Genomic DNA, 72,089 nt, shown 5'->3' with positions numbered 1-72,089 from the left:
TTCATGAAACATTCATCATTGGCTTTAGGGGTGATCACAACATTGGTGGGAGCATGCTTGTAGGTATGTAAGGCACGATCTAATAATAGTAAGCAACTGAGTGGGTATTATTTTCTATCGACCAGTATCATTAATGCTGAGTTCAACACATGGATGCAGGGCCTAATGATCCCCGTTTCTTCGGTGGTATTGGCGGTATCGGTGGAGAACCAGGCTTTCCTGGAGGACAGCTGTAAGTCTATTTCTTCATTTTGTTGCACTTTAATCAATAGCTATGGCATATATTAAAGCTTATATCCAAATGTAAATATATTGAAATAGGGGTGTTCCTCCCGGTGCTCGATTTGATCCATATGGTCCTCCTGGTGTTCCTGGTTTTGAGCCTAACAGGTTTACAAGGTATGGTAGCGTACATCATATTTCATAAATTCATATTCATATATTGTATATTAAAGCAAATGTCATTTATATCTTCCAAGTTCTTTTCTTTTTTACCTTTCTCACTTTTTCACCTCCTTTTCATATATTAATCTTAGTCCAATCTGGATCAATGTTTTTTTGGGGTTTTTTTTGCGTGTGTTTTTTTGGGGGGGGGGTGTTGTTAATGATTAAGGTTAAAGAAAATATTACAAAAAGAATTTAAACATGTACTTGATCCTTTGTTGAACATCTTGGTCATACCATCAACTATATTCATAGATTTTGCAAATACGTACTGGTTTCAAATGGTTGGTTAGGCTTTTGAGCTAGAAGTACATAGGTTGCTTTTGGTTATGAGAATAAAACAAGACACACGGAGAACAAGAAAGGTTGTGTTTGCAAATACATAGCATGGAATTTGGATCACACAACACACGAAGGTGCACTTTTGTGAAGGACAAGGGATGGCAAGCCTAGATATTTTGTATGATAAAATATGAAATTCATGATTAAAATTGGCGTATCCTAAACATAAAATATCAAACTCTTAGCATAAAACATATACAAAAGGACCTTAGCATTTTCCGCTTCATGAATCAACACTTGAGTCTTGTTCTAAACAACAAACAACAACAAAGCCTTATCCCACTAAGTGGGATCAGCTACATGAATCAAACGACGCCATTGTGCTCTGTCATGTATCATGTCTACAGAGAGACCGTTTACATGTAGATCTCGTTTGACCACTTCATGGATGGTCTTCTTAGGTCTTTCTCTGCCTTTCGCCCTTTGTCCCTCTTCCATCTCATCCACCCTCCTGACTGGATGTTCTATCGGTCTTCTTCTCACATGTCCAAACCACCTGAGACGCAATTCAACCATCTTTTCCACAATGGGTGCTACTCCAACTCTCTCCCTTATATCTTTATTCTTTATTTTATCCAATCGCGTATGATCACTCATCCATCTCAACATCTTCATCTCTACCACACTCGGCTTATGTTCGTGCTCCCCTTTAGCCGCCCAACACTCCGTACTATACAGCATAGCCGGTCTTATAGCGGTGCGATAGAATTTACCTTTAAGTTTTAAAGGCACTTTTTCGTCGTATATAAAACCAGATGCACTCCGCCATTTTGACCAACCTGCTTGGATCCTATGATTTACATCTTGTTCAATCTCTCTGTTATCCTGTATGATGCACCCAAGATACTTAAAACTTTTAACTTTTCGTAGGATGTTTTCTCCAATCTTCACCTCTATATTGGGGTTTTCCCTTCTCAGACTGAATTTACATTCCATATATTCCGTCTTGCTACGGCTTATGCGCAGACCATACACTTCTAGAGCTTCTCTCCATAACTCCAACTTCTTATTTAGGTCTTTCCTTGACTCTCCCATAAGGACGATATCATCGGCAAAAAGCATGCACCATGGCACAGGCTCTTGGATGTGCTTTGTGAGTACTTCCAAGACTAATGTGAAAAGGTATGGACTTAAGGATGATCCCTGGTGTAATCCTATACCAATAGGGAATTCCTCTGTCACACCACCTTGAGTCTTCACACTAGTTGTGGTCCCATCATACATGTCTTTAATTATCCGAATATATGCGATTCTTACTCTCCTCTTTTCTAAAACCTTCCATATGACCTCCCTTGGTACCCCATCAAAGTCAATGTAGACAAATGGTAAAAATCTAAACTTGATACTTAGCAAACACCCAAAAGACCATGACGTTAATAGATAGACGAAGAAGAAGACTGTAGCACACTTACTATTAGAATACCGTGCTCGTGGTATTCTAATTGTGAGCATGTTACAATATGGTATCAGAGTAATCCTTCTTATTAGAGCTTAAGGAGTGGACTGACTATGTTTCATTACATACTCTGAATGCTTGTTATGCATTAGGCCTTGGCAAGGAGGCTAGAGTTAGAGCTATATCCGCATCTTTTGATCAACGCTATTGGTATTAAGTCTGGCCAACTTAATATCGTTGGATTGCGTGTATATGGATGCTGATAGATTGTCAAAGACAACTTAAAAATGCTAGGAGGCTAGAGGTACTAGGTTGGGAGCATTAGAAGTCAACGAGTCAAAGGAGGTTGAAGTTAGGAAAATATACTTGTGTGAATGCTGGGTTTGCTGGATGGAATTAGGACTTGTTTGAAAAATTGCTATTATGTTGACTGTGATGATTGATTGTAATGACTGAATTCCTTGATTTTGTGTGGCGTTTTGACACTCAGAGGAGTGGATGTGCCTAGTTTCGCGCAACTAGAGAGCTAGTTTACTTGATTCATGTATGGATTTTGAGGATTCTGAGGGGTTGTTGCCCAAAGTAAAGGTGGTGAGCTTAGAACCAATTTGAACTTTCTGATAGAACTCGGTTTGAGTTAGGACAAACTTGTTATGAGGATAGATCCTTCTAAGATTTTGTTTTGCCAAAACTTAGTCGTAAACCATGTCCCTAATAATTATTATGAAATAAGCGGGGTTTTGATATATTGCCGGGTAATATTAGACCATAACCATGATGAGAGCGTAGAGCTCTTTCAAGAGAATTATTATTTAGATGAAAAGGAGTTGGATGAGAATCTTTATTATCCATGGTGATATCGATATAACATTAAAGGGAATGGATAACAATGTTTAATTAATTGAGAACTATAGAATACTAACGAATTACAAATGTCTGGAAAAGTTCTATTGCTATTTCGCGAGGTACTCCACATCGATGTAATGAAAGAGATGTGTACAAACGAGATATCCAGCAACAAGAAGAAGGAAAAGGATTGAATAGAGGAACTCCCAAACATTTAGCGATCTCAGATGTGTCGATATCAATGGTGACTAGTTTCCTTTGAGGAGGATACCTGAATTCCAAGTATAGCTTGTAATAATCTATCTTCAAGAGTATGCTTAAGTAATAAGTTCGATGGTTATTGATGTTTGGAAGAAGTCATATAGGATAACTATGAGGTGAGGTCTCAATTCTTATTGAAAGAAAGGTTGGTCATTGTGAAGATTTAGGGAATAAAGTTGGAATGATTAAATAAGCGATGATGGTTTAGTAAATGAATAAGGAATGATAATGATGAAAACTAATGATTACTGTTTATGTATAGTTGACTTTAGAAAAAGATTGATAAGAGGATTTAAAGATGTATGATTGTGTGCATAGTGGTTCTTTGATGTGAATAGGATTAAGATTGACACGAACATGCGAGGTGATAATGAAGGGACTTTTAGAGAGGATGCAACCGATTTGATGGTTACTATGACTGTGATGGCTGCGGCCATGCATGATACAGCTGTTGCTGCAAATAGAATGGTGGAACAATTGGAGCGTCAGGATAGGAATTGGAGAAACGGTCTCGAAAAAGGGAAGGTTACGACTTTAGCTACTTCTCTGAAGATTAACCCGCCTGAGTTCAGAGTAACCACTAATCCCATGGATGCCAATGATTGGTTTCAAGATATCGAAAGGGCACTGCAAGCCCAACATGTCCCCAGGAATCAGTATGTAGAATTTGCCACATACATGCTTAAAGGAGGAGCACAATTTTGGTGGCAAGGTGTGAGGCCTTTACTTCAATGAAATGATGCCGAGATCACCTGGGAGGATTTCAAGAGGGAGTTATATAAGAAGTTCTTCCCGAATTCAGTCCAAGCAGCTAACGAAGTGGAGATACTGCAGCTAACGAAGTGGATATGTCTCTGGTCGAATATACGAACAAATTTGAGGAACTTTTTCGTTTTTCTAAGGCGTGTCAAGGAGCCCCTGAGCACTACGAAGAGTAGAAGTGTATTAAGTACCGAGGAGGATTGTGAGCAGAGATTCTCAATACAGTAGGTCCAGTGGTAATTACAAACTTCACAGAGTTAGTGAACAAGAGTCAGATAGCTGAAGAGTGCTATAAGAAGTGGGCAATGACTCAGGCTAGTCAGAGGAGGCAATTACAGAAAAACTTTTATAAGAGTTTAGCCCCTCAAAGCCAAAGGTTCAAGGATGTGGATCAATCTCCATGATATTTTTGACAGGAGCCAAGTATCTGCACTACGAATGATGCTCAAAGTTGCAGAAAGCAACCCCAGGATGATCAACTTGCTAGGAAATGCCCAAAGGGTAAGAGAAACCTTGGAGACAACCCTTGTTTGACCGGGAAGAGTGCTTGCTATTCTTGTGGGAAAGCAGGACACAAGGCAAAAGAATTTCCGGATAAGATGTAGGTGGTGACATGAAATTTTGAGGAGGAAATTATTTGTAAGATGGATGGAATGTAAACCCCTGAACCTTTGGGAATCCAATTACAAGTTTATGAAGGATTTATATTATAAATTTAAGGGTTATTATTTTCTCAAATTATTCGCAAAAGAGTTAAGTGACATTGATTTAATTAGCAAGAGCTTGCGCAAGCTCTTGCTAATTAAATCAATTTGTCGTAATTCAAATTTTGAATCTTTTGCGAATAATTTGAGAAGCTAATAACCCTAGGGATCATTTGTCACATTTACACGAGCTACTTCTCACTGTTTCGCTTTTGCTTAGTGAAACAAGAAGTTTCAGTCTTAAAGGGAATCCGGTTCATTGAAGCAAATACAGGAGAATTAGCACATATGCTCCCTAAAACACATACATATACTGTTATTGTGGGCATCACCTGCTGGTAATCTAAACTTGTTTAAGGACATCTTTTGTTGAACATTGAATCAACTGATATACTGTGTATAGATATTACAAAATTGGATGGATTATTACTAGTGCGTTGCCTTGCCTTTTTTTGCAGGAATCCTCGTAGGCCAGGATATGACGCTCATCCAGATTTGCAACATTTCCGGAGAGATCCAGATTCAGACTATATATAGTTGTACAAGGATTGCATTCCTCTGTGTGTTTCATTGCCCTGTTTTGTTAATGTTCCCAATCTCATGGAACGTACTAATAATTGAAGAGAGAATGGGGGAAAACACTTGATGTAAAGTGGATTTAGATCATGAGCCATGCGTGGCTCATTAGTATATGGACAAAATTTTGGTAGCAGGGTCAATTTGTCCATTTTTCCTAATAGATGGGAATCTGGTTAAGATTTAAGGATGATTAAGGTGCATTATGTCTCACAGAGAAAATGTCAGAGACAAAAAATGGTATTTACCCTTAAACTTATAATTATTAGTTAAAAATTTACAATAATGTTTTGATATTATTTTTTAGGATTATTGGCATCAAATTTTAATAATTTAAGCAAAAATCTTGAATGCTTTATGTTTTAAATTTTTTCTTAATAGAACAATAAGACGATTTAATACGCACATTAAGAAAAAACTATTATTTTTATACATCTAGATATTTAAAAGACAAAAACGAATTCTTTTAATAACATTTTAACTCATAAAAATTAACAAAATTGATGGTTATAAATTAAAATGATAGACAAAATTGAAAATTACAATAATGATATTTGGTGATAATTAATTATGATTGGGTAAAAAGGTGGGAGAAGGAGAAGAACATGAGAAAAGAGAATAAGACAACAGTGATGGTGAGACAATTTTAATAATAGTAAGAGAAGATATAAAATTACAGTATAATAGTATGTGATACAATGAAGGGATATAATAAAAGTAAAAATTAATAATTTTAAAAAAGTAATAAAATTAGAGATGATTTAATAAAACGAATATAAAATTTTAAAAAATAAAATATTTTTTATCTATTAGAATTATGTATGAATATAAATTTTTGTTTTTGCTTCAAATTAAATACTGTTAAAAAAATAAATAAATAAACTTATATAATATTTGTAAACAATTATTTTGTAAATATTTATCTTGATTTTGTTACACATAACAATAACACAATAAAGCTAACGAGTTATAATTCAAAATAGTTACCGCGTGTCCCTGTTGATAGGGGTGTTCGCCGTGCGGCTCGGATCGGATTTTGAGTCAAAAACTCATCCAATTCGAACATTAATTTTACTTGCGGTGCAATTCGGATTGGATATTTTTAAAAAAAATTCGGTCCAATCCAATCTAATTTCAAATGGTTTGGATTTGATTGGATTAGATTTGCGGTTTTGTAAGTTAAATAAATTAAATATATATAACAAGTCACAACATCAAATTTTAAATAACCAACAATGACATAATAACTCTCAACAATATTTTAAAAACCAGCGATAACATAACAATAGAAATAAAATTATAGGTTAGTTAAAATAAATAAATAAATCACATTTTGAACATAAAATATTTATTAAATAATAATAATACATTAATACTATAAAAATATATAATAAATTGAACATGTTATAAGTATGATTGTAAATATGATAATAAAATAATAATATTATAGTACATTGTGCGGTTTAAATTAATTTTTGTGTTATGAAAAGTATATCTAAAATCCGATCTAATCCAGCGGTTTGCAAAAAATAGAATTCAATTAAATCCAATTTTGTGCGATTTTAATCAATTTTTGGTTTGGGTTGAATTAGATGAACAATTTAATTTGGATCGGTTTGAATTTAAACACCCCTACATAGAAATTGGTGAAAGAGAGGCTTCAGTCTCATCAAACACTATTAGATGAGTCTGAGAACAAAGAAAGAATGGGTAGAGAGAAGTAGGGGTGTCCATGGATCGGATCCGATCCACATATCCGCAGTGTTTATCTGAATCCGATCCGAAAATTGCGGATATGGATCCGATCCGCAAGGCTTTCGGATCGGATTGCGGATTTTGTGTTGGTATCCGCATATCCGCGTATCCGCAAAAATAAAGAAATAAATAAGTAAAATATTCTTTTTATGCTTTATTTTAACTAATAATTATCATATATGTTAAATTATTTTAATTTATTATTCAAGAAAAGTATGTTTAATATTATTTTAAGAGTAAACATATTTAAAAGAATAGAAAAAATAAATTTTATTGATATTTTTTTAATAAAAATAAGCTTTTAAAAATATTTTTGTGTTTTGCGGATATATCCGATATCTGATCCGATCCAACCTTAAAAATTGCGGATATTGGATCCGATCCGATCCGATAATTTTAGTGCGGATTGGATCGAAATTTTGGCCATATCCGATCCGATCCGATCCGCAGACACCCCTAGAGAGAAGGAGGTGAGAAGAGAGATAGTTCAAGAGAGTGAGAAAAAGAAAGGAAAGTAAACAGAGAACTAATATTAAAAGTGGCGGAATGAATTCTCAACAAAATTAAATTGAATACCCTAATAGCTATTATATATATATATATATATATATATATAATAATAGTAATTGACTAACTAATTTTGCCGAGGCATTAGGGGTAACAAACCAAAATGCCAACTAGCGCATAATTAATAATTTATAACTCAACTTACATCCTCCCAGAAATTAGGGCGGTGAATATTTAGAAGTCTTAGTTTGAAAAGATTAACCGCAAAAGGACCTGTGTCAATCAGAAAATCTGCAAGCTGAATGGACGAGGAGACTGCCATCAAGTGAGTGAGGTCAGAAAGGTGGTGATTCCGAGTGATGTGGCAATCCACCTTGATATGTTTTATTTGTTCATAAAAAATAAGATTAGTGGCAACATAACTAGCGGATCTGTTGTCACAAAAGAGAGTAATAGACTCAGTTAGGGGCAATCTAAGGTCATGCATGATCAAAGACAGCCATTGAGCTTGGCTATTGAGCTAATGATAATGATGATGATGATGATAATGATAATAATAATAATAATAATAATAATAATAATAATAATAATAATATTGTTATAGAATATTGTTGTAGATATGTATGAACAAAAAGTAACCGTTTCTTAAACTCAAAAACCCTCTTTAATTTCTTACTACAATCTCTCTATTTAACAGCCACACTTTCACCATCTATCACTTTCTGCTTCTCAATCCTTCCGTCGCAGTCAACTTGTCTGTCGCCATCTCCATTGTGTTGTTTCCGCCTTGGCTACCCAGTCGTCTCGCGTCGCCGTCCCCTCGTCCCGTTTGTCTTGTTGTGGCCTCGCCTCACGTCCTCTGACCCTCAGCCCTGGGCTGATGTTGCCGCCATCTCTGCCCCCTTGCATCACCTCCTCTGTCACTAAAGTCGTCCGTGCAATGCATCGCCTTTGAGATGTCTAAGTCCTTCCTCCGTCAGCATCATCGCTGTTGACTATGTACTGTCTCCTTCATTGTCGCCATCCTATCTTTACTTCTTGTTTTTCTTTCTTTAAAGAATCATCTATTTGTTTTTCCCGGCATTTATTTTTTTTAATTCAATAGAAATTGCATGTTATTGATATTAGGGATAATGGTTAGATTTTGAATGTGTTTTTTGCAATGATTTTGTTGTGACCATTATTGAAAATTTCATGCTCTCTACAACAAGAAGAGGCGCATGTTCATGTTTCCAAGGAGCAGCGAGTCCTCCCATCATATTTTCACGTTTTTTATTTGTAAAAACTTTGGACTCAAGAATTTGATTATGGATTTATTATTTGGGTTTTTAGTTGGAAATGGGTGTAGTGAGTGTATCCAACACACGGGGGGAGTGGTTGACACATGGTGAAGTTTGCATGGTTAGGTCTGCAGTACGTGGGGGCATGTTGAGTCAGCACATGGAGGGCATGTTGACACGTGGCGAAGTATGCTTGGTTGAATCTGCAGCACGTGGGAGGCGTGCTGAGTCAGTACGCATAGGGCGTGTTGACACGTGGCTCACTCTAATTGACTGATGAAGCAACACGTGGATGGCGTGCTGAGTGCTTTCCTCTATATAAGGCAAAGCTCGGCACCATTTTCATTGCGAAAAAAAGTGTTCTTTGAGTGTGTTGGTAGTGTAATGGAGGGTACCGCAAACTTGGTAGTGTATCGCAACGGTGAGATTATACGGAATACTCATGAGGGAGTGAGGTTTGTGTATCAGAATCTGTTTTCGTTTGTGGTTCCATGCACCATGACGTTAATGGAGCTTCAGAACGGTCTTTGTCAAAGCATGGAGAACGATATGTTGAGGAGAGTGAGCAGTATTCTATACCGAAATTCGGTTGTAGTTTTTGGTGGTCTAATACAGTTTGATATTATACCGATCATTGACGAAGCGAGTATGCAGAATATGTTCCAAATTCACCGGCAGACTCAAATGCGACAACCACATATTGAGTTGTATGTTGAGTTTGAAAACGTAGAGGCAAATGGGATTCAAAATGATTTAGATATAGAGGATAATAGAGCTGCAGTGTACGAAGCAATAATAGTGACAAAGAAGAGGATTTCGAAACCACTTATGAAGTCGGTGATGAAGACGAAGATGTTAATGTGGGAGTTGAGATAGCAGTGGAGAAGGTAGCGGTTCGTCCCTCAGTTAGTCAACCGATGAATGTTCTACCTTTTATGCGTAACTTGGATTTTGACACCATGCATGCACCGAAATTTTCAGAATATGCAAACATAGATATGTGATGAGTGAATAATACGTTTTTGTTAATTTATATTTTGGATTGATTAATGAATGATGATTTCTGCTTTCTGTAGGCGTTGCTGATCCTGAGGACGAAGAGTTCATGATTGGAATGGAATATAGTTCTAGAAAGTTGGTCGTCGCAGCAATTAGAAGTTATACTATCTCTAGAGGAGTTGACTACAATGTGTATGACTCTGAGCCACAGACGTTCTCTGCAAAAATACAAGACGAATGGGCGTGGGTGCGATTGGCTTATCCCAGCCAACTTGATATGGAAAAAAGGTTGTTGGAAGATATGCATATACAACGGTAGGCACATGTGCACAATGGGAACGATTTCACAGGATCATTTCAAGTTGAACTCGGATACAGTTGCTGAGGCTATAAGGCCATTGGTTGAGACTGACCCGTCCATCAAGGTGAAATTTATAATAGTGGAAGTTCAGTCAAGGTTCAACTATACCATCAATTACCGAAAGGCTTGATTGGCAAAGCAGAAGTTTATAGCCAAATTTTTCGGTGGTTGAGAGGATTCTTACCAAGCTTTGCCATGGTGGCTCTCGGTCATGGTTCACAAGATGCTTGGTTCAATTGTCCAAATAGAAACACGATCACTGTACAACGGGAGTGAGGAGGCGGACGGTGTCAGAATACTTCATCGCGTATTTTGGAGTTTCAATCCATGCATTAGGGTGTTCAGGCATTACAAGCCTCTAGTTCAGGTTGACGGCACACACCTATATGAAAAATACAAAGGTACACTTCTGGTTGCTGTTGCACAAGATGGAAACCAGAACATTGTGCTTATCTCTTTTGCCTTGGTGGAGGGGGAGATAGCTGATGCGTGACACTTCTTTCTCAGGAATCTACGAGTGCATATTGTTAGAAGAGACGGTGTGGGTATGATCTCAGACCGACATGAGTCAATCCGGGCAGCAGTAAATCGTTTCGGAGGTGACTGGCAACCTCTAGTAAAATGTCTCTTGCTACTCGCGGGGGTGGTTGTGCATACTCAAACTGACGCATCACTTGGTTTGCAGGGTGCCACACTCAAACGACAACAACGGAGCAACGATGTCACATACCTCAAGATGTCCATGTAACTCGTCGGGTATGATCAATCCTTCGTACGACTGCCACTCAAACTGCTACATATTATTGAAAAATTAGAATCCTAATATTAATATTTAGAAATGGAAATCACACGAACCCTAAATATTTACCTCGTTCATGTAGTCTATATCCTGCTTAAATCTCGCTGCAGTCTTTGATAACCACGCCGTGGTCCGTGCCGAATGACTCCACCTGAAACATAGTTCATTGAAAATTTTAAAAAAGTCACCATAAATCAAATATGTATCGTGAATATAATGTAGGACTAAAATAGGAACTGTTACCTCATGGCAACTGGTATCTCAGCCGGTGGAAGGGTCTGTCTTGGTACGGGTACAATACACGGCAGTCGCTCCCATGCCCATACAAACAACAGATTAAGAGGGTCATCCATCTCCTTAGTATCACACTGTGATGCACTGCATAGTGCTCTGTAAAGATGTGCGAGACATGCTGACCCCCAACTATAAGTATGGATCCGTTCGAAATCACGAAGCAACGGTAGATACTTTGTGTGGGCATATGCGGTCGACTTATCTGTGAATAAGGTCGAACCGAACAAACAAAAAATCTGGCATCTGATGTATCTCTTAATAGACTCCTCAGTGTCCAATGGCTCTGCGTCTCTGATACGCTACACCCAATCCAGCTTTATATAAGATTTCGAAGAATTACTGACAATCGGTTTGCGACCGAATATCGCGATGCTTTGGCTCTGTAGGAAGTTGCTAGTACTATCTGTCCAGCCGCTCAGAGGCTCTCTATCAATGGGTAGGCCAAATATATGAGCGACATCTTTCAGTGTCACAGTAACCTCACCCACCGGCAATACAAAAGTGTGAGTTTTCTGACCTCCACCTTTCCACCAGAGCAGCTAATAAGAGGTAAAATCCTCTTATCACCCCAATCCTAGAAAGTAGAAACGTGGTAGAATCCCGTTGAGCGTAAGTAATTTTCGACCATCGAATTCCACGTCTGCAACGGATCCAGTTTACGAACCATCAAATTTTTGTTAGGCTCAACAAAATATATTTATTAGTTTAAATAAATAATTATTATTATAAATAAATATTTATTTATAATACAAATCGACATCAATATAAATATTGTTATAAATATTCACATATTTATTATAATATTTATTTATTAAATAATTTAATAAATATTTGCTTATTTATTTTCAAAAAATAAAAATATTTATTAAATTATTAATATTTAAATTATTTATTAAATGTACAGAAAAATAACTTTATTATAACAAAAAAATTTAAAAAAATTATATATTCACATTTATTTCTTTAAATATTATAAATAAATATTTATATTTTTACATTTTTTCTAAAAATAAATAAATATAAATGATTTTTTCTACATTAAATAAAATATTTAATAATAACATATTTTATAGATATTCACATATTTATTGTAATATTTATTTATTAAAATTTTGAAAATAAATATTCGCATATTTATTTTTAAAAATAAAAAATTTATTTATTTATTAATATCTAAATTATTTATTAAATATACAGAAAATTAATCCCACTATAACAAAAAAATTATATATTCACGTTTATATAAAATAAAATATAATTATACTAGACAAATAAAAATTTTATTCAAAAATACTCATAAAATACAAAAAAAAAATCCTACTATATTTTTATATGCTACTAACAATAACAAAAATTTAAAAAATTTAAATACATAAAAAATAAAATTTATCAACTTACTTAAATTGAATGATCCAAATAATTGATAATATATTTTTCGAATGTCGTATAATTACGTATCATTTTTTATCACTACAAACTAATAATTATATATATATATATATATATATATATATATATATATATTTTTTTTTTTTTCTTTCAAGCCACTACTCACACTATTACTACTACTAACACACGGCTAACAACACTCTCTTCTTCTTTCTCGGTGATGCCCCTCTTTTTCACGCTCTCTTTTTCTCTCTCGATACATGTGCATGAATGGGTTTTATGAAGCTTCAATTTATAAAACTTTATTGCCTTGTCGCTGGTTACAAGGGTGGGGCTGTTCCCTGCATGCAGACAAGCCTGCAACCCGCCCCCTATTGCTACTGCATCATCGGAAACAAGCAAAAACCTGCAACGCTTCACGGACTTCAGAGCAACACACCTTCTACGTGTTGGCAGGGTACTGCCACCCGTTTCTACCCGCCACATCACCACGCCTCTGCGTGTTGGCAAAAAACTGCCACACCACTGACTGGCTCTGTCACCATGCTCCCGGCGTGTTAAACCTGACACCCACAACGCGCAAAACACCTCCCTCCCAAATATTCAGCAAATACACCAATATGTATTCCATATAAAAAATAATTTGTGAAAACTTTATTTCTATTATTATTAGGGTTTATCTATCATGTAAATAAATATAAAAAGCATTAATTTTTTATGTATTTATTTATATTTCTTAAACAAAAACAGTTTTATTATACATTTAAAATTTTTTGGTAGCCAAGTTGGTTCAAATCCAACAAATTCCTTTACGTAATATACACGTGAAATCACACTATTTTTTTCTTTTCCTTCTTTTATTGGTATTTTTTTTCGTGTATTTTTTTAATTGTTTTTTATTTTTTCTTGTCCTCATATTTTTCATTTGATATTGTCTTTTTTTGTTTATTTTTTTTATTCTCTTAAGAGAATAAAACAAAAAAAAATTATGATAAAAATAAAATTAAAAAAGATGAAAAAAAAGAAACAGCAAAAAATGTAGAGAAAAATGAGAAAAATTTTTGAATTATACAAAATTTATCAGAACAAAAAATATTAAATTTTTTAACACGTTAATTTTTAAGTTTTGACACCAAAATTTTGTTATGAAAATATAAAAATATCTTTTTTAATGCTGTATTTTTTCTTTTTCTTTTTTTCAGTTACTCTTATTTCTTCTTTTAGGAGCATTGTTTCTTATATTATACTTGAATGAATATGTATATATTATATTATAATTTTATTTAGTTGAATGAATGTAAGTTCTTCTTCTTTCTACTAATTTTACAGTATTATATATTTTTTTATTCTTATTAAGAGAATAAATCAAAAAGAATTATGAGAAAGTAAAACAAGAAAGAGAAGATGAACAAAAAAAGATAATGATGATAATAAAAAAGATAAAAAAAAAAGAAAGAATTTTGAGTTATCATTAAGTAAACTGTGATTGTTTTGAACTAAATTTGTTTGTGTGTTGTCATTATTAAGAAAAAGAAGAAGCACATGATGTAAAAAATGGTTATAACAACTTGGTTAGACTTATTAAGTATTTTATTTGGTTGTAGAATTTTATTCAAACATTTAAAACTTTCTACTAGTAATAAATTTATTATGTACCTTTAATTCCTTACGTCACATGTTAGCTTATTATTATTTCAGTTTCATTGGCATTCTTGCATAATACGGTGTTTTCTTTAATGATTTTAAAAGGTTTAAGGGGATCCAAGTTGGTTCGTTGGATACGGAGAGAAGAGAAAGCCTTTTTAAAATATAAAATCTAAATAATGAAGCAGAATTAGAATAAAATAGAGTAAAGAATCGAATAAGGGATAAAGTCTTGTTTGTTTATTTGGCCTTTTTTTATTTGTGGTTATTTGTAATTTTAATGTTTGTGTTCGTCTGGTAATTTTATTCTTGGCTATTTTGGTATTTTTGTTTTTTTATGTTGGGTATATTTTGTTTTTTGTCTTTAGATATTGTAGTAATTTTATGTTTTGGTGTTTTTATTTTTATTTTTTATGTTGGGAGTTCTTTGCATTCTATGTATAGTTATTGATAATAAATTTATGAAAAATATTAGGAGTTATCAAATTTTATTAATTTTGATTATCACTTAATTATCAATTTAATTTTTCACTCTAATTCTTTTAATCTAGTAACCTAACATATTTTATCCTATACTTTAAATGTTGATGACTAACTGATGACTAAAATTAATAAATTCTGATGACCCTTTAACATTTCTCTAAATCTATTATTTTGTAATTTTTTATTTGAAGTTGGGTTTATTTATAAATTTTATATTTTGCGTTTATATTGATGCTTTTTTTTAGAGTACTTTTTATTTATTATTATTATTATTATTATTATTATTATTATTATTATTATTATTATTATTATTATTATTATTATTATTATTATTATTATTATTATTATTATTATTATTACATTGGTATCAAGGTTCAGGTGGGTATTTTAGAAATACTCTTTTTTTTTTATTTAGGTAGTTTGCTATTTTTCGCCAAAGTATATCTTGTAATTTTTTTTTGTAAAAATTTAATTCATAATACTAATTCTTATAATTTAGAGCTTTTTGAAATTTGTGGTTTTTTGGGAGCTGTTATTTCACTTTTGTTGGATATTTTGGGTCCGTTTTTGAAAAAAAAAGCTAGTAGTTAAGTCTCTGGTCTAGTAGAACCATCTTATACGATCCAATTCAGTTAAATTTATTGAACTAGTCAAATCATGGTTTAGTTGAACACATTGATCAAACCATAAAAGGTTACAATGAGAGATTCTGACAAAGGCTCATCAAGGTAAGTTCTCGATAAATCCAGGGTTTACCAAAATATATCAAGACTTAAAACATATATTTTGGTAGTCGAAAATGAAGAAAGATGTAGCAGCGTTCATATCGAAATGCCTCACCTGCCAGAAGATTAAGATCGAACATCAAAAGCCATCAAAAACTCTCCAGCCCCTTGATGTACCACAGTGGAAATGTGAAGTGATCACCATGGATTTTGTCTCAGGACTGCCGAGAACTGCGTCAGGATATGATGCGATATGAGTAGTTGTGGATAGATTGACCAAATCTGCACACTTCTTACCTATCCGAATGGACTACTCCCTAGAAAGGTTAGCACAACTCTACATCCGGGAGTTAGTGACATTACATAGTGTACCCTCTAGTATTGTGTCAGACAGAAATCCGCGGTTCACTTTGAGGTTTTGGAGGGTGTTTTCAGAAGGCGTTTGGGACCAGCTTGCACATCAGCATTGCATACCACCCTCAAATCGACAATCAATCAAAACGCACCATCCAAATTTTAGAAGATATGTTGAGATCCTGTGCTTTGGATCAAAAGGGCAGTTAGAATATGTACTTGCCACTAGTAGAGTTTGCCTATAACAATAATTATTATGCAAATATCGAGATAGTACCGTATGAAGCACTCTATGAGTGCAAGTGACAATCGTCTCAATACCAGTATGAAGGAGGAGAATCCAATGTTTTGGGACCGAAACTAGTTCAAAAAATCACATTATAGATTAAGAAAATTCGTGATAAGATTCTGACACCACAAAACTGACAGAAGAGCTATGCCAATAAGAGAAGAAAGCCCCTTATAATTCGAGGAGAGTGACCACGTCTTCCTTAAAGTTATACCCACCACTGGAGTAGGTCGCAGTCTTAAGACCAAAAGTAAAACCCTAGATATATAGGACCTTTTCAGATCCTCAAGAGAGTTGGTCCAGTAGTATACCAGATAGCTCTTCCCCCATATCTGTCAAACCTTCATAATGTATTTCATGTCTCCTAACTTAGAAAGTACGATCCTGACGAGAATCATGTTGTAGAGTCTGAGACAATACAGTTACGAAATGACTTGACATTTCGAGCACCACCAGTAAGAATAATTGAATGGAGTATCAAGCAGTTAAGAGGAAAGACTATTCCCCTAATAAAGATAGCGTGAGAACGAGATGATATTGAAGAACACACGTAAAAATTAGAAACTAACATGAGAATATATTTTTTACATTCAGGTAACTAAACTTTGAAGGTAATTTTTTTAATGAGAGTAGAATGTAAGAACCTGATTCTCTATGAAATAATTTCTTGAAAATTCTATGACTCCGATGAGCTTCTACAGCGCAGAATTTGGTGCTTGAGGTATTTCGGGATGAAAAAGTATGAGGAGCCAATGTAATTGCTATACAATATATACAATGGGGATATTTTTGTAATTAAAATCAAATGATAATTAATATAATTAATTATTATTTATTTCAAATTTCAAATTCAACCCAAATAAGGATTTCATAATGCAAAACTAAAAACTGCCAACCCTCTCCCCTATTTGCATGTATTTGCTTCTCCGGCATTCTCATCTCTCAACGGTGCCGCCCCGCAAACCGCAACAGCCGCCATCACGCATAGCCTCAGGAGACGCTATCGTGCGCACTGCGAATACCCGAGCATCACCGTCGCACAGGTTGCATCGTTCGCGCAACCCTAAACCTGCCAGTCGGAAAAGCCCCTCCCCCAGCCGGCGACGTTTTACCCTCCGACGTCTTCTTCGTTCCCCTCTTGGACTACAAAAGGTCAGTATAAAGTTATTATTCTACTCTATAGATTATGTTTGTGTGACACCTAGGGTTCAGATGTTCTTTGATTTTGGAAACCGAGCACCATGAAAACTGAGCTCAGCACTGCAAGAAAGGGTTTTGCAGCAAGAATTTTTTGCTCTTCTGCTAAGCCTAGATCAATCAGGGCTCAAGCTTCTTCTAGTTTTTCTTCTATTGCTGATTCATGCCTTTGATTTGTTTGGTTTATTAGATATATTCTGAGATTTCTATAAAGTTAATTAATGATATGTGAACTATGAAATGGTTGATTTTGATTTGCATATATACATGTATATTTGTTATATGTGATTTTCATTTTCATAGCTAGACTGCTTACTTGATATCTGATTTTGGTGTTGAATTGCAACAAAGTTTTTCTATTTAGACCCTTCTTGTCTATGTGAATGTATACTCATTTAGGAATATTTGAGAGATTTCCTTACTAGGACTCATTTCTTTAATTTGCTTCTTAATTAATTCTAGCAGAATGTTAGATCAATGATTATGGTCAACCGAAAAATATAATTTGACTATGTAATTTTTTCAAGTACAATTAGGCATTTTACAAAATCATGTTGTGTTAATATATAGTATTATCCAATATAGCTGCTTTTTGTTACATCTCTTGATTTGATAGGTCTTAATATCATAATATGCAGAATTTGCATATTGTGAAGAAGTTTATGCCCTCAAAAAATTTTCTTACTGAAGTTGCATTGCAAATATATCCATGTGCTTTGTTTTGATACTGGTTTGATAATAGGTTCTCTCAAAAATGGAGGTGCACTTGTTTACAAGGCATGGCAGTATGGTGATGGTGTTGTTTCTCTTGGTTTCCTGCTCTTGGATTCCAATAGAAGTATGTATGTTGAACTGATTTAGATTTTAGACCATGGTTGATTTGCTTTTTTCTTTTCTTTATGCACTTATTATGCAACAGTATGTTTCTTTTTAACATACCTGGTTGTGACATGCAAACTTGATGTTCTAAGATAAAAATGAGTAATTTATATCTGAAATGGGAATGAATGACAATGGAGATTCTTTGTTGGGTGTTTGTCATAGGAGTATTGAGCTAAAAGTGCAGCTTTGTGATGAAAGTGTTGTAAATTGTTAAAGATAATAAATGAATCTAAGTGGATGTCTGTACTTCTGCAGTTATTAAGTATTATTGTATTTGAAAATGTAATGAGATTCTTTTGTACTTCTTGATAGAATAAATTCATGTCTCTTTTATTCCTGTACTTGAGAACACTATAATAGCCTAAAACAGCAACACAATCTAAGAGTTAATACTATTGAGAGATCCCATTCAACCCCACATTGCATCTTCATATATGAAAATCATAGAACAGCATAAGTGTGTTCTTCAACATGGATTGCAAGCTGAAATATTATTTTCTCTATGTTCTTTGATGCAGCTTTCAAGAAGCTACAATTCCTTAAAATATGTGGCAGAGGATTAACTGATGGAGGTGTAAAACACATAAAAGAGATGACCTCTCTTACACAGCTTAACCTGTCCCAGAATTGCAACTTGACGGATAAAACTTTGAAATTGTTATCTGGTATTTTCTGCATATCTTTATGATTTAATACCTTTCAATCTATTTTGTTGTCTCATTTGGTATATTTTCATCTAAATACAGGAATGACTGCGTTGAGGTCACTTAATGTTTCAAATACAGGAGGCTACCAGTGGAAATGTTACCGTTTCTTCTTCAAGTCCAAGAGCTTTGAGAATTTGGGTGTTGTTTACTTTGAATTATGTCATTGGAAGATCAGTAAAAGCCACAGCCACCTTTTGGCCACAATAGACATAGTCTAATCAGTAAAATAGTCCGAATGTTTATTTTACTAAGACGGATTGAGAGCTCAATAACAAGTTGCATAGGGATTGAGATACATCATGTACTATACTTTAAGCCATTTAAACTAAGACGGATGTTCATTTTACTATAATTACGGATGGTTCTATCCATTTAAGTAATCTGTGAGCAACTAAAATGTGCTCAAGTATTCAACAAACTCACAATCCATAGAGCAAATGATGCAAAAAAATCAATTACTTAGCACAAAAAAAATAGGAATTGCTAGAATGAAAATCATCCATTCGGATACGTAGTAAAGTAATCATCCATGTTGAATTATTATTGTACTAACTAAGTCAAAATTTGACAAAACTTTGAATGAAAACGAAGTAAACCAGCAACAGCAGCAACAAAAATCTGTTCAATAGAGGCCAATTTTGCACAATCCAACCTTGACGTACAGAAGCAGAACAATCAAGTAACGTATCAAAATTTATTAAATAAACATCTCGTTAAAAAAAATCAGACATCAACCGATTTAATCATCCATTACTCCATACATTACGCATTTTTAATTGAAAGAAAAACCATAATCAAACAAGCAGTCATTCGACTGCTTACTAAGCCACCCATTAAACACGTAAAAATATCTATCATGAAGAACAATCAGCGAATACATGTATAACACCCATAAACAAAAAGGATTCCATTAGCATCAGTTTAATTGGTCCAACAGACCAGGTCAATCAGTTACCAACATAACAATCATAAAAAATGTAAACTATTCTCACTCGATTCAACAAAATGACAGCCCCATAACTCAATGTTTACAGCCAGAGACAGAAACGCGAATAGATATTAAATTAGCCACCAATTTCACTTAAAATTAGTATTTGGTATCTCATATCAGAAGCCAATTTTCATATCATACATGGATTATTTTACTTAAAAAAACCATGAAAGAATGAAAAAAAAAACAACCAATTCAATTAAAAGAAAAACCAACAATCTTATTACCTACTACATTTTCCATCCAATTAAAGGGGCCAAAAAAATCTATCATGAACACCAAACATCCAAAACCTAGCTAAAGTAACCATCTAATTACATGGGAAAAAAATCTATCATTATCACCGAACATCCAATACCCTACTAAAGTAACCATCCAATTATGGTCAAGAATAAGAAGCCAGTGATCAGCTGGTTTACGTAACATCGCATCCAAAGATCCCCACCGGGCGGGAAAATAAAATTATATTTAAACTAGCTTAACAACCTTATTTCACCTTTCCCGCTCCAAAGTTATATCAATTGCAACGATCTTAAACAAGAACTAATTTCACATGCTCGAACATACTAAAATTCCATATACTGCATTTTCACCATGTAAAATCAAGCAAATAAGCAACATACACTCTCTACATTACAAACTGCAAGGTAAAAGATGTTTCATGAAACGAAGAAACTAACCCACTCAACGTGGATGCTCGACGACGATATAGTTCTGTTGTTCGTGTCAGTCCCGGTAAATAGTTCACGTCAGGCGGCGAATCTATTAAATCAGTTGCAACAATCTCAAGCAATAACTAATTTCTCATGCTCCAAAAAACTAAAATTCTATTTATTTCTTTTTCACCATGTAGTTTCAGAAAAATAAACATCTTAAATGCTCTATGAAACAAGTACCAACTGTAGGGAGTAATCATGAAAAGAAAAACTATAATCAAGCATGGATACATGTGAATGTGAAAACCAACAATCTGATTACCTACTGCATTTTCCATCCAATTAAAGGGGCAAAAAAAATCTATCATGAACACCAAACATCCAAAACCCAGCTAAAGTAACCATCCAATTACATGGGGAAAAAAATCTATCATTATCACCGAACATCCAATACCCTACTAAAGTAACCATTCAATTATGGTCAATAATAAGAAGCCAGTGATCAGCTGATTTACGTAACATCGCATCCAAAGGTCCCCACCGGGCAGAAAAATAAAATTATATTTAAACTAGCTTAACAACCTTATTTCACCTTTCCCGCTCAAAAGTTATATCAATTGCAACGATCTCAAACAAGAACTAATTTCACATGCTCGAACATACTAAAATTCCATATACTGCGTTTTCACCATGTAAAATCAAGCAAATAAGCAACATACACTCTTTACATTACAAACTGCAAGGTGAAAGATGTTTCATGAAAGGAAGAAACTAACTAACCCACTCAACGTGGACGTTCGACGACGATATAGTTCTGCTGTTCGTGTTAGTCCCGGTAAATAGTTCACGTCAGGCAGCGAATCTGTTAAATCAATTGTAACAATCTCAAGCAACAGCTAATTTCTCATGCTCCAAAAATACTAAAATTCTATTTATTTCTTTTTCACCATGTAGTTTCAGAAAAATAAACATCTTAAACACTCTATAAAACAAGTACCAATTGCAGGGAGTAATCATGAAAAGAAGAAAGTAAAGCACTCACCATGGATGGTCGAAGAGGTTCTGGACCACGTCAGTTAGCGAAACAAGGAACAGATACGCAGCTGCAAAAAGTACACCGGTGATGCTTCCGCCAAGGGCGAACAAGCGCGGCACCTGGGCCCAGCAACTCGCGTTGGCATGGAGGAACGACCGTGCGATCCCGACGCTGCCACCGATGGGGATTTATCGCGAACAGCGGGTCTCCAATGCAGACGTGTTTCAGGTGCTGCTGCAGATTGCGATTTGGACAGCTACGTGGCGGTGTCGGGGGAAGGTGAACAGTGATGAGGAGGTGTTTTGGTGGTAGGGTAGCACAGTCAAAAGGGGTGAATTGGGAGTAATTTTTTTTAGGGATTACAATTAGGTTATCTGGGTGTTTATTATTATTTTTAAATATGAGTGGGCTAGATAAAAAGCCCATTGTACATATTGTATACATATGTCATTGTCTCCCTAGCCGGACTCTTTGGGGATACGTGTACATGGAGTAGTTAAGAACTTCTTTTATATAATAAGATAGATAGTCAATGAGTAATTTTGGTGGGACTTCTTGTAACAATTAGGATAATATCTCTTATCTTAACTGACAAATTTTTTTAAATTTTTTAAAAATAGAAATTGTGTCTATCAATTTATTTTATATAATTTTTGTATTTTTTTAAAATAAGAAATATTTGTATTGATTTTTTTGATAGAAATTTTAAGTTTTAAATACTGTAATTGTCTTTGACGTTTTATTTTTTTATTTTTTAAAATAAAAATATTAAAAATTTCAACCAATAGTTTCTGTATATTTTTTTAGAAAAAATAAAAGATTACCCCAACAATTTAACTTTTCATTTTTTTTTTTAAATTACAAATACTCCTCAGCAATTTCATTTTTTAAAATTCATCCCGTATTTTGGCAAAACTCCAATTAATCCAATATTTTAAATTTTACAAAATATTCACATATATTAAAAAATTATCCATGTCCTGTGGAGCTTTTTTATATATAAATAAAATAAATTATTTATCAATATATATAATTTATGAAATATTTATCAGTTTAAATTTTAAAATATATTTTAAATGCACCAATAAATTATAACTCAAATGTCATAATCTCCCCATACTCACTTAAAAAATCGCAAGTTTGAATCTTCCTATCTTTAATAATATATATATATATATATATATATATATATATATATATATATATATATATATATTAAATGCAATGGATACAAATTATATGATGAGTTAAGTAATTTAGGAGTCATTCATTATTTTAGATATGAAAAAAAATTATAAAATACATTAATCTCAATTATTTTAAAAAATATTAACATAAATAATTCTTTTATCAATTTTTTTCTATAATTTTAAAAAAAATCATTTTGTTTTATTTAATATATTATAGACAAAAGAAAAATAGAGATATACTCATTTTTGTGAAATGAATGAGATCTCAAATGCATATTAACATTTTTTTCATATCATGAAATATATATAGATTAAATTTTTAAAATACTATTTTAAATTAGATTTTTGTACTAATTTTATTTTTGAATTTCTAATCTGCACCATTTTTACCCTGACAATGACTTGTTAGATCAACATTTTAATTTGCTGACTTAGATCGAAAATGGGCTTGAGTATTTTTATGGAGTCTAGAGTTTAATTTTGAAGACTAAAATAGTACAATTAAAAATTCAAAGATAAAACTAATGCAAGAGTCTAATCTAAAAGACCATTTCAAAAATTTAGTCTATGTGTATATATTTTGTATTTACGGGAATGGATCCTCTCAATTTTTTTAACAATTGAGAGAGTAAAGTGTAATCTCTCACCATTAATTTTGTAAGTGAGATTAATAATAAATATGAGAGAGAGAATAATAAAGGGTTAAAGATCACACTTTACACCCTTAATTTTTTTTAACAATGGAGAGGATCCATTACCCAAACATTTCACTATATTCTATTTCAGAATTTAAATTGATAAACTCAGGTGAAGTCGACTTCACGTGAAATTGATACCTAAGAGCCATTAGATGAAAATTTAGTCAAATCAGTCGAATCATTTAACGATTCTCAGGTATCAACTTCACGTGAAGTCAACTGCACCTGAATTTCCACCTTTCATATATTACTTATATTGTTAAATAAAATAGTTATCTTATTTTATTTAGAGAAAAGGACAAATAAATTCTTGACCTTTTGTTCTGCGGACATTTTCGTCCCTAACTATTGAAAAATACTTTTAAGTCCCTGACCTTCACAAAATTTGGACGGATCAGTCCCTCCGTCCAAATACTTCCGTCACGGACTGATCTATCCAAATGCCTACGTCAGGGACTTATCCTTCCAAGTTTTGTGAAAGTTAAGGACTTAAAAGTATTAATGGTCAAAGATAAAAATGTCTATAGGACAAAAGGTCGGGATCTATTTGTCCTTTTCTCTTTTATTTACGTATAAAAAGGTCCTGTTTTGTAGCCGGAAAAGAAAAAAGAAAAAGAAAAAAAAAAAAGAAAGAAAGAAAGCTATGTACGGCGGCAAAGTAAGAAGTTGAAACTTGAATTGGCGAGGCGGGGGCGGAGAGAGTGAGAATGGAAGAGAAAGATGAAGATGAAGTGGTGTCTTGTTCTTCTTCTTCCGATGAGGAATACGAAGAATGTTCCTCTCCGGCGGACGACCAACGCAAATCGCAGAATGTGGATGCTCTCCTCAGGTAAGTCATCTTTCGATTTATAGTCAAGAGTTGTTTGCTTCGTATATTTGTGTTTAGGATACGAATCTGAGTCATAATTTTTCAAAATCCATTGGAATTTTGCAAATTGGTACTTATAGGGGCAACCTCATAGTTAAGAGGCAGTCCCTGCTACCTCGAGTTCTATCAGTGGGAGGAGGAGGTGCTTGTAGAAAGCCCTTTAAACCTCCGTCGTCCAATCACACTTACGATAATGATAATGCGCTTACCCGTCGCCTTTCCGCCCGCAAGAGGTTTGTCCCTTGGGGTTCTTCTACTTGTTCACCCCGACCCCCTCTCTTGGACTTGAACGCAAATGAAAATGCAAGCTCCTTTGACCTTGCCGACGAGCAGCCTCACCACAAAATCGAACTTCCTTTGCCCCCTGGCATTGATCCTCTCATACTCTGGCGCGCCCTCGACGAGAATCAAACTTCCAATTTAACCACCATTGCAGTTGACCCGTTGCTTGTTCGTTTCCTTCGTCCACATCAGAGGTTCTTACTATACTCATATTGCATTTTTATGTTTGAGTACTGGAACCATGGATTCACATTAACATGTGTACTGTTCATCCTGCTTTCTGATACAGAGAAGGAGTTCAGTTCATGTTTGATTGTGTCTCTGGCCTGTGTAGCGCAGACAATATAGATGGATGCATTTTGGCTGATGATATGGGGTAAGCTCTTCTTTTTAATACTCCTTTTCAAAATTTCACATTATAAGGCAGACTGTGATGCTACGTTTTTTTCTTAAAACAGTTTGGGGAAGACATTGCAGTCAATTACATTACTATATACTCTAATTTGCCAAGGATTTGATGGGAATCCACTGGTTAGAAAGGCTATCATTGTAACTCCTACCAGCCTTGTCAGCAATTGGGAAGCTGAGATCAAGAAGTGGATTGGAGAAAGAGTTCGTCTTCTTGCTCTCTGTGAAAGCACTAGAGAAGATGTTCTCTCTGGGATTGACAAGTTTACAAGGCCCCACAGCACTATACAGGCAAAATTTCCCCTCCTTTTTTAGCTGTGCGTGACTGTATAGCTTAAACTACATATGTACTCATTACCAAATTTTACAGGTGCTCATTGTTTCGTATGAGACATTCCGAATGCATTCGTCAAAGTTTAGCTCTAGTGGCTCTTGTGACCTCCTTATTTGTGATGAGGCTCACAGACTAAAGAATGATCAGACGATAACAAACAGGGTACTGTACAAAATTTCTCCGGTTTAAAGGCATGTTTCTGACTTTTGTTCAAGGCACCTTGATGGCTGTGATTCTGAGTTTCTCGCCTGTACTTCCTGAATCAGGCATTGGCAGCTCTTCCATGTAAACGTAGAATTCTATTGTCAGGAACTCCTTTGCAGGTGAGATTCTATGCATGTATAGCTCTGTGTTTCGTGCTACAATCCTAAATAACCATTTATGTTTATACTTTTATGGACATATTTTGCAGAATGACTTGGAGGAATTCTTTGCAATGGTTAATTTTACTAATCCTGGAATACTGGGTGATATTGCCAATTTTCGACGTTACTATGAGGTGCGTTGATCACTTTATATTTTATTTTTTGGATACAAGTCAAAAGCTCAAGCTCTTCTTTAGTCAGAATGTTCTGCTAATTTGGAAAGCAGAGCTATTCACTTGTTAAATATTAGGCTATAGTGTACCCAAACTAATAGAACAAACCAATCTATGAAAGCTCTTTTTAGAGTATGATGCTGAAAACGAGTTTTATACCCTTCTCTTGCGTTTCTGATTTTAAACGTGTCCTACTTGCATTTTAAAGGCTCCAATCATCAGTGGAAGAGAACCAAATGCCACTACAGAAGAGAAGAAGCTAGGTGCAGAACGCTCTGCAGAATTAAGTGCCAAAGTAAATCGGGTATTAATTATTTCTTCGCCTATGGATGTGAGCTGGTTATCACCCCCTAATTTTAAAGAGTTCTGTATTATCCATCTGTGGTCACTGCAGATGTAATTCAGCTTGATAGCAAATAAGTTATTATTACCAAGTTAGAACTGATACATATTATAGTGCCCCTGGTTTCTTTCATACTCTGATTAAAAATACTCTTTATCTCATTATTAACTGGCTGGTATGTCGTTGCAGTTCATATTAAGAAGGACTAATGCATTATTATCTAATCACTTGCCACCAAAGGTATTATAGTTTTCTTTATCTGCATGGCAAACTTGCTGATCTATTTCACTTTTCACTTACATATAATTGCTCAAAAGAATCAATCATATGAATGGATTATTTCTTTCTCTGAATTTTCAGTAATATTGCTTTTGAAATGTTACATTTATAAATAACTAGCACTGTAGTTTTCCTCTCTCAATGTTCTTAATTAAAAAGTAAAAGGAAACATGTGTCTTGTTGAGTATTATAATATTTGAACATAAAATTCAAGGCCCTTAAAAGAAATAAAGACAACTGTTCACAGGTCATTGTGTTTAGAAGTGACACTTGATCAATATCCAATTATCCATGTGCTGTCTCTTTTCTGATGCAGATAGTTGAAGTTGTTTGCTGCAAGTTGACTCCCTTACAGTCCGACCTTTACAAACATTTTATACAATCCAAAAATGTAAAGTTCAGTTTTGCTTGAGAAAATCTATATCTTTAATAGGTCTTTATCTGTTGTATTTTGCCAAAACCAATATCATCAGACCAGAATTGTTAAATCCGTGTGCCGAATCACAGGTTAGACGTGCAATTAATGAAGAACAGAAGCAATCCAAGATCTTGGCCTACATAACAGCTCTCAAAAAGCTATGCAATCATCCAAAGGTATGTTTGGGATTTTCTCCTGCAGGGAAATTTTTTCTTCTTTGAAAAAAAACCAAAGAAAGAAAAAAGAAGGGGGATCACATCGATTTCCTCGTGTTACCTTGACCATCAATTGGATTTTTTTACACAATCCTGTCTTAACCATTCATGATTATTAAGTTTCAGTAATTCAGTCATATTTTCTTCCTAACTGAAGTAGTGTTTGTAGTTGATCTACGATACCATAAAAAGTGGGAGTCCCGGAAATTCAGGTTTTGAAGACTGCCTTCGATTCTTTCCTCCACAAATGCTATCTGGAAGGTAGAGATTTTTAGCCTAAGTTTCATTTATATGTTTAATGTTTAAATTTAATCATCATATTTTGTTTGGGGGGTGTTCTTCATAGGTCTGGCTCACGGACAGGAGAGCATGGAGCTTGGGTCGAGCTATCTGGGAAAATGCATGTCTTAGCAAGGTTACTTGCTCATTTACGTCAGAGAACAACTGATCGCATTGTCTTGGTCTCAAACTACACTCAGGTATATTACTAAAAAAGAATATAGAAAGTTGGGGTACTCGTGTTGGGTACTAGATTTAGATAACTGGTTTTAGTTATGTGATTGTTCAAACTTCAAATTATAGTACTTTTGCGTGAAATGATTTGTTTAATTTACTAAAGGAAATTTGTAGTTTTTGTGGTCAGTAATGATGCCATTCAAATAAAATCTCTAATATCATATATAAAGAACATAATGGAAGTATTGTTGTTGTATATTATTATTGGTTACTGATTTACTGCTTGACAATTAAAGGTGTCAAGGGTTGGTTCAACCCAACAATACATGGGTTTCAGGTTCCATTCCAATTTAATCTCATACTTGGTTTGGGTCATCCCAATGTAACAGACTAGTTGGGTCTGGTCAACAAGTTGGATTGCATTGAAAATGAAGAATTTTTAAATTAAGAGATATGTGTAGAGTTATGGTTGTGTAAATTTTAACAAAACCAAAAGCAACCTACCCTTGAGATATTGATGAAACATCTAAGGGAATTTTGCTATGAAAATTCTAAAAATTGTATGAATAATGTTGGATATCTTAATAATGTTGAGTGTGTTAATAATTGGTCCATGACTCCATGCATATGTAAGATGTGATATCATTAGTTTTGATCGTCTCATGTAGATTACCATGTCTTTCTGACTTATTACATGTTGTACTCCGAAAACTTATTGACACATGAGGTTCACTGTAGAAAAACTTTCAATCATTCACAATATATTTGTTCCTTATTGCAATGCCATCATCTCCTTTAATCCCTAAGAAAACCTGATGTGGAGCAAGATACATACTATAAGCTGTCAAAGCTGGCATTAGACACATTTAAGGAACACTGGCAATGAACTCATAGATGGGAATGAGTTTTGTCAACTTCTGCCATGAACCAACCATGACACTCATATTTTATCTTGCCAAGCTCTGGTAGAATGTTATCCGAGAAATAAAGATACTAGCCCAAGAAAAGGAAATACAGCGAGCAACATTCTCTGACTGTTTCATGGTTTAATTAGGCTTGAATAGACAGGCTAGGCAATACAGAATCTAGAACATCAAAGACTAATGGAGAGAAATGAGAATCCTATTTATCTTACACATATGTACAGGTTCATGCTCACTCTTGCAGTTAGAGATGGAATATTTGTGCCTCTCAACCTTGATGTTTAATTGAATCTCTCATGTTTGTCTTGTTACCCTTCTGGTTCTCGTTTGCTAAACTTATTTTTCTATCATGAAACAGACTCTCGATCTTTTTGCGCAATTGTGTCGGGAACAAGGGTACCCTTACCTGAGGCTTGATGGTGCTACATCAATCAAAAAAAGGCAGAAGTTGGTCAACTTCTTTAATGACCCATCTAAGGTAAATAACTTTCACTTTATGGTTCAATTCAAAATTCTGGTGTTTGGTTTATTATTCTCGCTTCATCTTTCACTTTATCACATTCCTTGGTTGACATACTGCAGGACGAATTTGTTTTTCTGTTAAGCAGCAAGGCTGGTGGTTGTGGACTCAATTTGATTGGTGGAAATCGACTTGTGTTGTTTGATCCTGACTGGAACCCAGCAAATGATAAACAAGTAATGCCCTGGGTTTAAGCAGTATTCTCTGATTAGAATTTTAACATGCATTCTTTCATTTTTGTCTATATCTTACATGCTTTTGTTTCCAACTTTTCCTTACTCATAATCAGGCTGCAGCAAGAGTCTGGAGGGATGGACAGAAGAAAAGAGTATATATTTATAGATTTTTGAGTACTGGAACAATAGAAGAAAAGGTTAGATTGTTGTAAAGATTTATTAAACAAAAAAACTATCATTTATATTCATTTATTATCAATGCACACACTGAGAAATTTCTGTTTACATTTCTCCCCTCATTGAACGGTTAAAACTCATGTTTAGGTCTACCAGCGTCAGATGTCAAAAGAAGGGTTGCAAAAGGTCATTCAGAAGGAGCAAACTGATAGCCTTGCGGCACAGGTAAAAATTTCTGCTTCTACCATGGTCATGTGCTTTGGTTGATGCTATTAGTTAGGTCTCACAATTCTATCCACACACTGATTTTTAGGGTAACTTCCTTTCAACAGAGGATCTTCGCAATTTGTTCACCTTTCATGAGAATGCCAAGTAATGTATTCCAGCTCTTTTATCTTTATATAGTTAGGGTATTGGCTCAGATTTGCATATGTTATCTGGATTTGAGTAGAAACTTGGAAAGGAGAGAATCTTTTCTAATTGATTTCCAATGAATTAGTACCCTGAATTTTATGCTGAAACTGGTGGTCTTCTGATGATTTTGACTGATGACTAGATTGAAATATTCTAATTCTTCTTATGATCTTTCCATGTCTAAATCCCAATGCTTCTGAAATTATTGAATTTGATGAACAACCCAAGATACATATGTGGGAAGGAAACACCAAAATGACTAGTGGATGAAACCTGATCACCGCTAGAAACTAAGCAATAGAATACAGAGGAAAGCAATATGGATGAGATTTACTGGTGACTTAGAAACATATATTCAATCCATAGGTATGAGTAATCGTTTTGCTGTGATAAAAAAAACTGGTCCATGCACCATACTTTTATATCTTTAATATTGCGGTTAAATTAAGTTTAGTACAACTGATGGGTGGCTTTTGTATGAGCTCTCATCTGTGGAGTGTAGTTGTACACAATCTTACTCCTGTGATTGGAGATGTTTTCATGATTTGAATCTGTGACCTCAGGTTACAAGGCAAACTACCTTATGTTTTGCAAAGCTCAAATTCCAGTGCAATACAATTAATACTTACAATGCTGACATGCATGTGTGTGTTCAGCGAGAGTAGTAGTTTGTTGTGAGAGTGTAAACTCAAGTGGCATCTTTAAGTGATCTTATATAAATAATTCTCAGTCTAATGTCTGCTCTATCACGTATTTAGGTCGGAGATTCATGAAAAGATGTGTTGCACTCGATGTCAAACAGATGATGCACCTCAAACTACTGAAAAGAAATATGCAGCCCCTGATTGTGAATCTGATGAAGAAACCACTGACATAGGTGGATTTGCAGAAATTGCTGGCTGCTTAGAGAAGTTAAAAAGGTCAGAAAAGCAGGTATATTTGTTGGATAAATGAGTCAATTTGTACAGGTTCTCCTATTTAGGGTGTAAATTTTTTATTCTACTTATCACTCCTGTTTCACCTTCCACACTCCATCTTGCCTCTTGATAGAAGGGTCAAGGGGAGATAAAGAGCATATCATTCTAATTTTGATTCCAATGCGTTTCCCATCAGGTGGGGACACCATTGGAAGAAGATTTAGGCAGTTGGGGCCATCACTTCTCCTCTGCTTCTGTACCAGATGCCATCCTTCAGGCTTCAGCTGGTGATGAGGTGTGCTGTAGCTTTCTGACATTTTTGCTCTCCTCTAGTTCCTGGGAAAGTTGTTAAACTCAAATGTATTTAATGCATGGTTTGCAAGTCTTTTTGTGCCCCATAGCTTACTGCTTCTAGTATTCAGTATAGAATATACAATATAAAAGATTAAATTAAACAGTCAATTTTAATTCTATAATACATTTTTTCAGGTGACCTTTGTGTTCACAAATCAAGTTAATGGACGGCTGGTACCTATTGAATCTACAAGCAGTTCCGCACCGCGGCAAAAGGAAACTAATAAGGAATTACCCAAGTTAAAGCTTCGCTTCACACGAAAGCCCGCTATTTTTTCGGAGGATAATAATAAATTGTCACTGCGGTCCGTTTCTGGTGTTGCTTGTGCATCATCCTCTCCCAATACCTGTAAAAAGGAGAAACTGCATTCTATTGGAATTACCAAGGGGATCTCAACGAATGTAGCAGCATTTAAGACCGATTACTCCGTTGTAAATAAATCACCACCACAGAAAAGATCACGTCCTGCAAATGTCGATACACAATAACGATGATAAATATGTTATAAGCTCAGGTTTTTTCCTTTAACTTCCCTCCGCACCGTGGGTTAGACACTAATCATTACGGATTGTGCGATTTCTCTGCCAGCCAAATTACATTTTATTTCATATAATTATTTAATTAAATTTACAGTCCAGCTAAACATCCAACTCTTTTTTGCAATCAAGTCCAACCAAGTTGGCATAAACTCAACAGAAATCACTTTTATTACACCAGCATGTACACATGTGCTTTACTAGCGCAAACTTTTTTGTCTTTCTTCCTTCTTCGCATTATTCTTTCTTTGTCTTCGCATTCTTTCTTCGTCTTCGCGATTTTTCTTTTTCTTCTTCGTGTGTTTTTTGTCAATCGTTCTTTTATTGTTGCTGTGTTGTTGTGTTTTTTCTTTTTCTTTGTTTTTTTTTTTTTTTTGAATACTAAAGAGCTCAACACACTCGGTGGAGCAATCAGCGTAAAACAACACAAAAAGAAAGCAACTCCAAGAAGTACCAACAACCAAAGAAAGGAGATTCACGTGTCCTCTCCGGCAAAGCCATCAACACTAGGACGTGGTACCACTCCACTCGTAGCTGAGCATGGTTGTGTGAAAATGTCTTCTACGCCTTTGGTTTGATTCTGAAATATTCTCCTATTCCTCTCCAACCAGATGTACCAGATGATCGCACAGAAGCACCTCAGACGCTGCTTTTGAGCCTCTTTTCCACGCGGCTCCTTTGTCCAATTTAAAAAATGGTCCTTCATCGCCCTCGGGAAAGCCCAGGGCCGGTCAAAGACAGATACCCAAGCACTCCACACCTGCCAAACAAATTCACAGCCAAGAAACAAGTGATCGACCTGCTCCACATCCTTAGTGCATAAAATACAACTCGTATCGTCCTTACTTATAATCCCGAACTGACTTAGCGTCTTAGCCGTTCCTTGGTATTCACCCTGCCTACCAGGACAAACCAAGCAAACAACTCTACTCTTGGCGGAACCAGACCTTTCCAGATGGTCTTTGTGAAGCTGTAGCTAGTGACATCCTCCGAAAGCATTCCTTCTTGTAGCACCTGCACAAAGAAGTTAGTCGAAAATATACCAAGTCTATCAAATTTTCACACAACCCTATCCTCTCGATTATTCACTATCCTGACAGGTCTCGGAGTCTCATGTAATTGATTCAGAAGGTCTAACTCCCACTGGAACAACTCTCTCCTCCATTAGAAATTCCAAATCCACTCTAACCCATCCCAAAACCCGCAATCCCTAATGATCGAATCACACTGATTTGAAACAGAGAAGAGCCTGGGGAACTGCTCTTTCAAGGATCCACCATGTATCCATACATCCTCCCAAAATCGAGTCCGCTGTCCATCACCAATTTCCATTGCCAGACCTGTGATCATCTTCTCCCTGAGATGCTCCTTAATTTGCATATGGCAAATATCCTTCCATGGGCCTCCTCTAGTAGGCAGCACTTGAGTGGACAATAACTCATTAGGTCTCAGATTATTACAGGAACAGACTATCTTCTTCCAAAGCGGGCAGTCCTCCTTCGCAAAGCACCACCACCACTTGAATAATAAGGCAGTGTTACGAAGCATAGCATCGCCGACTCCCAACCTGCCTAGCTTTTTCGGGGCTTGTACCAACTCCCATTTCACTAACGCCATGCCATTCCTCCCATCCTCTTTACTCCATAGGAATCTTCTCTACAGGGAAATCAACTTCTCAGCAACTGCCTTCGGCATCTTATAGAGGCTCAAATAGTACACTGGTAAGCTGTTCAAGATTGATTTGATGAGCACAAACTTTCCCGCTTTGTTTAGCACCTTCGCCTTCCAAAGACTTAGTTTCTCTTCCACTTTATCGATGATAGGCTTCCAGGTCTTAACCAGCCTTGGATTAGCTCCTAAGGGGACTCCAAGGTATTTCACAGGGAGGGAGTCTTCCTTACAACCCCACAGCCTACACATACTGTGTACCCACTACTCTTCACAATTGATAGGAATCAAGCTAGACTTGTCGAAGTTAATACTGAGCCCTGACATCAACTTAAACCAACGCAGGAGCCGCTTGTAGTTCTTCATTGTCTCATCTTCAGGTGGAGAAAACAGAATTGTATCATCAGTAAACTGGAGATGTGATAGCTCCACGCTGTCTCGACCAACCACCAAAGGAGAAATACGTCCATTCCTGACTGCCTCACCAACCATTCTATGCAAAACATCCACAACCAACACAAAGAGGAACGGAGAAAGCGGGTTGCCTTGCCTCAATCCCCTCTCTAATTTAAACGGTTTAGATGGTGACCCATTAATCAGGACCGGCATAGAAGCTGTGCTCACACATTCCATAATCCACATCCTCCACCGGTGCCCAAATCCTATTTTTTGTAGCACAATATCCAAAAAGCTCCACTTGACTCTGTCATACGCTTTTTGAAAATCTAGCTTGATGATGGCTGCCTCCTTCTTTCTCCTTCTAAGCCAGTGCACTGTTTCACACGCTATGAGAGCCCCATCATGGATTTTCCTACCCTTTACGAATGCGCTCTGAGTCTCCCCCACCAACTTTGGCATCACTGCTCTCATCCTCCTCACTAAGACCTTCGAGATAACCTTGTACACACATCCCACCATACTAATCGGTCTTAGGTCTTTAATCTCCTTCGCACCAGTGAACTTAGGGGCCAAAGCCACCCAAGTAATGTTAGAATCTGCTGGTAACCTGGATGTCTGAAAGAACCTCATCACTGTTGTCATAAATTCAGCCCCAATCTCATCCCAGCACCTCTTAATGAATTTCATGTTGTATCCATCATAGCCTGGCGCCTTCGATGATTCACAATCCCACACTGCCTCTCTGATTTCCTCTGCTGATGGCATCACCTCCAAGGTTGCCGCCTCATCCTCATCTATCCTTTCTACCAGACCATCTCTGATCCCACCAAAGGAGATTTCTCCTGATGATACAGATCTTTATAAAACTCTTTAATCGCCAGCTTGATCCTAGCTTGGTTCCTTACCAGTCTGCCATTGACTATCAGAGTATCGATCTGGTTATTCCTCCGTCTAGTTGACGCTATATGGTGGAAGTATCTTGTGTTTCTGTCCATATCCTTCGCTTGCCGAGACCGAGACATTTGCTTCCAGTGAATTTCTTTCCTCACGTACCACCTCTCACAGCAAGGAACTAGCGCCTTTCTCCTAGCCTCAATAGTTCCATCATACACTCCATTACTTACCATATCATCCACCTTTTTAATCTCCTCCTCAAACTTCGATATTTTCTTGTCCATCTCACCAAAGTTCTCCTTATGCCATCTCCCCAAAGGGCCCCTTAATTCCTTCAATTTATCTGTGAACTCCAGCTCCCCAAACCTCTCCATTCCTCCCTAACCATTCGAAGAAAAACTTCATGTGTAAACCACGAATCAAGACTTCGAAAAGGCCTAGGCCCTCCGCTCATCCTTTTGCCTTCCACAATGATAGGGCAGTGATCTGACAAGCCCGTGGTCCGCCCCTTAATCGGGTCTCAGGGAACTCCTCCAGCCATTCCACACTCACCATAGCTCTATCAATTCGACTACATGAACGGCCGCGGAACCACGTAAACTTCCGATCTGTAAGCGGCAAATCCACTAGGTGCATGTCTTGGATCCAACTCCTAAAATCAACTGCAGACAAAGGCAAACTAGCAGTCCCTTTCCGTTCCTCCACTGTCACTATCTCATTAAAATCTCCCATGAAACAGCAAGGAACCTGACATAGGCTAGCAATGTAGCTCAACTCCTCCCACACGTGACTCTTTTCTTCTCTACTATCCTCACCATATACCAAGAAGAAGGCACAATTGAAGTCATTCTTCAGCAAGACACCTTCAACGCATAACCACCTTTCCCCCTTATAGCATTGATTTAGTTTAAAAAAAGTTTCATCCCAAATCATCAAGAGACCACCAGATGCACCGTTCGACCCTACATATTCCCATCCCGCCCCACTACCTCCCCAGATCCTCCCAATATCAAGCCTCGTCATAACCTGCCGTTTAGTCTCAATCAACCCTATCAAGCTCAAGTTATGTTTGTTTTTTAACTCCTTCACCATTCTCAATTTTCCGTCACCCCTTAATCCTCTAACATTCCAAGAACTGAAAATCATTTATAATTATTTTTACACACCTGTTTTTGAGTTTTAGGTCTGCACCGCCTCATCTTAGCCTTTTGTTTAGCCACTTTCCTCTTCCGTGCTATTTCTTCATTCTGTGCCTGTAGGATTGCCATTATATCGTCTTCATCATTGCATAGCACATCCCCTGATTCTCTTGCCAGCTCCCAAGTCAATTTGTTCTCCAGAATCTGGTCCTCTATGCATTGACAGTCACTATCTCCGTCCCCTTGCTCATCGTCACCCTGCTCTGGTCCAGCGCCTCTGCAACCGTCCACTGCCCTTCCAACAGCCCCACTTCCATCACCCTGGTCCAGGCCATGCACTCGTCCTTTCCCCAGCCCGACATTGTTTACATCATGTTTCCTACACCCTGATATCACATCGTTATCTTGGGCCAGGGTCTCGTCACGCATGCCGTCCACCACAGCATCCTGCCCCTTCCCACCGGAGCTTGCTTCAACCACCTGCCGTATCGCACCGCGCCCTGTTCCATCATGCCTAACATGGCCAGACAATAGAGCCTCACCATTGACGAGCTCACCTTCGCCATATCCACCATCTCCATCGTTCACAGCACTGCGGGTCAAGGGTGTTCCCTCGGCTGCAAGTCGCCTAGTCCCATTGCCGCCACTTTCAAGACGGTGGTCCGCATGCTCTCGGCCGGGCCTCACCATAGCCAGGTCATTAGGGCGCTGCACAGGAGCCAGTCGGCACTCCGAATCCCCCGCCTCACCGGCAAGTCCAGCCCCGGCGACAACCCCATCTCCAGCGGTCCCAGCACTTCGGTTCACCCAGCTTCCCGGTTCTGCAATCCGCCGGCTCCCATGGCTGCCATCTCCGAGACAGGGGTCAACGCTCCCTCCTAGGGGGCTCACCGCAACCAGGTCTGCTTGTACAGGAGGCAGGAGAAGCATCGATTCCCCCTCATGAACCGGGTCATGCCCACCATGTGTTAAACCCAAGCCCAATTGCATTTCTTCCTTACCTTCAGATTTGTTTATTTTAGTCAGCCCACTCTTCCTTGGCCCAACTGTCCGTTTTTTCTTTCCATTGGCAGTAGCTTTTTTTAGCCCATTATGCCGTTTCAACCCATTTCATAAAGGATCATATTCACACGTTACCGTCTTGTCCGAGTCAGCATCATAAGTATCACCGTTTTCACCTCCAAGATCAGGGGCTCCTTGATTATAGCCATTAACAGATTGGTACGTTGCTGATTCTCCGCGATTTTGATTTGCACCACATTTAACCCACTCATTCAAAATATCGTGAAAAATTACTAGCCTGCCCCTGTCCTCCTCGTCTCCCCGTCGCACCACCATCATCAACCCCTCATCTTGGCCGTCCGTCCTTGCTAGGCTCAACTGTTCGTTCTGCCGTGCACCCGTTTCCGTGCCCGGATTTGTTATCTCATGGCTCGTAGTCTCTTTGGTGGCAATATCCATGTCTGTAACAGTCCCACGACACTGCATGTCACACGGATCAAAACCAACCTCCTTTACCAAAACGTCGTAGCCCCCCGAACCACAAGTAATACGGATCCTCTCCTGAATAACTTCCATGACACACGTATCAATCAGAATATGTCCTGCTGTGAGCGTGCTGCACAATTTGGTCTCCTTTGCACATCTAACAACTGTTCTCCACTGGCCTCCTATCATTTTGAAAGTATCGGCAGACCAAGCAGATAACAGAACACCGAAACATTCGAGCCAAACCCTACGCGATTCACACCGCTCCAACTCGTCCCACTTCCTAACCTTATGAAAAGTTTGTAGTAGGCTATTCAAATGGAAGGTGTACGTCACATCTGCATGCATATCACTGTCAAAGGTCAGAAGTGCTTTGCAAGCTCCCATCTCCCGGACTTGGATGACAGAAGGTAGGGATATTGCTACCATTTTCCTCAACGAAGTAAAATCAATAGGCTCCAGCGTTACACCCACAAGACTTCTCCACAGCCATTCCAAGTTTTCTTTCGCCACTACACACTCCACGTTTTTTATCTCGCAATCTCCAAGCATGTTCTTCACAATTCCCTTTGTACGTAATGCATTTGCAGTTGCCAATGGGCGCCCGTTCCCTTCATCCCTCTGCGGCTTCAGAACCAGTCGGTGGTGCTGATCATCTCCTACTTGTCCATTACCGACATATGTGGCTTCGGAAGTCCTTTTGTATTTTGCTTCTTGTACCGAGATAACCTTGCCTCGTAGTCTCAGTCGATTCATTTCTGCCATAGCTTTCAACGCCCCTCCTCTCGTCGTGTATTGTATGAACGCAAACATATAGATGCCACCATTCTTCTGTTTCCGGGATAGATAGATATCGTTGATGCGTCTAGTCCAGTTAAACAAGTGAAACAAATCCCTCTTTGAGATGTCGTCCGGAAGGTGATCCACAAATACAGAGAAAGACTCATGTTCCAAACGTCGATACTCTTCCCTGTTCCAAACCCGCGGATCCTTGTCCAGATCATGAGACCTACCCGTCCCTGTGTTTCCCCCCTCGCTCCCTCACCTCTCGCTCTCTCTCTCGCTCTCTCATCTCTCTTCTGAGTTCTAAAAAAAATTGACCAAATTTTTTATTCCTTAAAGTAATTTCGGTTCATTTTTTAATTTAATTGATGTTCATTTGGATCTAAAAATTGATTGAATGTGTTTTTGTTGATGATTGCGTCTTTTTGACTACTTGTTCAAAATTGAACTAATTTCGGTTCATTTGTGTGTTAATTGAAGTTCATCTAATGCTGCTGTTAAGTATTGACCAAGTTTTTTATTCCTTAACTAATTTCGGTTCATTTGTGTGTCAATACTTATCAATAGCATTAAATGGATCCTAATTAACACAAATGAACCAAAATTAGTTCAGTTTTGAACAAGTAGTCAAAAAGACTCAATCATCAACAAAACACACATCAAATTTATTTCTGGATCCAAATAAACTTCAATTAAACTAAGAAATAAACCGAAATTACTTAAATAAAAAATTTGGTTAATATTTATCAGCAGCATCAAATGAACCTCAATTAATACACAAAATGAACCGAAATTATTTAATGATGGCACTAGAAAAGATCAGAACTAATAAAGATGATAACAAAATGTTGGTGTTGTTGGTGATGATGATAACGAAAGAGAAGAAGAAGAAGAAAGAACTTACGTGCGCGAATTTAAAAAGAGGAGGAGGAAACGGAAAAGGAGAAGGAGAAAAAAACAGAGAAGAATGTGTGTCTTTTAAAAAATAGTTATAATAACTTAATTAGACTTGATTAAGTATTTTGCTTAAATGTAGAGATTTATTTTTAAATTTATTCTTGTGGAGTTTTATTAGTAATTCGCTAGTTAAATAACTGACTCAATGATTTATTACTTTGACTAGTTTGGTTGTCAGAAGTGATTTTTAGGTAGTTAATACTCTTTTTTTTATGGATCCAAAATTCTGTTTAAAAAAATAAATAAATAAAGAAAATAAATAAAAAAATATTTTGAAACAATATCTATCCTTCTACACGTGACATATGACATGCCTATCTTCACAGTGAAAATTGGCAACGCCGCAACGGGGTGGTTGTTGCCGAAGACTCCATCAAGTAATAAATACAAACTTGAATTTTATAGTCAAACTAGTATATATGATCACAGAATAATTAAAATACAAAATTATATAAAATATTTTTTAATTTTTAAACTAAAATATTCATGGTAATTTTTATATAAAATTAATTAAATTTAAAATTTAACTATTTTTTATATTAACAATAATAAAATCAATGAGTATTAATTTTATTTGTTTTCAAAGTATAATAATTATTTATTATAGTAAGTATATATAATTTGTGATTAAATTAAAATATTTATATTAAAATTTTATCTTTTTATTTTTTTTAAACAATATTAGTGGTTAATTTGTAGATATTTTTTTATTATTTATGAATAAAATATTTAAATTCTTACTCTTATATTAAAATTTAAAATCGATTTGAACAAGTACAATCGAATATGAAATAAATTTGTCCTTGAATTATCTTCTTTATTATCATAGCAAAAGAAATTATTATAGAGAATTATTTTTATTAAAATCTATCCAAAACTGATTTATACTCTTGTATCATATTCATTATTGAAATCAAAATAATAAAATCAACATTGTTATTTGTTGAAACTTATCAATATATTTTGTCTATTTTTAAGTTGAAATAGTTGTATTTGTACCTAAAAATAGTCTTATATTTTTTTATTAGTTTAAATACCTACCAAAACTGATATCATTATCATTATATTACTCTACGATGGATAGTATTCTGGCGCCAAGAATATTGACGTGGCACATTATGGTGCCAGTATGCATATCTCTCTCTTTTTAATTTATTTTAAAAAAATATCTTCTTTATAATTATATAAGAAAATTATCATTTAATGCATAATTAGACTAATTATCAATTATTAATATTTTCAATCATTCTAATTATATTAATTATTAATCATTCTAATTGTCAATCATTATGATATAATTTTTAATCAAACATAATCAATGGTAAATTGATATTGATATCAACAATAAAAAATTAAACATAAATTTATAATTCTAATTGCCATAAATATGATCCTAACATAAATAGCTTTGTTAAAATGCTCTGTAACGCACATGTGTATTAATTAGTAGCAAATTGATATCGATATCAATAATTATACTTTTATAATTAATTTCGTACTACTAAAGATTATATATAGTGTTTCTTTTATGGTTCATGAGTCTAAGTTTGAGAGTCAAAGCATTTTATTTAATTTTTTAGTTTATTATTCTTCCTTGACTACTTCATAGAATAAGAATATAATTTTCGTTTTTCATTAAAGTTGATCATTTTAAGGTACAAGTTATAATTTTTTATGATATTTTTTTATGTAATTATTCTATTATTATTATTTTGATAATTGTTCTTAGTCAAACTTATTCTTTTCGTTTATCGAGTAATTGCTTTGGAGGAGCTTTATAGGCCAAGATCAAATTCTATCCCTTCTATGGTTTCTATGTCTGTGCGAAAATCTTTGAAGTAGAGCATATAATGAAATTGAATTTCCTCAATTTAAGTTCAGTTTTGCTATAACTGTATCAAGTTTGGAGATGCAATTTCAAAAATTGGTACTGTATTTAAATTTTCTTCTTTTAACCTTTTTTGCAATAAAAGTAATTTTTTAACATATTATGATTTTTTAAAAAAAATTATCGGCCTTCTAGTGCATCCCATGCAATACCATTGATGTGAACAAAGGTCAATTTAATTTCTTGGTGTGGCTATTTTATACCTTGCCGCAATATATGGATAACAGATGATGAAACTTATTTAACAAGAGGATTGTTTGTATTTGCATAAATTCTAATGTTGGAGCTAATGACATTGTTTCAGTTGGATGTCATTACGAAAATTACTCTAATTTATATGTGTCTAAAGACTAGAATAGTTTAAATATTATTTAAATAATTTAGTTCTAATATTAGTATTTGATTAAATTAGTTATAGAAAAATTTAAATTGTTGCCTTAATTTAAATATTACCATTTGATCCGAGAGTTACCTAAAACGGTGATTTGGACCTAAACGTGAGGTCTAAACTCCTTCTAAGGCAGCGTTCGACTTGTACTGGTATCGAGGTGCCACCGTCTAAGTCCCTCGTGAAAAGGTGGTACCTGCAAGAGACTCTGATGCTTAAGTTAACAAGGGATTTAAGCATATTTTTAGTAGATTAGGACTTGAATATATCTGAGGAGTATCAGTGTATTTATAGTAGAATAGATAACCACCTTTTGGAGTTGTTTTACCTTTGTCGGTGGATAACCATTCCTCTTATCTTGGGAGTTTGTTGAGATCTACCTTCTAAATGAGGTAGAGATAGTATGACATATTTAGGGAGGTAGTTACTTATTCAGATAAGTAGGGCTGGACCTCGCTTGTCGTGTCCGACCTAAATGAGGTCAGATAAGCGGACGAGGCTACCTTATTTGGTGGGCCTTTGCCTTCGTTGGGCTTGGCTTTAAGTTTTTGGGCCAGGGTATGAATAGTGCCCCTACTTGAGTCCGAGCTTTTATAAGGTTGGGCTCGAGCATTTGTAGCTTTAGTTTTCTTCATCGAGCACATCGCCTTCAAGAGATCAGGTACTTGACGTGTTTCAAAATTTTTTAAACGTTGTACCGCTTAATGATATAGTGTGCGTTACGTTGCAATTTTCTTGGGACCCGTGCACATCTTTAGTGATGGGTGCGAAATGTCTTCCTTGCCCCTTGTGTCTTATAAATACTTCACTTCTTCCTCCTTTCTTATTTTTCCATTTGCGAAACGTTCATTCGTTCACTTCTTCGTCTTCTTCCTTCATTCTTCGTTTGTGTAACTGTTCCCTCTTTCAATATTTCTTTATCTTGAGGTTCTCGAAGGTCTTGCTTGCGCACTGGGAGAGGACTGTTTGCGTTGTTGCGGTTTGACTTGCCCTTTCGTTTTCACGCTTCTTTAAGATTGGTGCTCTTTATCTATCTTTTCTTATTTTTCTGTATTCTGAATTCTATTTATGTGTGAATGAATGGTAGTTGTAAAATATTACTTGTGATTGCCACTCTGATTTTAGGGCTTTGCGTCTTTGAGAATATGAATTTTGGGTGTTTGAAAAAGAAAAGGTTTTTGTTGTTGTTGTGGTCCTATTTGTCAGGTTTCTATGATGCTCCCAAATGATGCCATTTTCATATAGAAGATGGCTTCATTTCTACATGTTTGTCGGTTTCTATGATGCTCCCAAATGATGCCATTTTCATATAGAAGATAGCTTCATTTCTACATGTTAGAGGTATCACATATCAGTTTGCGTTCTGAAAGAGTTTCACAATGTTTGACCCGACCTTTTGTTTATGCCTGTGCTGTTGTTGTTTTAAGTTCGAAATATAAATGTCGATCTGTGATATTGACCCGAAATCCTAATTGCTTGGTTTGCTTTCTCCGATTTATAGTGATTATTTTTTACTCCCAAAGCACACTGAACTCTCACCATCAAGTCATAAAAATGGAAAACGAATAGCATAATTGAATCTACTATTCAACTATGTCTAAAGTGATGGAAAACATGAAAAGAGTATAAAGTATAATAGGGTCTCTAAATTTGTCTAAAGTGATGGAAAACATCCAACTCTTTTTGGCAACTAAGTCCAACAAAGTTGGCCAAAATTCAACAAAAACCACTTTTATTACACTAGCGTGTATACATGTGCTTCACTAGCGCAAACTTTTTTGTCTTCACGTTTCTTCTACTTCGCATTATTCCTTCTTCATCTTCGCATTCCTTCTTTTTTGTCTTCGCGTTCTTCCTTTTTCTTCTTCGCGTGTTTTTTGTCAATCGTTCTTTTATTGTTGCTATATTGTTGTGTTTTTTTTTCTTTTTCTCTTTTGTTTAATTGAGGTTCATATGGATTTAGAAATAAATTTAATGTGTTTTTATTGATGATCGAGTCTTTTTCTTTTTTTTTTGCTTATTCAAAATTGAAGTAATTTCGGTTTATTTGTGTATTAATTGAGGTTCATCTAATGTTGCCGATAAGTATTGACCAAATGAATAGAAATTATTTAATGGTGGCACTAGAAAAAATCAGAACTAATAAAGATGATAACAAAATGTTGGTAGTATTGGTGATGATGATAACAAAAGAGAAAAAAAAGAAGAATTTACGTGCACGAATTTAAAAGGAGGAGGAGGAGGAAATGGAGAAGGAGAAGAAAATAAAAAAAAATGTGCGTCATTTAAAAAATAATTATAATAACTTGATTAGATTTGGTTAAGTATTTTATTTGAATATAGAGATTTATTTTTAAATTTATTATGTGGAGTTTTATTAGTGATTCGCTAATTAAATAACTCACTCAATGATTTATTACTTTGACTAGTTTGGTTGTCAGAAGAGATTTTTAGGTAGTTAATATTTTTTTTAATGGATCCAAAATTCTGTTTTAAAAAATAAATAAATAAAGAAAAAAAATTAAAAGAAAATATTTTGAAACAGTATCTATCCTTCTACACGTGACATGTGACATGCCTATCTTCACAGTGAAAATTGGCAACGCCGCAACGGGGTGGTTGTTGCCGAAGACTCCATCAAGTAATAAATACAAATTTGAATTTTATAGTCAAGCTAGTATATATGATCACGGAATGATTAAAATACAAAATTATATAAAATATTTTTTTTTAATTTTAAACTAAAATATTCATGGTAATTTTTATATAAAATTAATTAAATTTAAAATTTGACTATTTTTAATATTAACAATAATAAAATTAATGAGTATTACTTTTATTTGTTTTCAAAGTATTATAATTATTTATTATAGTAAATATATATACTTTGTGATTTAATTAAAATATTTACATTAAAATTTTATCTTTTTATTTTTTTAAACAATATTAGTGGTTAATTTGTAGATATTTTTTTCTTATTCATGAGTAAAATATTTAAATTCCTACTCTTATATTAAAATTTAAAATCGATTTGAACAAGTACAATCGAATATGAGATAAATTTATTCTTGAATTATCTTCTTTATTATCATAGCAAAAGAAATTATTATGGAGAATTATTTTTGTTAAAATCTATTCAGAAATGATTTATATTCTTGTATCATATCTACTTAATATATTAAAATTGGGTTTTTCCCAACTAATAGAAGTGAGGTGTCGATTCCTCATGAATCCATTTTTCCATCAAAATGAATATACTATTTTCTCTTCTAAGTTTATTTTATAAAAATATTTTTATTATAATTAGCATTTAAGTAATAATGCATAATTATACTAATTTAGAAAAATATATTTATTATAGTTATATAAAATCAATATTTAATGCATTATTAAACTACTTATCAATTAACAATAGAAAATATTTTTAATAATAATAATAATAATAATAATAATAATATGATAATGGCACCGGTTATTTATAACCAATTTATATTTGTCTAAATAAATTTATTTTAGAAAAATATCTTAATTATAATTATATTACAGTATTACAATTAATATTTAATGAATGATGCATAATTATAATAATTTAAGAAAATATCTTTATTATTTATCCATTCTATTTATTCTATTATATAAAAATCGAATTTTTGCACTCAATAATGGAACTGATGTGGCATCTTCTTGAGATGTTTCCTTATTTATTTCATTTTAATTCGTTAAAGTAAATCAAATATAATTAATTAACTATATCAATTAATTAATTTGATTAGACATTCAAATCTCACCATTTATTATAATTTATATGAATTGATTAATTATAATTAATTATATTAATTAATTAATTTGGTTAATTATATTAATTATTTGATTTGATTGGAGTAAATATCAAATTGTTTAATAAATAATACATATAATAACGAAATATATGAATTAATTTAATTATTTTATTTTTTTCAATACTATCTATTTATACAAGATCAAATATTTTTTACTCATTCGCTCTCTTTTCTCTCTCTCTATCTCCCTCCCTCCCTCTCTTCCTCTCTTTCTCTCTCTCTCTCGTGTTTAAAGTACGATTTTTATAATTTATTTAATTTTTATTTTTTATCTTTATTTATACATTTTATTTTTTTTTAAATTTTTGTTTATTTTAATTGCTTATTATTAGGCACATACTTTTTTTTCTTTTAGCTTCTAATTAACAAAAAAGATGTGTCATTTTTATGTTATTTTTAAATAATCTTACTATAATTTTGTTTTGTAATGTTCTATTTTGTCATGTGTATATCAATTCATATATATATATATATATATATATATATATATATATATATATTATCTTTTTTTTTGTGATTCACAATTAATATATACATTATTCGTGTATGTGGTTTATATGTTAATTCTTTTATTGATTCTCTTTATCATTTTTTGTGTGTGTCTCTTTGTTGCTCTTTATTTTAGTTATATTCATTGATTTCTCTGTATTAATGCTCTTTTTATTTGAAATATCGTGACAATTTAGAGTGTATGTTATGATCCATGTGATATTCGTTAATTTGGTGTATCTTTTTAGATGGTTTATGTTATAATGTGTTTAAGGAGTTGACTTAAAATTATAATATGATATATAAATTTATAATATAATTTATAATATGCTAAAATATTAGGATATTATCATATAGATATTTTTTATTTGTCCATTAGATTCAACTACATAGGATCTTGAAAATTATGCAATTATGTAATTAGTTATTTTTTTCATATAATTATTGTATTGATCATTTACATTAGTGAGACTATTTTCATTATTAATATTTATAAATATACTATTATTTGTATAATTGATTGAATCATCTTATTTGTTTAAATTTAATTCTATTGAATTAATTATTCAAGGTGTCATCGCTATTTCTATTTTTAAAGAATTTTTTAATATTATTTAACAATTCTAATAACATAATAACACTTAAAAAAGACAGCACAAAAAAGTTTTTAATGTGAAAATAGGACAAAAAGAATAAATTTATTTAATAAATTTTTTAGGATATATATTTTTTTATAGATAATTATTGTAAGGCATGATAAATTATTAAATTCTAAAAATAATTATTAAGGATAAATAATTATTATAATTAAAAATAATTTCAATTTAAATTATATACAAATAAACTATGCCAAACATAACAACTTTTAAAAGGGTTACTTTTGAAAGAATATAGTTTATGATATTTAATTTTTTACTATTTATTAAAAAAAAAGCATAATTACTTAACGATATTTATTTTTTAAATTCACTATGTATGTAATTTTATTCTCTTTTTTTTGACAAAATTTTACTCATGATGGTAATTCTTCTAATGGTGTAAATGCAGAAAATTATATTTTTACTTTTTCATATAATCGATATATTATTAATAATGAATAGTAATTAACCTCTCATATTTTTAATCAAAGTATTTTGACGATAGTTTCTATTTATAGATATTAATGGATGATTGTTTCTTTAAAAATAAAATATATTATAATTTTAGGTTATTTCATAATTAACAATAATACTTGATTATTTCTTTAAAAATAAATTGTATTATGATTTTAGGTTATTTCACAATAATAATTAATGTTCATAATATTGAATTACTCTAAATTTTTTATTTTCTACCGTTAGTAATTAATCACAAATTAAAAAGATTATGTTGAATTATTGAATAGTACAAGTATAACCGGAGTTAATTTAGTTTATTTGTTTATTATATAATTGATTGAAAGCATAAATGATAAATAAGACAAGTAAATCTACTTAATATACTAAAACTGAATTTTTCCCCAACTAATGGAAGTGAAGTGTCGATTCCTCTTGAATCCATTTTTCCGCCAAAATGAATGTACTATTTTCTCTTCTAAGTTTATTTTATAAAAATATTTTTATTATAATTATACTATCAAAATTAGCATTTAAGTAATAATGAATAATTATACTAATTTATGAAAATATCTTTATTATAGTTATATAAAATCAATATTTAATACATTATTAAACTACTTATCAATTATCAATCAAAAATATTTTTAATCATTTTAATAATAATAATAATAATAATAATAATACGATAATTATATGATAATGGCACCGGTTATTAATAACCAATTTATATTTCTCTAAATAAATTTATTTTAGAAAAACATCTTTATTATAATTATATTACAATATTATAATTAATATTTAATGAATGATGCATAATTATAATAATTTAAGAAAATATCTTTATTATCTATCTATTCTATTTATTCTATTATATAAAAATCAGATTTTTGTACTTAATGATGGAACTGATGTGGCATGCTCTTGAGGTGTTTCCTTATTTATTTCATTTAATTCGTTAAAGCAAATCAATTATAATTAATTAATTATATCAATTAATTAATTTAATTAGACATTCAAATCTCACTATTTATTATAATTTATATGAATTGATTAATTATAATTAATTATATTAATTAATTTGGTTAATTATATTAATTGTTTGATTTGATTGGAGTAAATATCAAATTATTTAATAAATAATAAATATAATAATAAAATATATAAATTAATTTAATTAATTTATTTTTCTCAATACCATCTATTTATACAAAATCATATTTTTTATTCATTTGCTCTCTTTTCTCTCTCTCTCCCTCCCTCCATCTCTTCCTCTCTTTCTCTCTCTTTCTCGTGTTTAAGGTACAATTTTTATAATTTATTTAATTTAAAGTAAAGTATCGTTTTTGTCTCTAACGTTTGGGGTAAGTCCTATTTTTGTCCCTAACGTTTAAATCGTCCTATTTATATCCTTAACGTTTATAAAAGTGATTCAATGTTATCCTACTATCAATTATACTAACAAATCAGATTATATTTTTCAATTATTCTCAATTAGGTCTCACTTGGATGTATTCGATTTTAATATTATACCCACTATTATTTATGTTTAGATTCAATTATGTCCCCTAGAAAAGTGAATTATGTAAATGTTGTAGGAATTAGTTTCAACATTTGATGAGCTATTTTTCGGAGTAGATCATCGATTTTATCCCAGACATTTGTATTCTAACTTCAAGAAGAGATTTTTAAAACTCAAACTAAAGCGCTCATGATTGTAATTGACGGCAGGATAACATTGAATCACTTTTACAAACGTTAATGATACAAATAGGACGATTTAAACGTTAGGGACACAAATAGGATTTACCCCAAACGTTGGGGACAAAACGATACTTTACTCTTTAATTTTTATTTTTTTTATCTTTATTTATACATTTTATTTTATTTTTTTAAATTTTTGTTTATTTTAATTGCTTATTATTAGGCACATACTTTATTTTTTATTTTAGCTTCTGGTTAACAAAAAAGATGTGTCATTTTTACGTTGTTTTTAAATAATTTTACTATAATTTTGTTTTGTAATATTCTATTTTGTCATGTGTACTTCAATTCATATATATATATATATATATATATATATAAACCACATACACAAACAATATATACATTAATTGTGAATGACAAAAAAAAGACAATATATATGTGAATCACAAAAAAAAGACAATATATATATAGTCTTTTTTTTTGTGATTCACAATTAATATATACATTATTCGTATATGTGGTTTATATGTTAATTCTTTTATTGATTCTCTTTATTATTTTTTTTTGTGTGTCTCTTTGTTTCTCTTTATTTTAGTTATATTCATTGATTTCTATGTATTGATGCTCTTTTTATTTGAAATATCGTGACAATTTAGAATGTATGTTATGATCTATGTGATATTCGTTAATTTGGTGTATCTTTTTAGATGATTTATGTTATAATGTGTTTAAGGAGTTGACTTAAAATTATAATATGATATATAAATTTATAATATGATTTATAATATGCTAAAATATTAGGATATTATCATATAGATATTTTTTATTTGTCCATTAGATTCAACTATATAGGATCTTGAAAATTATGCAATTATGTAATTAGTTATTTTTTCATATAATTATTGTGTTGATCATTTACATTAGTGAGACTATTTTTATTTTTAATATTTATAAATATACTATTATTTGTATAATTGATTGAATCATCTTATTTGTTTAAATTTAATTCTATTGAATTAATTATTCAAGGTGTCATCGTTATTTCTATTTTTAAAGAATTTTTTAATATTATTTAACAATTCTAATAACATAATAAAAATTAAAAAAGACAGAACAAAAAATTTTTTAATGTGAAAATAGGGCAAAAAGAATAAATTTATTTAATAATTTTTTCAGGATATATATATTTTTTATAGATAATTATTGTAAGGCATGATAAATTATTAAATTCTAAAAATAATTATTAAGGATAAATAATTATTATAATTAAAAATAATGTCAATTTAAATTATATACAAATAAACTATACTAAACATAATAACTTAAAATGGTTACTTTTGAAAGAATATAGTTTATGATATTTAATTTTTTACTATTTATTAAAAAAAAAACATAATTTCTTAACGATATTTATTTTTTAAATTCACTATGTATGCAATTATATTCTCTTTTTTTTTTGACAAAATTTTACTCATGATGGTAATTCTTCTAATGGTGTAAATGCAGAAAATTATATTTTTATTTTTTTGATATAATCGATATATTATTAATAATGAATAGTAATTAACCCCTCATATTTTTAATCAAAGTATTTTGACGATAGTTTCTATTTATAGATATTAACAAGTGTAATAACCCGTGCCATGCACGTGATAAGATTGAAATTATAATTTTAAGCTGTTGTGTTAAAATTAATTTCAATTAGAATAATTTAATTAATAAAAAAATAACTTGTATGCATTGTTTTTCTTTTCTTAATATAGTGTTAATTGTATTAACTATAAAATAGTTATTAACCGATATTAGTAATCTACTTTTTTCAATAAATCAGAGATATGTACTCAATATGACCATAAGTAATCTAGTAATACTTAAATCCACCAAAAAGGTTTTATATGTTGGTTTAGCATGAAGTAAGAACATATCAAAATCAGTTCAAAATGAAGAACAAATTCATAGAGAATTCTAATGCAAAAAGCTCTGCAATAAACAATAAAAATTTAAACCTACTTAATAAGAATTCAACGCTATCCTTTGATACCTGCAAAATATATACATGAAACAACACTGTATCAATGTTAGTGTATAAAATTATATGATTAACGTAATTATAAAATTGTTTATGAGGAGAATGAAATAATACGGATTTTTATGATAATTTTAATATTCTCAATCTATTAATGTACAATAAGAATGCATTATCCATTAGCTCCTAGAATTTCTAAATTTTTTTGATTGATAGTAATAAATTTTAATAAATAAATAAATTTAAGTAAGACATTTTGTTATTACCTTTTCATTATAGGCTCTCAAAAACTTTTCTATATACCACATTCATCGTGCAGTTATCTTCTAAGTGTCCGTGATCTTGCAATAGTACTCGCAAACCATCTTTACTCATTACCCTTGATAACGCAACATACAATTGACCATGGGTGAAAACTGACCTTGGAAGGTAAATTCCAACTTTAGATAGAGTTTGTCCCTGGGACTTATTTATTGTCATTGCAAATGACATAATAATTAGGAATTGTCTTCTTTAAAACCTGACCGGTAATGTTTCATTATTTGAAATTAAATTCAGTCTTACGATAAGAACAATACTTCCAGCTTTGTTATCGGTTAAAGTCTTGCATTCTATCACATGATTTCCCATTCTTCTAACTTGCATTCTCGTTCCATTGCACAAACCATTAGTTTGGTCTATATTCCACAACAACATAACAGGAGCGCCAACCTTTACAACCAACTTGTGTGGTGGTAGACCTGAACAATTTATTCCATTTAGAATCTCCGGCGAGAAAGCATCTAACTCAAATTTCATATTTCCCTCCTCAGCACACACAGAGTCTAAACTTAAGTAGACTCTTTCTTGTCCAGGTAACCCTGCAATCATCTTGTTGTTGACATTAGTGACACAATCCAGAGTTGGTGCAAGAATTGCTCTATCCTTGAAATAATTTTCAACAGATAGATTGGATAACATATATGGATATACAAAATCAATGTAGTCATCCAAAGCTGTCTCAGAGTTCTTAACCAAAATGTCAGATGGTATATGAACGATCGATTCACCATCTGTTGTATCACTAGCCAAACCATCAGCAATTTTGAGTAGCCATTCTGCAAAATTTATGAGTTCTTGTATGTTGTTGTTTTCACCTAGTAACAATCTTATGTTTTTTGTAAGTTTCAAAACCTTACAGTTATGCCACAAATATAAAGAATTAATAGAAGACTGAATTATATCTTGCCTTGAGCCTCTTGGGAATCACAGGTAAAATTTGTCTAAAATCTCCTTCGAGAACAAATTTACCTCCAAATGGCAAATGAGCATTATATGAATCTGAGCACCTTAAGATGTCTCTGAGGCATTTGTCTAAATCTTCGTAACAATACTTACTTATCATTGGAGCTTCATCCCATATGATTAATTTGGCCTTGGATATTAACCTTGCAAGAGGACTTTCCTGTTTAATGCCACACAAAGAATCTTCATTTATGGTCAAAGAAATTTTAAACCTTGAATGTGCAGTTCTTCCTTTAGGCAACAGAAGTGCAGCAATCCCACTCGAAGCAAAATTTAAAACTATACCTCCTTTAGACCTAATTGAGCATGATATAGTTGACCATAAGAATTTTTTTCCATAACCACCTTGACCGTATAAGAAGAAAAGTCCACCCATATTACTGCTAACAACACCAATTATTTGATCGTATGCAAATTTCTGCTCATCAGTTAGCTTTTCTAAATACATACCTAGTTCACTCATAAGAGCATTAACATCAAAGTTCAACTCTTCCATTATAATTCTGTCTTCTAAGCTGGGCACCAACTTTTCTGAAGGATATGGCATTGCACAATATTCTTTCAATGACTTGCCATTTGACTGGAGCAAATCTTCAATTTTTGCAAGTGCAATATCTTTTATTTGGATTTCTGACATCATCAAATCTGTATTTTTTCAATTTAAAATAACATAATTATTTGAAAAATTATTAAATTAGTCTCTGGCAAAAAAAGTTTGAAATGCATTGTTGAATGATAAATAACACTCCTTATTTTTTGTTCAAAAAATGCTTCATTAGTAACATGTCCTTTTAAAAATTATTATTGTGATTAACATGGATATCAAAATCATTATAACATAAAAAAAGTACACAAACAACCGATGCAAATGCAAGTATTGGAAGTATGTGGATTTAATTACGGTTTCTTAAATGAAGTAGATATGGTTTACGGCAATGAATCAAAATATGTATTAAGAGGAGGAAGTAAAGCAAGTACGAAACTAATATATATATAATCCAATTTTTGAGTAATATTTTGTTATATTTCCTAAATATTATCAGAGAAAGATAAAAAGTTAAAGTGAACACCAATAAACAATTTTGCCATATGTATGATAATTTTACTCCCAAAAAAGGCATTTTGTTAAAGAAAATCACTCTTAAAATTCCTTATCCAATGTTTTTGTTATAATTATAGGCTAAATTGAATTCTACCATGGGAAAAAATTATAATAGACTATAGTTACCTTCCATTTACAGTAATCTTCTTCATTCATATAGTACGTCATTAGAGAGAAAATTCCAAGTCTTTTTCCAAACAAAATCTGGTCTACTCATGTTATTTGATGTTAATAAAACAACAAAAAATCTCCTTAAAAAGTTGCAGAGTGCCATGTTCCTACTTCAGAGATTGTATCAATGAATTCTCTGTCATTCTGCAACAGTCCTAGAACATAGCATGCATCTTTGAAGGAGTCATAAACGACACCATCACGGAGATCAACCACAATGTAATGGCCACTTTTTCCTGCTTTTGACCATGATATAAGTTCTCCTTTTCCGGTCAAGAGTCCAATAACATCTAATTAAAAAAAAAATTAAAAGCATGAAATTAAAGACAAATAAATGAACAACACAATAATAATAATAATAATAATAATAATAATAATAATAATAATAATAATAATAATAATAATAATAATAATAATAATTAACTACGTACCAAAAAGTTAGCTTTTTCATTTGTTTGTCTCAATATATCAGTATGATCGAGAAAATTGAAATGATTGTCAGGAATGTTACGATCATCGATCGTATTTACTATACGTGACTCCTTCTTAAAGGTTATTTTACACACATGTGCAGTCGGAAGATAAATTCCTCGTGATTCCTCAATCAGAAAATTTGAGAAGACATAAACCTTCCCCTCGATCAGATCATTCTCAAACATCTTTGCCAAATAATTCTTGATTGAACAATGAATTTTATCACATCCTAAAACAAATTAAAAATGAAGATTATTAGCACTTATAACTCTATTAAATTGCACTGTCGTTGATTCGTCTAAGGGTTTACTTATCAAATAAATTTAAAATATGAACAAAAATATCTATAAATTGGACCTCGCATCACTTGAAGAAATAATGAAGGAAAATCAACCTACCTTATCATCCATGAGAACCATTTCTAGGTAAGCTGTCTTACTCTTGTCAAATTTGGATGGGACTTTCCATAACCTTATAATCCTTGCCTTTATTTTCCAAACTTTTTCATTACATAATCTACCATAGGTAATACTGTTGATAGAATCATAGCTTGTAGCAATTAGGTATGATGAAAAATAATAAAGAGAAAAAGAACTATGAATGAGGTACGAATTTTCTAGATGATAAATAATTGTAACAATTGACTATTACGACTTATATATATACACACACTAATTGCACACAGTACGGATTTTTAATGGAGATATTTGCTAAAATTAGAAAAAAGTATATAAACAGAGATACTTATTAAGTATATATGTTGTCCACATTAATTATATGCCAAAATTTTTAGGAGAGAGATAAAAGAGGAGATATATAAATATGTATAATATAGTTACTATATATGAAGCAGGTTTAAATTGCTATAATTATATAGACTTACTATAATTATATCAAATTTAATTATGACTGTAAATAAATAAAATAGATAACAATCAATACTATTTTTTTCTTTTTATATTCAAAATTTACTATAAATATAAAAAATAAAATCACTAATGATAAAAAATTTGAGTGAAAAATAAAACTCCATAATTAAAATTCAATTTGTTAACTAAGTCATCTTATATCTATATATTATTATTATTATTATTATTATTATTATTATTATTATTATTATTATTATTATTATTATTATTATTATTATTATTATTATTATTATTATTATTATTATTATTATTATTATTATATACTAATTAAAATTGTGAATATATACTGATAAAATTATTACATGTTAATGAAAATTAGAATTATATCAATTATATCAATTATATTAATTCGGAATTATTATTATTATTATTATTGAATAATGACGATAATTCACGTGGTAATAACTTTTACCTATAAAACATCTAAAATTAAATAATATTCAAGTATAATTAGGTGACAATTATAATTCAAATTATTGCATATGAAGTCACGTGAATTACTGTTATAATTGATATAATTGCTATATACTCTCAATGTAACACCCTAACTTTTAGCACATTATGATCGTACCAAAAGTGAAGCGTTATTGACCTGTTCTCTATATTTACTATTTAATACTGAGCCTTTAGTTCGACTTCGTGTTTCAATTTTTAAGAAAAAGCCGAAAAATTTTGTATTTTTTTTATTAATTAAACCCAATCATCAAAGAACACTAAGTAATAACAATCACAAAATTATTAATAATAATAAATATTATACAAAAGGAATTCAGATACAATTCAGATACAACTCCTGTCCCTCTGTATAAAATAAAATCTTAACTAACAAAGGCGAGGAAATTCTAGAAAAGTGACTCAACACATAAACTTAACTCAAATAAGGCTAATAATCGCCCGCAGCTTCAAACTGAGTCATCAAACCTATGTCACTGAAAGGGTGGAAGATTTTGGGGTGAGAACAAATCACGCGTTCTCAGCAGGGAATGGAAATGCCGTAAGAGTAATGAAATAAAATGCAAATAATTAACTTTACTCAATAAAACTATTTTTCTATCAAACCTTTTGAAAATACTTTTTACTATTACTTTATATAATTAATTACCTTCTTCAAGTTCCCAAACTTAAGACAAATCTCAATCACAACCTCAGTTCTCAGTCACCTCAATACACAAACTAATATCACAGAAAACAGATAAACACTCAAACAAATAGTAATAATACAAACCGCACAATCACAGAGAGGCAAGAGAAACAAACACAATCAAGTGCAAATGTGCAAACAATGATGATGCATGTCTAGTCCTATCGCAGGTAATGAGCTCATTTGTCGGTTTCGACCCGCACCCGACGCAATCTGACTCTCAAGTCAGATAAGGCATTACAGCGGCATAACCTCTGCAAGGTTTCAACCTCTTGCAGGCGCTGATTCTCCAGCTGAAGTATGCCGAACATGACCTCTGCAAGTACTTGCAGGCGCTGATTCTCCAGTTGCAGCATGTGCCACTTTCTCCTGGAAGTCATTCCACACATACGGGCATCCCCGCACAATCATTCACACATAAAGCCCACGACTTAACATTCTCACATCAGCACCCTAACTAATTACTTTCTATCACCCTCTCGTGACCTTTTATTCATTTCATAATCACACGTTCCGTGTTCTCTTTCCTCTTTTCTTCTTTCTCTTAAAAAACCGAACTCAAAAATAACTTGAAAAAAAATCTATTCTAAAAAACAACTGAATGTAAAACATTATACTTTCTTAATAAATCAAGTTGAAAATAAGACTTTCTGTAATAAATCGAAAATCAAATAGTTTTCAGTAATTAAAACGTTTTCTTTGAAACTAAGCCACTTTCTATTTTAATAAAATTCAGACCTTTCAAATATTATGTTATTGAGTGAAACCAATAATTATTAATAAATCAAATTAATAATTTCTCAAAATAAGCTTATAAATCATATTTTAAAAATGAAATCACTTTTCATATGTTTTTACAAAAATTGGACAGCATCTCCCTTTAAAATTGGACTTCACCACCCTTTTCGGGTTCCAACCGAACTATTCTCAACCTTTTTTTTTCAAGTGTTTCCAATAACTCAAACTAATTTCAATATCATAAATCATTTTCAAATTTCAATTCAATACCAACAAATCAAACCAAAATCAATCTCACCAGTTAATCACTCACAATAACAAAACCAGTCATAGTCACAGCCAAAACCCAAACTCAATTCAACAATTACTCATACAACAGGTTTTCAATAATCAACTCAGCATATTCAAATTAATAAATAACCCCAGATTAATCACCAACAATCTCAATTTTATCAATTTTCATCAGTTAATCAAACGAGACATTTATGAATTATTTGCAGTTACTCACTAAACTTCAATGGCATTCATAAATTAAAACAGTTAATTTGAAATAAATTCCCTATCTCTGTACAAAATCAAAGTCAATAAAAAGTTCGAAAATTTTTTTTGACCGAACTGCTGAAGAAGGAAATGTCAGAAATCGACTGTATCTCTTAGAACTCCAATTGGCCGAACTCATGGGGTAAGGGAACTACGTCATTGTCAACTTCCACCGATCAAAAGTGGCGCCAATGTGTAGAGGAGGAGGATACGAACACTTTTACCAGATTATATTTTTTTATTGAAGTTACGGATTGCAAAAAATCGAAATCGGAAGCTCAGATGTTTCATGGTTTCTCAATCTCTCTCCCTTACGGCTTTTCCCTTTTTCTTTTCTCTTAAGTTCAATTCGGTAAAGCATGAATGAAAGAAATGGAAGTGATTAAAGCTAATGAGAATGGATGGAAATTTGTGGTAGCTAAGGCATTTAGGTGTCATTAATATATATATATATATATATATATATATATATATATATATATATATTACAAACAAGCCACGTTTTTTTTTCTAAAGATAATACTTTTATTGCAATTAAATGATTCAATTACAATACCCACACAAACAGAGATAAGCATATACAATAATAAAAATTTGGGAAACTCCCAGAAACAATAATACCAAGCTAAAGCAGTAGGGATTAAAACAAAAAGGACAAGCTATTCTCTCCTCTTTAGTTTCAGTTGCTATGCCTCCCAAGTCATCCAAATTCTTCTGCAAATATCAGAGCTCGGGACAGAATTTTCACAACCTCAACTCTGCAATTTTCAAAAATGAGAGCGTTCCTAGACAACCAAATCTGCCATAGAAGGTAACTTACTTGACTGACTTTTTCTTTTGAGTCTCTTCTTCTTCTCACTGCTTCCATCAACTGACACTACCACTCCCATGGTTCTATAGTCGGATCTCTGGGAATCACACTTATTACTGGTGATTGATTCCAGACTTGCACAACTCCCGGACAGAAAATCAGAGCATGGCGGTGCGTTTCTGGCAGTGAAGAACATCGCGGGCGTAAATTGGGGATCTGAGGTATCCTCTTATGAAGATTTGTCTTCACTGCTAGCCCTTCGTGAGCAAATTTCCATAGAAATGCCTTGATTTTTGGTTGGCATCGAACCTCCCAGATGCTCCTCCATAGTTGTCTACTTTGAAATCTGACATGAAGATCTTCCATAGGCTTATGAAAAAATTTGTAAGCTACTTTATATCCCGTTCTAACATTGTATTGACCTGAATCATGCTTTATCCACCTGACTGAATCTTCACCTTCTTCAATGTCTATTTGGCAGATTTGTTGTGCTATGTTGGGACTGAACTTACTATGAATGAGCTATGTATTCCAACCCCTTATCTCATTGAATAGTTGTCTTAGCCAGATCAGATTTCCATCACTGCAGTCTTCTTCCTGTACTCGAAAGGGAGGTAAGTTACCAAACCATGGTTCTTCTTTGAATTTTACTATACCTTGTGTCGTGACTTTCTATTTGGTACCCTGTTCCAGTACTTTTCTGCCTTCCAATAAGCTCTGCCAAGCCCAAGATGGTCTCAGGCCTGGTTTTGCTCCTAAAAAAGAGGTCAGTCTAAAATATTTGCTTTTGAAGACTTTATAAAACAGAGAATTTGGTTTAGTCATTAGTCTTCATCCCTGTTTTGCCAGCATCGCCAGATTAAACACTTTGAGATCTTTAAACCCCAAACCGCCTTCCTCTTTAATTCTGCTCATTGTATCCCAGCTGATCCATTGGAGTTTTTTTTTCATTCTATTTTTGACCCACCAGAATTGCATAATCATTTTGTGAATATCATCTAATAGTGATTCGGGCAGTTTGAAACAACTTAGAGTATAGATAGGTATAGCACACCCCACAGCTTTGATTAAGATTTCTCTTCCACTTGCTGACAATAGTTGACGCTTCCAACCTTGTAGCTTCTTCGACACCTTATCCTTTACATAAGCAAATGTCTGACTTTTAGATATGTTAACAATAGATGGGAGACCCAAATATTTGTCTTGTGCACCAATATTAGGGACTCTAAGAAAAGTAGCGATTTCTTCCTTAATAGCATGAGGTGTATTCTTACTAAAAAATACTGTAGACTTACTGAAATTGATAATCTGAATGCTTAGGGAGCCATACTATTGAATAACATTAATCAAATTAGCGCAATTATGTGGAGTTGCTTTACAGAATAGTAAAGAGTCATCAGCGAATAAAAGGTGGTTGATGGATGGACATCTACTATTCAACCGAAGCCCCTGAAATAGGTTATCCTGTTCTCCTTTATGGAGCAGAAATGATAGACCTTCTGCGCATAATAGAAAAAGGTAGGGTGAGAGGGGATCTCCTTGCCGGAGCCCTCTACTTGGTTTAAAGAAACCAATAGGAGAATTTTTCACAATAACAGAATAAGAAATAGTAGTGACACATTTCTTTACCCATTCTATCCACCTCTGACAAAAACCAAGTTTTTTCATTACGAACCACACAACTCCATTCCACTCGATCATAGCAAACAAGCCACGTTTACTTCTTCTTTTTGTACACTTTGAACCTTGACCAAGTGAATGAGATAATTGAAAGAATATATAATGACATTCGATGATTAAAATAAATATTGGCTAGGTGTCAAGGTTAATAAATAAAAGAAAGCATGTGTTATTATTATATATATACATATGCATAGTAAATCAAGTTCTATTTCCTTTCTTTGGTTCCTTTGAAGGCTACGTTATTAGGTACCTTCTAATAATAATAATAATAATAATAATAATAATAATAATAATAATAATAATAATAATAATAATAATAAATTTAATTTTTGTATATTAAAATAATTTTTTACAAATATTTTAAACTAATAAAATAAATCATAATTAGATTAAACTTCAATAATTATAAAATTTTGTTTAATTATTTTTGTTAAAAATAATTTTTTTAAAAAAAAATAAAATCTTAATGTGATATAATCACTCATAAATAACTAATTATTTAATTTTCAAAAATCTGGAATGTTATATCCCACCCACCTTACAAAATTTTCGCCCTCAAAAATTGATAAAAGATGGAAAAGATTCTTATCAACTCCACTTTCAAAAACATCGAGGAAAAGAAATGGAAAGATTTGGCACATTCAGTTTTTCAAATGTGAAAGAAATCATATCTTGTGAAGATGACAGAAAAGGTGTAGTGTACTGCGGAGATTTAGAAAGGGGCTTAAGATTAGATTCTAACAAGAATGCACAAAACAATGATAGGTGAATAGCGATAAGGGTGAATGTTCCAAAAGATTTCAAGCAATGCATAAGAACAAAATCAAACAAGGATATGCATTGGAGATAAGATATGATTAGAATATAAATCAATCATACCCCAAGAAGGAAGTTTGAAACAAAGAATTTCACTATAAGCAATCAAGGAAGAGATCCATATTAGCACGAATAAGGATTATGCTTCGAAAACAAGTTATCTTCGTAACCTCTAATGTTCCCAAACCCCATAATTCGCATTATCTATTACTCCTATTTCGTCCATGAAAATCCATTAGTGTTCCCATATACATGAATCATTAGTATTAAGTTGGCCAGACCTAATACCATGAGAAATGCAACGGTCGACTAACAGCATTAATCAATAGACAATCATGCATTTGAAACTCAAATTCTTGTCATTAGGACAAGTCCTACTGCATGACAGACACTCAGAGTATGCAGTAAAGCATAGTCAGTCCATTCCCAAGATAACTAATTTTCAAAAATCTGGGATGTTATACTCAATCTTATCGATTATATCAATTTAACTATATCAATTATATTCAAATTATTAGTCAATAATTTTAATGGAAATTCTTGCTATAATTAGGTTATTCTTATGTTATTATCTTGTATTAATCGTTATAATTAATTCAATAGAGATATTTATTCAGTATATATGTTATCTACTTTAATTATGCGCCAATATTTAAAAAAAAAACTAAAAGAAGATATATATATATATATATATATATATAATATTATTGTTATATAAAAAATAGATATAAATATATATAGATTGTATTATAAAAAAAATAAAGCCTATATATAGGAATAACGAAAAACTCAAGTAATTATTTATTGGTTTTTATGGTTTCTATTACGCTTAATGAAAATTGAGCGATCTAAAAAGTAAATACTGAGGTGACATGCATGCGTATATTAATATAGGAAGAATATATATTCAGAAGCATTTTTCTATTATATCACTTATTTACTTACAGCCTTAAAATCTTCAAGAATATACAATTGTATTATCATTCAAGCCAAAAATTCATCCTTTATTTTTATTAAATATTTATATTAATTCAGTTAGATGAGTGTTTTAATAAAAGAATAGACTATTATTATTATTAAAATGAAGAAAAATATCATTAATTAATAATTAGTTTAATAATATATTGAGTATTGATTTGATACAATTATAATACAAATATTTTCCTAAAATAATATAATCATATATTATTCATGAGCTAATTATAATGCAATTAAAGATATTTTTATAAAATAATATCTACTTACTATATTTCTATTATACTTTGTGTATATCATCAAAAGATGTATGTTTCATTTTTTTCTAGATCAAACATATTTTTATCGTCAAAGAAATTGTGTTTAGGTAAACAATTTCCTATGTTAGGTCGAGATTTTTTCGAATATAATGAAAATACAAATAAAGAAATAAAAGTGATACATATATCAAAGAAAATAATAAACTTAAATATATCTGACACAAAAAAAATTTATATTAAAACATTTAAAAATAGCATATCCACAAAAAATAGTCGTAATATATAAATTGAGGCAACAATATAAAATTATCTAATACTACTTTAATCAAATACTAATATTAAAACTAAATTATTTAAATAATATTAAATCTATTCTAGTCCTTAGACACGTATAGAATAGAGTCATTCTCGTAACGGCAACCAATTGAAACAACATCGTAAGTTTGAATATCTAGAATTCGTGCAAATTCAGACCATCCTTTTGTTAAATAAGCTTCATCATTCGCTATCCATGCAATGCGGTAAGGTATAAAATTGTCACAACGAGAAACCAAACTAACCCTTATTCCCCTCAATGGCATTGCATGCATGCAAAAGAAAGCCAGTAATTTCTGAAAAAAATCACAATATGTTATAAAATTATCGTAATAACGAAAAGCTTAAAATAAAAAAGTTTAAATATATTACCAATCGTTGAAATTGCATCTCTGAGTTTGTCACGAATTTACCAAAACTGAACTTAAACTGAGGAAATTCAATCTCATTATGTGCTCCACTTCGAAGATGTTCGGGCAAACGTAAAAAGCATCGAGGGGGTGGGACTTAAACTTGACCTACAAAACTCCGTGAAAACAATTCTTCAATAAAAAATCGAGCTCCTCCCAAGAAAACTAACTTTAACCACATTCCATTAGGTTAGTCATAATAGGTGAGTAGATCCAACCATCATTCGGTAAAGTAGAGTTTATTGCCCCTTCTTTGGACGTTTACATCCATGTAGTTGGAACCCGAATCACTGAAGACAACTCGATGAGGTATTTCATGGATGTGATGCATTGTAAACGATTGTGGCAAAAGACAATCGAACTGGAACATTAGACGATAAGAATAACTTAGAGTAACAACAATTAATAAATTATCAAAAGAATAATATAATAGAATGAGTATATGAAAAATAATATAAAAAATTATAAATTGTACCTTAAAAGGGTCAACTTCGATGAAAAACGAAAAATACATTCTTATTCTATGAAGTAGTAAAAGAAAAATAATAAATATAAAATTATGAGTTGACTCTCAAATTTAGATTCATGTACCACAGAAAAATACTATATATAAACTTTTGTAAAACAAAAATAAATATGTAAATTATTTATTATTAAGATAATTTTTTATTATATACAGTAATTACACATCATATATTAATTTTGTTAAAATTATATAATTTTGTTATGATATTATTAGAATCATTATCTTTTATCATAATCAGAGAAATCCCAGACAATGAATAAGAATATTATACCTGATATACACAGATTGAAATAGAAATATATGTCTTGAAATTTAGAAATATAAATTCTATTATATCTTCCTAAACAAACCTAAATAACTCTACACCAATAGCCCGTTGATACGCAAAAATTTTGAATTCACGTAATTACCGGCAAGTATACCGGATCGTATCAAGTAGTAAAACTCACTGGAGTGAGGTCGATCCCACGGAGATTGATAGATTAAGCAACTTTAGTTAATTGGTAGTTTAGTTGAACAAACATTGTTTTGATTCATGAGAGTTGAACAGTTGAAAGAAATTGTATAGAATTAAATGACAAGAAATTTAAAGAACTAAAGTAATAAAAGAAAATTGAATGACTGAAAGTAAATGACGGGAAACTTAGATTGCAAGAAACTTAAATGACATTGAAGATAAATTGCAAGGAAGTAGAGTGCATGGATATAAAGTGTAGAAATTAAATTGCAAGTAAATTTAGAGCAGAATGTAAATAACAGGAATGTTAAATTGCTTGAATGAAAAAGGGACTTGGGTGATGGGTAATCAAAATAACTAAAGAGCAAAAGAAATGAGAATTAATGATGGAAGAGATCATTAGGGATCAGAGATGCAAATTCTCATGAATTGATGTTGATCAATTCCTTCTCAATCATGGGTATAGATCCATGGCAGATTGTAGGTAATTGAATTCCAATCTCTTGGTAACTCAATTTCTCTCAACACAATCAATTGCCACTCTCGTGATCTAATTGTTCATGAGAAGAGATGAAGTTCATTAACTAATCCTTCAAGCCACACAATTCCCAGGATCTCAACCAAGGGTGGTTACATCTCACATACCAACCCAAAGTGTATTAATCAAGGAAATTATGAAAGGATGAACTCTAAACTGAATTATATGGCTTCTTTCTCAAGTTCACCACACAATTCATATAGATTTAACCCCTCTCTCGATGGTGATTGAATCTTTGAAGAACAAGAGTTTCCTCTTGGATGAACCACTTGAATTGAGAAGGAAAAGAAAAGTTATCAACCCATTCAAATAAACAGAGCTCTTCCCCCTAATAAAAGTGGGGTTTAGTGAATCATAGCTCCAATTACAACTATCATTGCAAGAATGAAAATTAAGCTAAGTGTAGAAAAGAATGAAGAAGAAGAAGACAAATTCTTAAAACTGAAATTCAAAATTACAAGAAAAACAAAATGGTTCCCCGGTATATTTCCCAAAATGCAAGAAAAATAAAGAGTAAAAGTATAATGCGTAAAAGTAAAAGTGTGTCTCCAAAAAAAGTCCTTCCTAAGTACAAACTTCTTCTCTATTTATACTAGTCCTAAGACTCCTTGAAATTCTCCTTTTGGGTTAGCAATTTGGGCCTTGCTCTTGTTGATTTCGCTTCATGAAAGAATTCTTGCCAAACAGAGGAAACAGGGCTCATTCTCATTGCTCTGGCACAATGGCTTGGCATTACTGGCAAACACGTCAGCCTTGTTGCACATTGGCAATGTGCTGTGACATTTCCTGGGTGTGGAGCTTGGTACTTGGGCATTGTTGTCCAAGTTGTTGCCCAAGTTGTTGCCCAAGTTGTTGCCAAACACTTGGCTCATTCTTCCTTCTTAGCTTCACTTTTCATGCTTGATGTTGCCTGAACTTTGAGCTTCAATCCTTTGCTTCAATATAGACTATTATACATGGTTGGAAAGTTCTGAATGTCAGCTTTCCAACGCAACTAGAAGTATCTCAATTGGATCTCTGTAGCTCAAGTTATGCTCTATTGAAGAGGGTAAGGTCAGCCTGCCAAAATCGCAGGCGTTTTTGGTGAACACGCCCTTGCCAACTTGCTCAGATTCTGAAGCTCTAAATGAAGCCAGCTTTTGAAGCTTCAAATGAATGTCAAACCCATACTATTATGTATCGTTGGAAAGCTATGAATGTCTACTTTCCAATGCCGTTGAGATTTCATCATTTAAAGCTCTAGCGCTCAAGATATACTCCATGGAAGATGAAGAGGTCAGCTAGCCTTACTACAGGTTGATACCATGTTCATCTATGAACTTTCGGGCCGCGTTTCTCCCTCAAATTTAGTGTCCACCATATAGTGCCATATATGCTTGGAAAGCTCAGAATCTCTTCTTTCCAATGCACTTGGGATCATCTCAATTGGATCTTCCTATCTCAAGTTATGCTCCATTGAAGAGAGTAAGGTCAGGCTGCCTTGGTTGGGCGTCTTTGGTGAAGTTGTTGTGGGTGTTGCCAGGGAACACGCCAGCTCAATCCCTGCCTGGCAACGCTCTCGATCACCTTTTTGTGGCTCATTCATGCCTCCCTAACTCTCAACTCCATTTTCTTGTTTTTGGGGCCTAATGATGACTCTGATTTGATCTTCCATTTCATGTTACACTATAGACTATTATATATCGTTGGAAAGCTCTGAATGTCAGCTTTCCAACGCAATTAGAAGTACTCAAATTGAATCTTTGTAACTCAAGTTATGCATCCTTGAAGAGGGCAAGGTCAGGCTGCCTTGGTTGGGCGTTTTTGGTGAAGTTGTTGGCAAACACGCCACTAGCAACGTGCTCTGTCCTCCCTTGACTCAAGTTCTTTGCATTTCCATTGTTGCTGGTGTTGTTGATGAACACACCAATTCAATTTCAAGGCAACAACGCCTTCGACCTCTTCCTTGGCTCCATTTCTTTGCCTTGCGTTGCCAAGGAACACGCCAACTCTCTTCAACGTTGGCAACGCCCAATATCACTCCCATGGCTACCTTACAGTGGCCAGCGTTGTTGCTTGCGTTATTGATGAACACGCCAGTTCATCCTCTGCTGGGCAATGCTTCTCAAGCTCTTCCTTGCTCTGCTCCAAGATCCTGGTGTTGTTGCCAGCGTTGTCAAGGAACACGCTAGCCTTCCCCTGTTTCCTTGCCAAGATTGATGTATCTTCAAGCCTTCTTGCTCCCATTCTTGCTCCATTGCCTTCTTGCTTCATTACCTAACATAAACCAAAGAATCTTCCACAAAGTCTTGCCATCTTTTGCAATAAATTTCAAGGGAATCATTCACATCAACTTGTTTATAAACTCCTTGAATCATTTGCATGGATTATGCCAAATTTCACCTAGTTCTTGTTTTATGAATGCATGGAGATGAAACTCATTAAAATGCTTGTTTATTTCAAAGAAAATGAATGAAACTAAGTTAAAACTACTTAAACTAACTAGCTAATATAGCAAAGATGCAAACGCATCACAACACCAAACTTAAACCTTGCTTGTCCTCAAGCAAGAAAAGAACTATGCAAAAAGATTTCTTTCAATCGGAACGGGTTGAGAAGTAGCTTGTAATGCCTTAGTGAGTGAAGTGATTAGTTGACAGTGGGGTGAACTCTGAATTATATGCTCATACAAGGATTCCAGTGCTTATTAGTCCCTACATTTTGGAAGTCTTAGGTCTTAGGACTTTCATTCAAATGATATCATGGAAATCTCTCTATAGGTAATCACCTTGAAGCAGCTTATAGTTTTTGTGTCTTGGCCTTGACTCTAAGTGTCATGTCTCAAAGCGGCTCTTTAGATAAGCTTTCAATCAATACTCCCAAACCAGTTGGTTTTAAGGTATTAGGTGTTGAAGCACCCCTTAGGATTTACTTGCTCAAGCCTCTCTCTTTGACACAATTCTACCACAAGCATTTAACTAGGATAATAACTCTTTGAGTTCTTATTTCTTTCTTTTTCTTCTTAGTAATTGATGCTCAGAGACTTTTGCCATGTTCTTTTGTTTTTTTTCTATTTCTTTTGTTTTCTTTTGCTGCTTCTTGGATCAAAAGATGTTTGAGAATCTTCACAATACTTCTTTGAACTCTATTTCCTGCCTATGAGCTCCCATGCAGGTTTTCACAAACATGCAACCTCAATACACAATCATACAACTAGAACCACCACTTCTCTTAATCTTTTGCTTGCCTCAAAACAAATTTTTGACTCCTCAATCATTCTTTTTCAAAGAAATGTTCTCCGTTTACATTCTTATAGATATTGAGTGCAAGCAATTTCAGGAGTATGGTATTATGATATATCAAACATCTTAGTTATTGAACTACAAAGAAGTCATACTAAGCAGATAAACAGGGGTACAATATCACTTTCAATCATAACAGTTTTAAATAAAAGACAATCACTTAACAATACAACCTTTTGGAGTTCACTTGCTTTACTCCTTATCATCATCATTGTTGGTCTTTACATCCTTCTTTGCCTCTTTGGTTGATGATGCTTAATCCTTTCCAAGATTGAAGTGACTGCCTACAATGAACTTTGAAAGTTGCTTGTCCCCAAACACTTGAGAGATGGTTAGCATGCATGTATGCTTGTGATCTTCTAGACATAAGTTGGTGTGGAGACACCAAACTTAGTTCCCTACTTACTTTTATATGCAGTAGAATGAATACATGCAAGAAACATCAAGTGCTTCTATTAAGGAAAATAAACTCTAAATTAGAAAGCACCAATTGTTAAGTAGTTTTCCTGATTGTTTGGAGCAAGTGGCTAATCATGCTGAAGGCTGAAATATGTCTTTAATGAAACCTTTTGGTGGAACACCAAACTTAGCACCTCACCTTCACCCTTAAATTCTTTTGGTGTGCAACACTAAACTTAGCTCCTTGCAATACAGATAAATATACTTAACTCTTTTATTGAATTAACTAAGAAAAGAAAACTACCTTTGGTTGGGTTGCCTCCCAACAAGCGCTTCTTTATCGTCATTAGCTTGACGGTTGTCCCTCTTTAGGGAGGATGATGATCATAGTGCCTTAATCCTTCCCCTCTCACCGTGAGCTTCCTTCCAGTGTCTCTCTTGATGATTTCCACATGTTCAAGTGAGAGGATTTTGTTCACTGTGTAATATCCAGAAAAGTGTAGAGATATTTCCACTGGTTGGTAAGTTAGCATCACTTTATCCCCTGGGTGAGAAGCCTTCAGTGGAAATTTTTTTGTTTTTCCATCCTCTTGGCACTTTCTTCTTGGGACTCTTTTCTTTTCCAGGAGGTAGTTCAGGTTTTGGGGCCTCAATTTTTGGAAGGTTCTTGTTGAGAATCTCAAATGCAAGCTTTGGTTGTAGCTTCTCCTCTATTCTTTGAGCTTGTTGCACCACTTCTACCTCTTCCTTTCTTTTCCAGCATGAGCTTAGGTGCATTGGAAGTGTTTCATCAGGTGCCTCTTTCAAGTTTGGATCTATGGAATCAATCTTCATACACTCTTCCTCTTGGGTGGAATCTTGCAAATTCTTGAAGACATGGAACACTATATGCTTTTCATGCACCCTTAGCATCAATTCTCCTTTTTCAACATCTATCAATGTCCTGGCAGTAGCTAAGAAGGGCCTCCCTAGGATGATGGGAGTGTTGTCATCTTCCTCTATGTCTAGGATGATGAAGTCAGCTGGGAGAAAAAAATTTGTCCACTTTTACCAATACATTCTCCACAACCCCAAGAGCTTGCTGAATAGATTTGTCCGCCATTTGAAGGGCTATTTTTGTGGGTCTCAATTCATGAATCTGAAGCTTCTTCATCAAGGATAGAGGAATTAGGTTGATGCTTGCACCAAGATCACAAAATGCTTTCTCAATCATCATGTTGCCTATGGTGCATGGGATATGAAAACTTCCTGAGTCCTTCCTCTTTCATGGCAATCCTCTTTGGATGATGGCACTACACTCCCTGGTCATTGCAACCATTTGTCCCTCCTTCAAGGATCTTTTCTTTGTCAATAATTCCTTCATGAACTTTGCATACAATGGCATTTGTTCAAGTGCTTCTATGAAGGGGATGTTGATGTGCAGTGTCTTGAATATCTCCAGGAATTTGGAGTATTACTTCTCTTTGTTCTCTCCCTTGAATCTTTGAGGATATGGTAGCATTGGTTGATATGCTCTCACTACCTCTTTCTTAGTTGACTTATCACTTTGTGTAGAGGTTTCTTGCTCCTGCTTTTACTCCTTCACCTCTTCTTTTAAGCCTTCTTTGTTGTGCTCTTCCTGAGTGATGGGTTCTGTCTCCACCTTCTTACCACTTTTCAGGATGATTGCTTTACACTCCTCCCATTTTATGGCTTTTCCTGTGTCCTTTGGATTGGAGATTGTATCACTTGGGAGAACATTGGTTGGCCGTTCAGCTTGTTTGGCCAATTGTCCCAATTGTCGTTCAAGGTTCTTCATGGTGGCTTCATGTCTCTCTTGTCCTTTGAGCAAAATATCTTGCCCCTTGGCTAAACCTTGAGTGGTCTGGGCAAGTGACTGTATGTTTTGGGTAAGGGCTTGCAAGGCTACTTCAAGACTTGAGATCCTGGTTTCATGATGGTCAATGGGTGGTATGGTAGGGTATGATTGTTGTGGCTGGAAGTTGTTTGGAGCATTGAGGTGGGCATTTTGTGAGTTGAATGGTGGTGTGGAGAAGTTATTTTGGTGAATTTGTGAATTGTTGTGGGGTGGTTGATATGTGTTTTGTGGTTTCTTGTATTGGTTAGTGTTGTTAGATGAATGATTTTGGTTGTGTGTGTTGCGGGAGTGGTTGGAGTTGTTGTTCTTTTGCCATTGATTTTGATTCTCACCCCACTTCAGGTTGGGGTGGTTTCTCCAGGATGGGTTGTATGTGTCACCATGGAATTCATTCTGAGAAGGATTTGGAGCATTCTGCATGTATTGAACTTATTCTTGTTGCTGCTCAGCATTGCCTACTTCACCTTGGCCCCACTCTGCTGAAGGTTGACTTGTTGTGCTCACTGAAGCTATTTGGAGGCCATCTATTCTCTTAGCCATCATTTCTATTTGCTGTTGGATTTGTTGGTGCATCAGTTTGTTTTGTACCAATATAGCATCAACACCTTCAAGCTCCACCACACCTTTCTTTGAGGTTGAGTTGTGATGCCTCTCTGATGAGTAGTAGTATTGATTGTTTGCAACAATCTCAATGAGGTCTTGAGCCTCTTCAGCAGTTTTCATCATGTTGAGTGATCCTCCTGATGAGTAATCTAATCCCTTCCTTGCTTCTAAAGTTAAGCCTTCATAGAAGTTTTGGAGTTTAACCGAGTTGATAAACATGTCGGGTGGACATCTTCTCATTAATGCCTTGTATCTTTCCCAGGCTTCATATAGTGACTCCCCTTCCATTTGCCTGAAAGTTTGGACCTCTGTCTTCAACTTGATGATCTTTTGAGGTGGGTAAAACTTGGCTAAAAATCTGCCCACCAGATCATTCCAATTGTTGATGCTTTCCTTGGGGAATGACTCTAACCATCGAGTGGCCTTATCCCTCAAAGAGAATGGAAATAGCAACAGCTTGTAGATGTCCGGATGCACTCCATTTGTCTTCACCGTATCACATATCCTCAGAAAAATAGACAAGTGTTGATTTGGGTCTTCAAGAGGCCCCCCTCTATAAGAGCAATTGTTTTGTACCAAAGTGATGAGTTGGGGTTTCAACTCAAAGTTGTTGGCATGGACATTTGGAGTGACTATGCTGCTTCCACAATGCCTTGGATCAGGGATGGTGTATGAGGCCAGTACCCTTCTAGGTGGTCCATTATTATTAGCAACTCCCTCAGCAGGGTTATGTGAGTTGCCCTCCATGACTTGATCTTCTCCTTCTGAATCCTCTTCACCAATTATCCCTTTTCCTGTTGCTTCTCTTATTAACCTTCGGAGGGTTCTCTCGTCTTCAGGATCAAATCTCCTTGCCTCTGACATACACAAATACACCAACAATACAAGTAAAGCACTCTATTGCTAGAGTGAAGATAAAGTTAGTGAAACAAAATATCAAACAGTTAGTGGGTCTTAACTAAAAAAAGAAAAATGCTTAATCTAAACCACCGTTTACTTAATTATTGTTAATCTTTTCCAATCCCCGGCAACGGCGCCAAAAAATTGATATGCGAAAATTTTGAATTCACGTAATTACCGGCAAGTATACCGGATCGTATCAAGTAGTAAAACTCACCGGAGTAAAGTCGATCCCATGGAGATTGGTAGATTAAGCAACTTTAGTTAATTGGTAGTTTAGTTGAACAAACATTGTTTTGATTCATGAGAGTTGAACAGTTGAAAGAAATTGCAAAGAATTAAATGACAAGAAATTTAAAGAACTAAAGTAATAAAAGAAAATTGAATGACTGAAAGTAAATGACGGGAAACTTAGATTGCAAGAAACTTAAATGACATTGAAGATAAATTGTAAGGAAGTAGAGTTCCTGGATATAAAGTGCAGAAATTAAATTGCAAGTAAATTTAGAGCAGAATGTAAATAACAGGAATGTTAAATTGCTTGAATGAAAAAGGGACTTGGGTGATGGGTAATCAAAATAACTAAAGAGCAAAAGAAATGAGAATTAATGATGGAAGAGATCATTAGGGATCAGAGATGCAAATTCTCATGAATTGATGTTGATCAATTCCTTCTCAATCATGGGTATAGATCCATGGCAGATTGTAGGTAATTGAATTCCAATCTCTTGGTAACTCAATTTCTCTCAACACAATCAATTGCTACTCTCGTGATCTAATTGTTCATGAGAAGAGATGAAGTTCATTAACTAATCCTTCAAGCCACACAATGCCCAGGATCTCAACCAAGGGTGGTTACATCTCACATACCAACCCAAAGTGTATTAATCAAGGAAATTATGAAAGGATGAACTCTAAACTGAATTATATGGCTTCTTTATCAAGTTTACCACACAATTCATATAGATTTAACCCCTCTCTCGATGGTGATTGAATCTTTGAAGAACAAGAGTTTCTTCTTGGATGAACCACTTGAATTGAGAAGGAAAAGAAAAGTTATCAACCCATTCAAATAAACAGAGCTCTTCCCCCTAATGAAAGTGGGGTTTAGTGAATCATAGCTCCAATTACAACTATCATTGCAAGAATGAAAATTAAGCTAAGTGTAGAAAAGAATGAAGAAGAAGAAGACAAATTCTTAAAACTGAAATTCAAAATTACAAGAAAAACAAAATGGTTCCCTGGTATATTTCCCAAAATGCAAGAAAAATAAAGAGTAAAAGTATAATGCGTAAAAGTAAAAGTGTGTCTCCAAAAAAAGTCCTTCCTAAGTACAAACTTCTTCTCTATTTATACTAGTCCTAAGACTCCTTGAAATTCTCCTTTTGGGTTA

General features: G+C 33.5%; 3 protein-coding genes across 6 annotated transcripts in view; 2 read left to right on the top strand and 1 right to left on the bottom strand.

The window, feature by feature from the left end:
- LOC112749956 (probable proteasome inhibitor) overlaps positions 1 to 5,617 on the top strand; it is an 8,665-nt gene extending 3,048 nt beyond the window's left edge. Inside the window, exons 6-9 of the mRNA XM_025798410.3 lie at positions 29 to 63; positions 160 to 232; positions 322 to 399; positions 5,214 to 5,617. Of these exons, the coding sequence (XP_025654195.1) occupies positions 29 to 63; positions 160 to 232; positions 322 to 399; positions 5,214 to 5,292 (265 nt within the window). The 3' untranslated portion in view covers positions 5,293 to 5,617. The remainder of the gene's footprint in view (positions 1 to 28; positions 64 to 159; positions 233 to 321; positions 400 to 5,213) is intronic.
- Positions 5,618 to 24,116: 18,499 nt separating this feature from the next.
- LOC112749954 (protein CHROMATIN REMODELING 25) lies at positions 24,117 to 31,833 on the top strand. Of its 2 annotated transcripts, none has more exons than XR_003175281.3 (21): positions 24,117 to 24,396; positions 24,516 to 24,911; positions 25,007 to 25,093; positions 25,176 to 25,416; positions 25,496 to 25,621; positions 25,726 to 25,782; positions 25,872 to 25,958; positions 26,206 to 26,301; positions 26,530 to 26,580; positions 26,936 to 27,010; positions 27,127 to 27,213; positions 27,422 to 27,513; positions 27,599 to 27,731; positions 28,990 to 29,109; positions 29,214 to 29,327; positions 29,441 to 29,524; positions 29,652 to 29,729; positions 29,818 to 29,876; positions 30,677 to 30,838; positions 31,032 to 31,130; positions 31,325 to 31,833. XR_003175281.3 is itself a non-coding variant. In XM_025798407.3 (21 exons), exons 1-21 carry the CDS (start codon positions 24,275 to 24,277, stop codon positions 31,676 to 31,678), a joined length of 2,733 nt encoding a protein of 910 aa, XP_025654192.1. In that variant the 5' UTR covers positions 24,117 to 24,274; the 3' UTR covers positions 31,679 to 31,833. The 2 variants fall into 2 exon arrangements, 1 of the variants encoding a protein (XP_025654192.1); XM_025798407.3 differs by having other exon boundaries at positions 30,677 to 30,851.
- On the bottom strand, positions 30,773 to 38,131 carry LOC112749955 (uncharacterized). 3 transcript variants are annotated; one of them, XM_029292863.2, is made up of 3 exons: positions 35,854 to 38,131; positions 32,573 to 32,740; positions 31,773 to 32,486 (listed from the first exon to the last, which is right to left on the bottom strand). In XM_029292863.2, exons 1-2 carry the CDS (start codon positions 36,814 to 36,816, stop codon positions 32,591 to 32,593), a joined length of 1,113 nt encoding a protein of 370 aa, XP_029148696.1. In that variant the 5' UTR covers positions 36,817 to 38,131; the 3' UTR covers positions 31,773 to 32,486; positions 32,573 to 32,590. The 3 variants fall into 3 exon arrangements, with proteins under 3 accessions (XP_072074960.1, XP_029148696.1, XP_029148695.1); XM_072218859.1 differs by lacking the exons at positions 31,773 to 32,486; positions 32,573 to 32,740 and adding an exon at positions 30,773 to 31,171; XM_029292862.2 differs by having other exon boundaries at positions 31,773 to 32,740.
- Positions 38,132 to 72,089: the final 33,958 nt, after the last annotated feature.

This window comes from Arachis hypogaea, chromosome 15 (assembly GCF_003086295.3).
Source record: "Arachis hypogaea cultivar Tifrunner chromosome 15, arahy.Tifrunner.gnm2.J5K5, whole genome shotgun sequence".
NCBI lineage: Eukaryota > Viridiplantae > Streptophyta > Magnoliopsida > Fabales > Fabaceae > Arachis > Arachis hypogaea.
Note: the sequence above shows the minus strand (reverse complement) of the source record. Positions and strands in the feature narration are given on the sequence as shown.

Coding starts and splice junctions, on each gene's coding strand:
- LOC112749954 (XM_025798407.3), top strand. CDS start 24,275: ATGGAAGAGAAAGATGAAGATGAAGTGGTGTCTTGTTCTTCTTCTTCC. Junction 25,094..25,175: donor ATTTTGGCTGATGATATGGG/GTAAGCTCTTCT, acceptor TTCTTAAAACAG/TTTGGGGAAGACATTGCAGT. Junction 29,525..29,651: donor CTGGAACAATAGAAGAAAAG/GTTAGATTGTTG, acceptor ACTCATGTTTAG/GTCTACCAGCGTCAGATGTC.
- LOC112749955 (XM_029292862.2), bottom strand. CDS start 36,816: ATGCAATTGGGCTTGGGTTTAACACATGGTGGGCATGACCCGGTTCAT. Junction 32,741..35,853: donor GACCTAAAACTCAAAAACAG/GTGTGTAAAAAT, acceptor TTCTTTGTGCAG/GTGCTACAAGAAGGAATGCT.